The 72,089-nt window shown below is 36.6% G+C and overlaps 1 long non-coding RNA gene across 1 annotated transcript; it reads right to left on the minus strand.

Annotated features, from left to right (window-relative positions):
• Nucleotides 1-24,050: 24,050 nt before the first annotated feature.
• Nucleotides 24,051-56,863, minus strand: LOC123392000. Its single transcript, XR_006606683.1, has 3 exons — nucleotides 56,786-56,863; nucleotides 48,378-48,473; nucleotides 24,051-24,208 (listed from the first exon to the last, which is right to left on the minus strand). It is a non-coding gene; the product is annotated as an uncharacterized LOC123392000 (long non-coding RNA).
• Between the last annotated feature and the right edge of the window lie 15,226 nt (nucleotides 56,864-72,089).

Here is a 72,089-nt window from a genome sequence, read left to right on the forward strand (position 1 = left end):
AGATTTAAGGTCAAAGCTACCACAGAGTATGCCCCCTAATCAACATGAGGATTTCTATTTTTTCTTTTCCCTTCCTTTTTCTCTCAGACAATCCAATTGAGGACTCTTAGCTAAAGGCTAAGTCCTAGAGCGCAGGAAAAATAAAGATTAGTAAAAATATATATGGTCTTAAAGCTATTTTGAAAATCAAATTCATTTAAAAGGCTCTCAATAAAAAATATTTCAAGGTTATATGATTTCATTGTTAAATTCTATCAAACTTCTAAGAAATAGTATCAATTCAAAAATTTTTCTTACAGAAACATAAGAGGAGGAAATATTTTTCAACCTGTTTTTATGAAGCCAAAACAACTATGACACCAAAATCTCACAAAGATATTACAAGATAAGAAAATTAGAGACCAATGTCCCTCAGGGACATGGATACAAAACTTGTAGACAACATATAGCAAATGGAATCCAGAAATACATAAAAATATAAGACATAATGACCAGGTGGATTTACACTAGGAATGCAAGGTTGGTTTAACATTAAAGAAACAACATAAGAGATGAATAAAAGTGGCATAATAAAATTCAGAAAATGGCATAATTATTTTCTTTATTTTTAAAAAAATATTTATTTGTCAGAAAGAGAAAGAGAGCACAAACAGAGGGTGAAGCAGGCTCCCCATTGAGCAGGAAGCCCAATGTAGGACTCTGTCCCAGGACTATGGGATCATGACCTGAGTTGAAGGCAGATGCTTAACCCACTGAGCCACCCAGTTGTCTCTGGCATAATTATTTTTTTTAAGATTTTATTTATTTATTTGAGAGAGAGAGTGTGTGATAGAGCATGAGAGGGGAGAAGGTCAGAGGGAGAACAGACTCCCTGCAGAGCTGGGAGTCCAACACGGGGCTCAATCCTGGGACTCTGGGATCATGACCTGAGCTGAAGGCAGTGGCTTAACCAACTGAGCCACCCAGGCATCCCAAGACATAATTATTTTTAAAATATAGACCCGAACTTCTTCAGAAAACCTAGAGTCAGCACCTGACTTAAGTATAAAATATTGGAACTTTATCTCTTACAGTAATAAGGTAAGAATATCCACTCTAATCATTTCTAATCAGCACCATACTGGAAGTTCTAGCCAAGGCAATAAACAAGAAAATGAAATAATAGTTATAAATATTGAGGAAGAAAAAGTAAAATTGTTTTTATTCACATACAACAGCATTGTTTAAATAGAAAATCCTAACAAATCTAAAAATAATCTACTAGAACTAATAAGTGAATTTAGCAATGTAGTAAGATGTCTATTTTTACCTTTCTGTTTTAAAGTAGATTTGATGTACCACCAAGCCATTGACACTCCCAGTTTAACTTACCATGCTCTCATGCTCTCTCTCTCTCTCTCTCTCTCTCTATATATATATATATATATGTATTTTTAAAATGTTTACTCTCTTTTACGAAAATATAAAATTTCACAAAGGCTGAGATCTGTTATCTGTTTGCTTCACTAATATGTCATCAGTACGTGGTAAGTGGTAAACACATTCAATAAATACCTGTTGAATTTCAATGACTTGTATTTACGATAAATAATAAAAATCTTTACAAAAAGAATTTAACTGGTGAGTGAATCATTGCAACTCCAATGATCTCGCTCTTCTTTTGCTATGAATCAGTTTTACAAAGGCTTCAAAGTTATAGATGTTACCTTGAATCTGGCCTATGTAGTTTGAGCTTTCTTGATCTTTTTTCTTTTAAACAGAGAGTACTTGTATTGTTTCACAAGAGTGCTGAACAGTTGTCACAGGGAAAAAAACACCCTCAAAATATTTCTCCTTAGAATGATCTTGTATTTTAGTCCCTATATAGTTTCAATTAGTTTTACCCATATTTTCTGATTCATTTCTTTTTGCAGTTTAACAAGTCTCCTTAAGTATTACTGAGTTAAACTTTTTTAAAAGAAATAATACTCAAATGAATCTATCATTTCCTGAGTGGTCATGGATATATTGAATTGTTTAAATAGAAGATCTTGATCATTTCTGAGAATCTATTTAAAAGAGAATGTATTGTGTGTGTGTGTGTGTGTGTGTGCGTGTACACTTAAAGTACTTTCACTTTTAAGTCAAGTTCACAAAAAAATCCACAGCTTTGCCATAATGAATTAAGTAATTTATGATTTAACTTAAGTCTTATTTTTTAATTTCAGAGATAGCTTCTGAATGATTTTTTTTTTTTGCATTCACAGTGAAGAGTCAGAGTGACTACACAATAATTACAAAACCCTACAACACAGAGTTGAAGGAACTCAGCCTTATTGTAAAGAACTTTTTTATAGAAATAAATGTTTGAGAATGACAGACTTTTCCAGATGCATATATTGCTTGAGATTGGAAAGACAGTGATAAAGAAAGTTATTTGAGTCTTGTCAGAGTGATGAATTTGGACAATAAAGGAAAAAATATAAAAATTGACATGGGAAATATTTGGAAAGTTTCGGTAATATGGTTACAGATGCCTGTTGGTGAACTTCACGGCACCACAGACTCTATATTCATGTCTACAGAAAAAGCCATTTTTCCATGCAAGGCAAATTTGTCATATTAAAAATAGTTCACCTATCTCATATAAAATAAATTTCTTTCCAACAGACTTGACACTTCCAAAGCCCCTTGCTAGTTAGTCCCTTTGTACTAAAATGTTCACATACTAAATGGCTTATAATTTGAAGAGCACTACCTACCTAAAATGATGGATCCCTCGTTTACTTGGTAAATTTATGAAGCTAACTCATGTTACTTTGGCAATGCAATACTTAAGTTCTAGAATTATTTGTTTCATCATATTTTATCAGACATATAAAGTAATGTTCTCTAGAAATTTCCAAAAGTGATTTGCTATACTCTTAATTTTAAATTGTTTTCATTCATACATACACACATTCCCAGAAGCCAAGCATAGGCTAAAGTTTTGTTTTTAAACCAATGTAAAACAATTTTCATTACAGAAATTTACCAGTACGTCAATGAGGTTTGAGGGAAAAATTTACCATACTTAATAAAGTATTTGAAAATATAAGAAGGGAAAGAATGTTTATCAACTTTGCATACATACATATAAAATACTTAACATATGTCTATAAATCTGATAGCTCCCTTTTCATATTGGTGTGCTTGCTCATTATCTAATCTTTCAGGCTTTATTGTCTATATTGCCATCCATTTACTTGACAGTAAAAATCAGATGCTATTAAAATTTGCTTGTGATTCACACTGTTATTTATACGATAGTCTTTCCTCTACCTCATGAGGGCTATGTACGTTCCTTTCATTTATATTGTGTAATTTGTTCAAAGAACATAAGTTTCAAGTCTATTTCTCCTTAATTGAAAATACATCTTTCCTAGGCAGATATTTTACAAAAGTAGTGTGAGTGGTTTTTCACTAGGCCTATTACCTTTCACTGAAACGTTGTCAGAATCTGCCACTGAGATCATAAACCATGGAACTGTATGATGTAGTTCTACATGATCATTTTAGGAATCCCACAGACTTGGTAGGTGAAGGGGAAGGAACTAGTTGAACATCCTCTCCCAGGAGAGAAATCATCGCTATATATGATTTCTGGCCTGTATTTGTTGAAACTGCTTAGTCAGTGACCGATTTTTCATCTTTAATTTTCAATGTAGCCTGGAGTCTATTCTAGGCCCCACCATGTCTGAGAATGGCATTCTCCCCAGTGGTTACCCCTTTAACCAGAGACTGCCTGCTCCATTAAGAGAGGATTATGTGCCATTGGGAAAAATTTAAATATGTCCATCCAAAGTGGGAAAACCTCATTTGAAAGCAACCTGTGCAACCCAAGGACTTTGGTTTAATGGAGTTACTCTTGGCTTTTAATCCCAGGTACAGATCCCACTAAGTGTTTTTAACACCCACTGGAAAGGGAGGTTCAAGCAAAAAATCCCTCATCTTAATTCAGTCAGAACTCCAGTCCATGAGCCTCCAAAGTTATAGGATAATTGGTAAATTCTGCAAATGCTTTTACCTATAATCCATGAAGTTCATTTATCCCAGTGTTTTATTCATTGAGTGATTTAGTAAAATAGTAATTATTAATTGAATAATTCTATGTTCTAGGTTATCTTCTTGACACAGGAGATCAGTAGTGAGCAAAAGAGACCAAATCCTTGCTTTTAAGTAGTTGCTTTCTAATAGAAATATTGACCTACTTTCTCAGGAAGGGGAGTTATGAGTCAACTCTAAATTACACCTTTTAATCTAGCCCCAACTGTCCCATATCTAATTGTAAATCCTTAATAATATTTATGTTCATGATGTTTTTAAATTTTTATAGAGCTAATATAAGGTTTCCTTTGTGTTTGAAACTTTGGTCCTTTAAACAGTTTTTGGAGGATTACTCTGGAAGAATGGGCTTCCATTTTCCCAGAAAGGAAAACAAGTATCATTTGAACTTAATAACTTGAGTAGGGTATGTAGAGTCATAATTTTCGTACCTAACTGGGTCAGAAAAAATAAGATTACCTTTCTCATCATAAGCATATTCTAATTCTGTTTCTTTCATTTTCCTATAGCTCTTTCCTTCTTCCCATTGAGTGGCAAATTCTTAGCACAGATCAGGATTGTTGCTATAAGAAAATAAGAAAAGGAAATATTGGGGCTTAATGGTTTGAACAGAAAAAATATGACGTATATTTTTTACAAAACATACACAAACCCATATATAAGAATATGAATTCATTTTATTGACAAATATATCAACTGCATGCTTATGCTAATTTATTGGATCAAGTATATGGCAACACTGCTATGAAAAAACCAGTGCCAATACAATGTATGAGGCATTCACTTCCAAAAATAGCACTGATAATTATTGGCCAAGTAAATGTAACCATCAAAAACAGAAACTATCCAGAAATATATAGAAATTAGTTCCATAGGGAGAAAAAGAAAACAAACACCCAGGCTGCCAATGTCTACTTTATGGGTCCAAAACAGTGACAGTGTTGAAATCTTCTGGAAATTAAAGCTGTATTATATTGAATTTTTTATACAAGTCTCAGAATATTCTTGGCTTCTGGATAGACTACAAACAAAATGCAGTGGAAAAATAAACCCGTCTCTTTTCTTTCTTAGGTAGGGAAAAACCTAGTTCTTAGGTAGGGGAAAACCTAGTTCTTACTGCATGCTTCTTCCCTGCGTGCATACTTCACTGCTCACACTGGACTTCACTTCTGACACTTCTGGTCACCAAATGTATGGACATTTTCCCCACAAGCAATTCTCTGTGACACCAGTAGGGTGTCTGAGAATATAACTCAATTCCAACGTGCTCTACCTGGAGATAGCATCAGATTCCACATGTTTAAGGGCTCAGTCCAAGACTTTCCTCCTGTCCCCTCCTATGAGATACCAGGCACAAGTCTAGATTGTCACTTGTGTTCCTGACCACCTGGCTATAGATTGGAAGTTCCAAAAACCCCCACTTTGGGTTGGATTAATTTGCTAGAGCAGCTCACAGAACTCAGGGAAAGACTTGTTTACTTGTACAAGTTTACTAAAGGATTTGATAAAGAATACAGATGAGTAAGTAAAAGAAGAGATGCATATGGTAAATCTGGGAGGGTACTAACACAGGAGCTTCTGACCCAGTGGAGCTGGGATGTGTCACCTGCCAGGTATTGAGGTATGTGCCAAACTGGAAGCTCTCTGAACCCTATGCTATTGGGATTTTATGGAGGCTTCCCCAAATAGACATGGTAACTCTAACTCCGTTTTCAGGCTCTCCTCCTTCTCTGGAGAAGTGGGGTGGGGCTACTGAAAAATTCTAAGCTTCTAATCAAGACTTGGTCTTCTGGTGACCAGCTCTACCCAGGATCCCTCTAGGAAATTAAAGCTGAAATAGGAAATAAAACCCTCACCCAGGGTTGCCTCAATAGAACAAAAGATGCTCCCACCACTCTTATCACTTAGGAATTGACCAGGGTTTTAGGAGCCCGGTGCGAGGAACCAGGGACTGGGGGCAGAGACCAATATACACATTTTCTGTTATTCATACAAAACCATTTCCAATATTAAAATTTACTCATGTTAACAAAATGTAATAGTGTTGCCCCCTTTTTTCATTTAATTTCGTTTCGTGGTCAGAATTTGGTACAGGGAGAGGAGGCATACTACTAGCCGCTTGTCAGAGACAGAGAGGTAAAATCTTCCCAGTGTGGGATAGATAGCATCAATAAGGAAGTACGAGCATAGCCAAACTTCACAAAACAGTTAGCAGAACAGAAAGAAATAGTAAATGGAAAAACAATCAGTGTGGTGACTAAAACAATTTCCTGATAACTGAGGCTGATAACGCAGCATATGCATGATATAGACTTAAATTTGAGATGAGGGTGATTTGGGAAGAGCAGTTCCTGTCTAGTTAACTGTGGATAGATCTTTTAAAGTGAAGATATTTTAAAGATGAGGAAATGTAGGCTATATTATTTAGGTAAGAGAATATACGCATGGCGTTCTTTTAAAATGGTTTTTATGGTCATCAGTTCATTTTAAAGAAATGCGAGGTAAGGCAGGAAAAGTACTAATCATTCTCAGATTCATGAAAGCAATTGACTGGTTCAGCGAGAATTGGAGCAGAGATCCAAATCTAGGCCTTCTTTCCATCATAACTATATGGCTCCATACATGTGATACTACGTTTGGAGAACTTGATATGTAAGTGTTAATTGTACTCAGCATACACCCATAATCTCAAATTCTTATTCTACAAATGAAAGTGACAATGGACATATGCAATATTAGGTATTTTGGGAATCTTTATGCAAACAGTAAGAGCTACCTGAAATTGAAAACTTATATAAATGGAGCAATTATAACAACACCAAAGTTGCATATAGTCTCATTTTTCTTTCCTCAACAAAACAACCAAACGCAATGAATCCAATCTCTCTCTGGAATTTCTAAAGATACCTTTATCTCTGGTGTCCTGAAATTGCACTTATTGTAGTGATTTGGAAAACCCAGAGTGTTTAAGTATAGAAACTCATTTTCTAGGATAATTTGTCTTCTAACAGTTTCATTGTTTTTTCCTTCTCAAACTCCAATTAATCAGATATTGCCCTTCCTGCAATGCCTGTTTGATTTTTACTTTTCTACCCTGTTTTGCAGCCTTTGCCTTTCAGGTTCCACTTTGGGATTATTTCTCAGCTGCTTATTTTGAGCCTTTCATTAAACTTTTATTTTCCTGCTTATACACTTTACTTTTCCAGGGTTATAGTTTACCTTCTGATTTTTCCACAATAACTTCTGTTCTTATTTCATGCATATAAATATCTCCCTATCTCTATGAGTTATTAATTATAATTATTGGCAATATTCTTCTACTCTTTCCATTGTCCTTTCTTCTTGTTTTTCTTTTTTATTGTAATATTTATGTGAAGCTTGTATTTTTTTTTTAAAGATTTATTTATTTGAGAGAGAGAGAGAGCATGCACAGAGGGAGGGGCAGAGGGAGAAGAAGAGAAAGAATCTCAAGTGGACTTCATACTGAACCTGGCATGGGGCTCAATCTCACGACCCTAAGATCAGGACCCTGAGATCATGACCTGAGTTGAAATCAAGAGTCGGATGCTTAAAAACCTGAGCCACCCAGGCATCCCTATATGAGGCTTTTTAAAATGTATTTTGGTCTGTATTTTTTATTCATACTTGAAAATAAAGCACAAGAAAGTTTTTTAGACTGTCCATGTATATGAGCAAGGAAAATGTATTTTTCTCTACTCTCTCAAAACTTTGAGGGGCGCCTGGGTGGCTCAGTGGGTTAAAGCCTCTGCCTTTGGCTCAGGTCTGGTTCTCTGCTCGGCGGGGAGCCTGCTTCCTCCTCTCTCTGCCTGCCACTCTGCCTACTTGTGATCTCTGTCTGTCAAATAAATTAAAAAATCTTTAAAAACTAAACAAAACAAAAAAAACTTTGATACCAAATGTTTGCATTTTTCACACCAAACAGTTCTTCATTTCTTTGCAGACTCCAACTGGGTGTCCTACAATTTAATTCATTTGGACACCAATTACTTGTAATTAGTACAAGCCCAAAGGTTAAGGGCTCAGTCCCACAAAACTGCCCCCCCCCACTTCTGAGGCCAATCGTAAGTGTATAAGCGAAGCACAAATTAGTCAATAATCCAAGGTAAACTTTGCAGTATTGCAAAAAAAAAAAAAAAAAAATCATGAAAAACTTGACTGAAAAAAGAAAGTCAACAATTGCAAAGTAATCTTCATATTAATTTATAAATTGAATTCAATCCAAATAAAAATACTAGCAAGTTTTACTTCTCAATCCAACTAGAGAAGTTGTTACTAAAATTGACATATAAATGAACATTACATGATGTAAAACTGACATAGACTAACATTCAAGACAATCTGTGAAAACACTAAAACAAAAACCTGTGATGGTGGACAAAACTCTCAGCCATTAAAACCTTGGTAGTAGAAATAGTGTGTTACTTGTGCATGAATAGACAAAACAGTGGAATTGAATAAAAAGCCCAGAAATTAGCCAAAGCACATACAGATATTTAATATCTGATCATGTTAGCATTTTGAATCACTTAAGCAAAGGTGGACTTTAAATTTTATTTTATTTTTTTTTCAGTGTTCCATAATTCATTGCTTATGCACCATACCCAGTTCTCCATGCAATACGAACCGTCTGTAATATCCACGACCAGTCTCACCCAGCTTGCCACTCCCCTCCCCTCTAAAACCCTGAGTTTGTTTCTCAGAGTCCACAATATCTCAAAGGTGAACTTTAAAGAAAAATAGAACTATGGTAAATGACTAACCATCAAGGAAATTCAATCCTCACCTTACATTACACACAAGAATAAACTTTAAGTGAATCAGGGATCTAAAAGTAAAATAATAATAAAACTATGCAAATACTAAAAGAAAACACTAGTAAATTTGTCGGCAAGGTAGGTATAGGAGATGGTTTTCTACCTATGATTCAAAATCAAGATGCACTGAATAAAAGATAGACGATTTTGACTATTTAAGATGTCTTTAAAACTTCGCATAGCAAAACACCCCAGAAAAGCAAAAGGGAATTGATAGAAGGAATTTGGGGCACTAATTATGAAGAACACCTCATGTTGAGGTCCTACCCAACAGAAAAAAGAAATGGGTAAAGATATGAACAATTCCCAAAAATACATATGAAAATGGCTTTTACATGGAAAGATATTTACTCTCAATCATACTTAGATTTCTCAAAATAAAAATTATAATAAGATATTTATGAGATATATTAGCATAAATTAAAACATATGAAAATAAATTTCTAATAAAAATTACTAAAAAATAAGAATTTTCTGTTAGAGCAATTGCAAGGAGATAGAGACCCTCCTCCATTTACTTTTCGACCCTACATTTCCACTTCTTGAATTTACTTTGAAGATATACTTCCAACATATGGAAACTTATATATGCACAGGATTAGTCATCACAACATTGTTTATAATTGCATATCGAAAATAAAATAGATGACTATACTACAAAAGAGTGGCCATGTAAACTATAGGACACATAGTACAATGCAGCTGTATAAAAGATTTAAAGTATATGTGAACTGATATGGAAGGGTTTTCAAGATATATATTCTCAAGGGGAAAATACCTATAGTTTTACATTTTTCTTAAGAACAAAATAAAATATATGTATATATAGCATATATAATATATTTATATATGAAATAATATATGTATGATTATATAATCATACATACACATGTATTACTATATGTATAAAATACATAAAAACGAACTGTATATTTCTCTGTGCATAAAGAAATGAACAGAAAGGATGAACAGAAACACAAAGAAAGAATAAACTAGAAATGAGTGATACTGGTTATTGTAGGAGGTAGGTCCAAATAGGTTGAAAACTATGAAGATTAAAATCGGAGAGAATGGATACAAGTGACATTTAATATAAACATAATATATATAGTTATCAGAAATGCATTCTAAATTATCCACTCTAGATGCTTATTAGCTGTTTTGAAGAAGGATCGTTTCAAGAAAAGATTTAAAACTAAAGACTAAAAGGAATTTTTTGGATTATCTGTGGATTTGGTATTCTTGGTATTTAGGAACTGTGCGTCCTCTCAAGATACAAATGAATAAGCAAAAAGTCAGAAGTCACTTTCTACAAAGATGGCCTTACATATTTATTTTAGATTTTTCAAGAGATTTAATTTATCATATTTTTTATATACACTATAATTGGTTATATTTTGGCTCGATTTTTAAGATTTATTTCTAAAAACTATATGTTTTCTAAAAAACACATATGTAAATGTTTGATTGAAAAAGATTATTATTAAGACAATTTTCTCATCAAATCTCCAGAGGCATAGTAACATGTAACTGTAGTTTCGAAGTACAGGCCAAAAAAAGAAAAATAAAAGTGAAGGCAATTGCTTTTAAGTGTCTATTCTATTCTAGGTAAAAGAGAAAAATTCTTGAGAGGAGAATAATGTTATTCAAGAAGATTTTCTAAATAAAGATTTTTAGGCCAATGGTAAAAATTATAGAAATCAATTTGAACCAGTTTTACTCCTCTTGGAATTTAAAAATCAAGCCGTTAAAATTAACAGTTGCAGCGTTAACAGTGAATGCCTGTTAAAAATGAAGCAGTTAATCACCAGGAACAGCATATTAAAACTGTTAATTTGTAGGTTTGAAACTTCCTTTTAATTAGAGCTGTAGGAAAAGTTTCTTGTTCAAGGTAAATCTGAGATCTCATGGCTCTCTGTCATGCTTGTGAAATTTCACACACAAAAAAAGTCCTTTTAAAGGGCATGGCTGGGGTGATAAAGGGAAATTCAAGTGCTTGATTCCAGGGGATTAGCCTGTTTGTTTTCTCTTGGCTTTTAAATATAAACCATAACTGAATGGTAATTTTTTTGATCTCTGGAAGGTGACCAAAGCCATTAGATTGGGTAGGCATTCTGCAGAGTTAGCGGATTGCGTCTCGATGACACAAATATTAAAAGAGAACACAAGAAGACATTTCTGGAAACAAGATATAAAAAGCTACCATCACAGAGGCAGCTTTCAGGAATAAAGGAGTTGTTGATAACCCTATAGTTAAGGTCAATAGGTTTTGGTCTCTGGGGCCAGCTTCTCTGACCAATACCTCTCTGACTGTAGTTTTGCCTGGGGGAGGAGGGTTAATGCAGACTCCCTGGCTGCAAATGTAGATTCTGATTCCTTGGATTTGAGGTAAGCCAGGAATTTGCATTTTGGTGAACTTCCTAGGAGCTGTTTATGCAGGTACTTCAGAAACTGCTTTGAGATATGCTTCCTTTGTCTCTCATTCTACAGAATGTGTTTAGCCTCTGATTTTGCTGAGTTCTCTGTATGAATGAGGAGAACCAGCTGAAATCAGAGGGCTCTGTAGAAACTGCATTTATAAATAAATGACAGTCACAACTATTGTGAAATTTCTAAGTACCGAGAGATGAAAATAAGAAGAAGCAAAAGAGATGAAGCCATTTCCTTTTTTAAAAGATTTTATTTCTTTATTTGAGAGAGAGAGAGGAAAGCAGGAAGGAGAGGCAGAGGGAGAAGCAGACTCCCTGCTGAACAGGGAGCCCGATGTGGGACTTGACTCCAGGACCTTGAGATCATGAAGGCTGCTGCTTAACCGACTGAGCCATCCAGGCACCCAAAGCCATTTCTAATATAGGTACATTGATAGCAACTAATAAAATAAAACATGCAGTGAAAATGGCCAGCCAAAAAAATCTCAGCAACCAGGAAAAGCTATATCAAATGTCATGCTATTGAGCCTAATCATGGACTTCTAATTCTATTTACAAATAAAATGACAACAAGGATTTTATATATACATGTATGGAGCAATTTATCACTCATTCGGTACCTAACCAGATGAAAACCTATTTCTAGATTCTCAGGTACCGCACAATGTATGGGATAAAGAAGATGCCCTGTAAATGTTTCTTGAATGTGATCATTTCCCACTACTATATGATTTCTATTTCATTCCACATGTTACAGTCCAGGTAAAATGCCCAAGTACGGGCATCCACCACGGCCACAACAGCAGGGCAGGCTGGTAAATAAAGGACCAGGTCCTGAGTCAGCCAGACTTAAGTGCCAACATTTACCAGCTGTGTGCTATATTCACACAATGACTTCACTCCTCTAAATCTCAGGATCCTTAATTATAAAATCAGATAATAAAACTAACTACCTTAGAGGGTGTTTCATAGATTAAATTAGCATTGTTTGTGTCACATAATGCATAATAAATATAAATGAGTCTTTGGAACAGCAATATATGCAGTAGGAAATTTCTATTTAATGAAGAAAAAAATGTTTTCATCATATATATGCTAGAATATTAATTCTGTTGGTGAGTGTTAGGTCAGAAAACTAAAAATCCTAACTATGTCACTATATTGTAATGTAAAAATAATTAAGGAAAAAGCATGTATTCTTAATAATGATAGGAAAAGATCAGTCAGGAGTAAATGCTGCAAGGGGCACCTGGGTGATACAGTTGAGTGGTGGTACTTGAGCATCCAACTCCATGTCGGTTCAGGTCATGATCTCAAGTCGTAAGATCTAGCACTGTGTTGGGCTCCATGCTCAGCACAGAGTCTACTTGGGATTCTCCACCCTTTGCCCCTCCTGCTCCTTCCCTCTCTCTCTCTTTCTCTTGCTCTTGCTCTCTCAAAATAAATAAATAAATCTTAAAAAAAAAAAAGAAGAAGTAAATGCTACAAGTAACTCTTAGTAAAACTGCAAATGTATATTTACTGGCATACACAAACTCACATACATATGTGCATGAATATATATACATACCACACAAGTCCAGTAACACTTCTTTATGTATAGAAATGGCTACAGTTATTAACAACTTTATTAGGATGCAATTGACATACACTAAGCTGTATGTGTTTACAGTTTGCAACTTGAAATGTTTTAGCACATGTATGCATGTGTGAAATATTGACAGTAATCTGAGAAATATATGTGCCATCTCCCAAATTTTCCTTATACCCCCTTGTAAGCTCTCCCTTCTGTATGCATTTTTAAAACATCTGTAGAATGTATGATGTCTCTTCTTACATTGCTGATTTTAAGAATTTGTGTCTTCTTTATTCCATCTAGGTTTGTATGACTTGAGATTTATCATAGATTTCTTTTTCCTATGGAATTATTTTCTAGTTCTTTGACTTTTTTGTGTTTTAAAGTATCTTAGTAGTTTCTCAAAATGGAAGTTTATATCAGCCATCTTGAAATCATTCTTTGCTAATTTAAGCTTTGCATGTTATAGATTTCTCTCTAATCACTTCTTAGTGACATTTCAGAAATTTTGGAATGTTTTGTTTTGAAGAGATCAAAGTTAGCCTTAATCTTAGAGCTAATTTACCTGACTTCTACAAGTGGCCTCCTCTAGTCTCTACTTACCTACCTGTGAAGTCAGTAAAGTTACTCCTCTCTGGCATCAGAGGAACATGATTGCCAACTCCATGCCTGCTCTGGGATTTACTTTCCATACAATAATCCTATGAAGTGTTCTTGCCTCTTAAGTTATTCTTATCCAACAGAGTTGGGCTTTACCCTCTGCATGTAGAGACTTGTGTCTAGATTCAAGGGGACCCCTATGCAGATTTCTGGACCTCTTTCTGTGCCTACCCTATACTTGGTGAATGAATAAAAACAGGTAATAACTTTAATGGCTTACTCTAGACATTTGGTTGCTTACTAGCATAACATTAAAACTTACAGAGGAAAATAATATTTTGAATTAATTTGCCTCATGGGAAAAGAGTATGGTGGTTATTTCTAGAAGATCAAAAATATCTTTTCTGCTTTTCCATAGCACACAGATGAACTTAATAAAAGAATAGCAGTATGAGAAAAGAATAATTGTTATTCTAAAATAGTTAACTTTGCCCCATTATGTTAAATATTTATAAACAGTGCTGATCAGCATAGTACCAAGTGGTGAAATACAGCACACATTATTATAAAAACCTCTCATGTAAATCAAACTTCGTATCCTTTCTTAAGAATTTATTTTCAGCAAGTACTCAAACCTCACAAGTATACATTATAGCCTAAAATTATTTCATTTTCAAACTAGGAAGAATATGCCTCCTCTATCTAGGGTTGAGGATAAGAAAATAGATGTTTTTGTCAATACTTTTTAAATAATTTTTTAAAACAAAAAAGAATTTTTATATATGGAGGGATTTGCATATGCATATCAACTATAAAGTAAAAATATGCCTTTTGAAACTTGTTCTTTTTTTTGAAGATTTTATTTATTTATTTGAGAGAGAGAGAACATAAGCAGGGGGTAGGAAAAGGGAAAGAGGGAGAAGCAGACTCCTTACTGAGCTGGGGGCCCAATGCAGGACTAAATCCCAGGACCCTGGGATTGTGACCTGAGCTGAAGGTAGATGCTTAACTGACTGAGCCATCCAGGTGCCCTGGAACTTAATGCTCTTACTATCGCTTAGTTGCCTGTAAAATACATTTTACAAAACTTCACAAATTCTATTCTTCTAACAAATAGAGTAGCTATAATACACATTTGGCTGTTACCATTTATACATCTTAGAGAATATTAATGCAATAAAATACATATAACTCAAACTATACTGTTACGAATTTTACATTTAATTTAGTACACTACTGCCAGTTACGTTGATTTCGAGCATGATGAGAGTTGCAATCATAAATGCAAAAGTTCCCATTGGAAATTACATTGAAAAAATTGCTGCGTAAATCTGTGTACTTACGGGATCTAGACTACTTGCTTTAGCCACTCTAGGCATCAAGTATAGCCATAGCTGAAGTCCCATTCAAAATGTCCTCAGGTAAGAACAAGTATGTCATAAACAACTAAGCAAATCATTGCTTTTCCCTTCTAAAGTCTGGTACTACAGATATCGTCCAACTTGTAGAATTTTATTCTCATATACATTTGAACTTGCCCCTTACCTCCCAAAGTGTCTCCCTTTTTCCGTTCCTCAGTGGACTCCTCTACTTAAATGCTATGCAGAGTAAGAGCTCAGTTTGAGCCTAAACATATGCATTAAATCACTGCCCAGAGTATCACTCTGTGATACTTACCTGTGGTCTTAGTCTCTTAAGAGTGAAGGAATTTTCCAATCCTTATGTAGCAGAAAATTTCGTTGGCCTAAAATTGATGACTAGCTTAATATATTTTTCATCCCTTTTATATTCCAGCCCTCTATTCTACCAAGACTAAGTAAGTTATAACCCTATAAGACTATGTGATTTAAGTCCAGACATACCTAGATTCAAATCTCATGCACACAGTTAATTATTTGCATAATATTGGTAAATAATATAAACTAAATCATAACAGCGTTATTGGTCACTTTAGTTTCACAAGATTAGGAGAATTAAAAGCAAGTCATACATATAAAATTAGGACAAAATAAGAGTGCAATACATGGATGTATTATTCAAGTAAGTGTTAAGTAAACTAGATGTCTTTGGAGTTCGTTTGAATCCAAGCAGAATGAACATCAGAACAGACAGTTTTCCTGGAGAAGTTAAGATCTGTGATACTGAGAGATCTTAGCATTGGATGGTCAGTATCATGGATATCTCTCTGGGATAAAATGATTTTCACTCCATTTCTATCTGAGCTTTCATCTTTAGAGCTTCAGGGTTATTCTTTCTTTGAGAATGGGCTCTTTTTAGAGACTTGTCTCTATGGATTTGTGGAATTATATTTCTCCTTAGAGCTTTTGGTCTTCATCAACTTTATTTGTCTGGTTTATTTCTTTTTCTTTGATAGATTGACAAGATTATCCCAGGTGCAGAACCCTCTTATACTGAGAAAACTCATCCATCATGTTCTCATCTTTCTTAGATAAGATAATACTAATGCCAGGATTCCTTTTCACCACAAAACACTTCACGTGGATGAAACAACATAAAGCCATAATACTTTCAGTGTGCAATAGTACCACTAATTTTAGGCAGGATTGTTCCATCTTCGATATATTCTTCCTCATCATTTCTCACATCCGCTCTATTCCTGGATCCTGCTTTCCAAGAGGAAATTTCTGTTTGTGTGTTATTCCCTAAATGAACATCTCTGTCATAACTCAGATATTTTGTGCTTTATCGTAATTTTAAGAAACATAGAATTTGTTCTAGGAGTTAAATAACTGCTTTTATATTTTTATCATCAATTTCTAGAGAATGTTTCTTACACTGTAACTCATTCCCATAAAATGAAATAGCAATCATTTAAGTGACCCATGTGTCATTTTTTTTAGTTTTGAGTGTATTTAAGGGGGGGAAATACCTAATAGAACTTCATAGAAGGAAAGAATTTTTATTCACTATAACTTGACATATGATGAGACTGGTGAAAAATTTATAATAGTAGAAGAGGAAAAGTGGTATTTTAAGATCTCACCTCCAGAATTTTTCTCAGGGAGAAAATTTGTCTACTTTTGGATATATTATAGTTACTTATTTTCTGTGAAGTTGAAGCAATCTGAGTATGTCCTAAAGGACTGAGATGAAAACAAAGAAGTTATCTATCTATCTATCTATCTATCTGTATTCCTGCTATAAACAAATATGATGAATGTGATTTGGGGTGAGTGGTTGTGGTTTAGCAAGTGTGGGATAATATATGTTGAACCGAATGTGTGCTGGTAGACCAGGATTCTACTAGGATGAGCTGGGTAAAGCTTCTGAGAAAAGGAATGCATGGCAAATTAATTTTTAACAATGTGAATTAATAATACCAGTAATGCTAATATGCTACTTATCTAGCAATGTGATATCACTTCCATTGTGGCCAAATATTAACAAATAGTTACCTTACTCTAAGTCCTATGTTACTACTTCTAGATGGAATGGAAAAATAATTGGGATCTAATAGAATGAAGAAATGTGGAAAAGTGGAACACGCAGAGGTTAAAAGAATCCTAAAGACTGAGGGCAGGTGTTTGAGGCACTGGGGAACCATGGAGAAATAGAAAACCCACCGCCCCTTGTAAATAAATAAATCTGCACACATTAGAAGAAACACTCAATTTTTCACTTAAGGAATTTGTCAAATGTAATTAAAAACTTCCAAAGACAGATTGTCTTGCTTGCCATCTAATAGGCAGCTAAGATCGCCTTAGCCTTATATGGTGTCTGATAGTTTTTAACATAAAATTTCTCATCACTGTGTTTACTGTAGTCTATCCTTATCCACAATTTCACCTCCTGCAGTTTTAGTCCCCCACAGCCAACTGCAGCCCAGAAGCAGCTAATACTCCTTCCGATGGAGTATTAGCAGGTCAGTAGTAGTCTAACGCTATGTCCTGGTGTCTACGTCATGCTCCTCACTAGATCTCATCACATAGGCATTTCAGCATCTCATGGCCCAAGAAGGATGAATGCAGTACAGTAAGATATTTTGAGATAAAAAAGAGAACAAACCCACAGAGCTTTTATCACAGTTTATCATTATAAGTGTTCTATTTTATTAGGTATTATCATTAATCTCTTACTATGCCCAATTTATAAATCAAACTTTTTGATAGGTATAGGTATGCATGTGTAGGAGAAAACATGATATATATAGGGTTTGTTACTACCTGCAGTTTCAGACATCCAGTGGAGGTCTTGGAACATATCCCCACCATAGATAAGGGGAGACTACTGTATTAAAGTCTCCCATTAATTTATTTTAGACATGTTAGTTTATTTTAGACACAGTTTAAAACTAACTGTGCAAATGTGTTATTAAAACATGCTGAGGGCATTTCATAATAATGGACTTAAAAAAAAGAAGTTTACATTCTAGAAGTCAAATGAACATAAAATCACTATCTTTATAAATTTAGTTGTCTTTCGTTTTAAGAATAAATGTAGCTGACTTTGCTAACAATAATGACATCCAGATACCATATCGGTAAAGACTGTCCTTCATTTTATAGACATAATTATTAAGAAGGACTGTCTTTGTTTCTCAGCTACCTCCCAAATTTCATACCTCTACATCTCAACTTTCCTTTAAGATTCAAATTTCTATCTTCAGCTTTAAATTCAAACACCTCTAAAGTTTGAAATCGTGTCTCCCTTTGGCTCTCCCAAGTTTGTACCTCTTCTCTGTTTTCCAGCTATGCTAATAACATCACCATTTACTCATTTACTGAACTATAAACATCGTCTCACCCTCTCTATTCCTCTCACCAGCTCCTTGTCATAAAGTATCTTATTTTCCTCTGTCACAACCTCAGTTCCCATTTTCTAACTTTATTTGACCTCCACTTTCATCCCCTCTAATTCCTCCTCTTCGTGATCATGCTAGAACAGAAGTCTGATTATGTTACTCTCAAAGATATTTTTGAAAAGCTTGCCCTTTGCTGTAATGTTAAGGAAACTCTAAGATTACATCTTGGATAATGTTCATCAGCCTTTCATTTTAATCTCATGTAATACTTCTCTAAACATCCTTTATACTCTAGACATAGCTGAACATTTCTCTCATTCTAAGCACAGAATATTTATTCCTGCTTCCATATTAGATCCTGACATTCTTTTCTCCCTCTACTCTCTGAATGACGACTCCTTCTTCAACACCATGTTAAAATGTCACTATCTCTCTAAGACAATTAGAGATTTAACTGGGAAATGAAAAACTAGCTGCTACTGATTAATGCCCTAACTTGGAATTTATTAGTATGTGCGAATCTCTTAAATAACAAAGGTGCTTCTCTTAGATTTAGGTATGTTTGCCACCAACTCATGGCATATTGAAGAGTGAGGTGACTGGACAATAGAATTTCATGGTAAATCACCTTAATGCAAGGAGGGACCTGACCACTTACGTCAGATAGTTAGTATTCTTTAATGCCTGCAAACAAAAGTTGTTGATATAGCCATCTGAAGGGAAAATTAATGACTTTGCTCAGGAAATGCATTTTTAAGATAAGGGATTAAAAACAGCTTTGCAGGGTCAGCAGAGTACTGTAGGCTAAGGATATGCCTGAAGAAAATTGGGGTCATGAAGCCTATTGCACTGGGGAATATTTGCATTTGGCAAAAGACTTACTTTCAGTAATCTTGGGGAAATAGCAGAAAACATTCTACATAAAGAAGACCCAGGCAATAAAAGGAAATCTCAATGTGTCTCACAAATGAAGAGGCTAAATAGGAATTAATTCTCTACCAGGAAAGTAAAAGAAGCCAGCTGGCTAAAACATTACTGCGGAGAGACCAGATACATAATTGGGACACCCATGAAAAGGGAGACCTAAGTCAACTAAAGGAGGAAGAGCATGGGCTTAAATTAGAAACAAATGAAATTGTCTTGCCAAGAGATTTTTTTTTTAAAGAGCTTTTTTTTCTAGATAGTTGGGATATGTAGAGAGAGAATAGGTTTTTGGTGTTTTTTTTTTTTTTCCAATTTTTACAGGGAGCCAAACTTTGAACAGATGGAGTGGGTGGGGAAGATTGTAGCCCAGCAAAAGATGAGAACAAGAACTACACCTAACTTAATCCAACCCCATCGTTCTGCCAATGAGAAAGCTGAGGCTCAAAGAGGGGAAGATCTTGGTCAAATTTACACTCCAGTGTTGACATCAGTGAGAACTAGCAATGAAGCTACTTCATACCTAGATAATGTAATGTATTTCTGCAACAATTCCCTCCATGACCATATGAGTGGAACTCTTCTGATATGAATATTAGTGTTCTTTTTGTCTCTTAAGATATAGCTATCTTGACGAGATGTACAAAATTAGAGATCAGCCACAAAATGGTGTGTGGGATAAATTTGTCCTCGTACTTGGGCTTCACTAATTGATCTTGCTGTCTAAAGGCACACCTTATGATGTGGGAAGTGTTGGGGTTCAGAGCTGATGGCCAAGAAATAATTCTTGAGGTGTCTTTGATGCAAAAAGGTGGTTTTCTTAAAACACAGGGACAGTACCCATGGACAGAAAGAGCTTCACTGGGGTTGTGAGAGGAGACTGATTATATACTTTCAAGTTGGGATGGTGTTAGAGATAATTTAAGTCTTTAAAGAATTTTGGAAGCAAGTTTCCCAGAGTCATAAGGGTACAAGCTATTGGTAGGAAAAGGTCACTCATTACCATCTAATAAAACCCTGGTCATGAGACCCTTCAGATGTCTATTGGTGGGTCATAGGCTTGGAGGATGATTGCTAACATGTATCTTGGTAGGTAGAGATAAAGGAAGTTTCCGGAGGAATTTTTATCTGTCAAAGAAGACTTCAGGATCCTGGGTGGTTGGGATCATGTAATCCAAGATTGACTTTTGCTGTTAGCAAAGTGTAAACATCGAGGCAACTGAGCTCCCTGAGGAAGGTCACTCTGCCTGTTTCAAGGACTACCTGTAAGTAGTAAGGAAATTTAATTTTTTCCTTTGCCTTTGTTTTCTGCATTACTTAGAGGTGATGTTTTGGATAGTCTTTATCCTATGAGTAGAAAGATGAGGACCTGGAAAGTCATTGTGTATGTTGAGGTGGGGGTTCTTTTTTATCTTTCTTCTATCTTATGTCAATAAAGAAAAACCCTTATGCCTCTAAGTGTGTTAGACCTACAAGTCTGAGGATTCATGTGTTAGTTTATTCCTTCTTTGCACATTTAAGCCTTTAGAAAAGTCTTTTTCCTTTTTTAATATATCAATGTTTTCTCAGTCTTATTATGGATCAATAAAAAATAGTTTGGGTCCATAATTAGATATAGGCTTAAAAGGGAAGCTGCTTTGCTACTATCTTATACAGTATCAGAGAATTAAAAAAGATAATTAAAATACAAATCTCTATAAATTGGAAGGGCTAACACATTGTTCCATCACTAATTAGATACATTAGGAATTTAAGTTTCTGTCCTGCATGTTAACAGATTTACCATTTTTATAAATGACTCAAAGGAGTGTGTGGAAGACATGTTTATTAATATAAAAAGTGACACCAATCATGAAGGAATGAAAATTACATTGGTTATAGAGTTAATGTCTGAGGTGATCTTGTCAGGTTGTAACAAAGGGCCAAGTATTTAATAAGATGAAATGGAAAAGGATTGAATATAAAATACTGCATTTAGATTTTTTAAAAATTTAAACACATTTCAAAGAAACATTTTTGAATGCTTTCAAAGTTTTGAAGCATATTTTATTTTTTAAACTGATCTTTTAGGTGTTGGTTTTCATTTTCATTACCTTATGGTTAAAAATGTGTTTTGTGGGTAATCATTTCTTTGAAATTATAGTCAGTTTTGTGAGAAAAACATGTTGAGTGCAAGTATTTCTTTATCTGCTTGATTTACCAGTGTCTGGTGAATTTATGACACTTACAAGTTTTCCTTTATTAATTTCCTGGCTATGTTGTTAGGTACATAAATTTTATAATTTTTATGTTTTCTGTGTAAATTTTTGTTTGATTATTATGCTATCTATTTATCTACATTACTGCTTTTGCCTTAGTTTTTAGTTTGTCTATTATTGTATTGGTATAATAACATTCTTCTGAACCCTTTCTATTCGATATATCTTTGTTCATTTCTTTATTTGGAACATTGCAACATGGCTATATTTGCGATATATCTTTTAGAAGTGGACAGTAGGTAAGTGTTTTTTTTCCTATCAAAAAAATATGTAATTTGGTAGGTGTATATACTTCATTTACATTTATTGTGATGATATAGGTTAGCTTTTCCTACCATTTTATTCTGAATTTTACACTTACTCTTTTTTTTGTTTTCTACCTACTACTATTAAATTAATACTATTTTCTATGACCCATATTCTTCTTTTATTCATTTACTAGATTGTAAGTCAAATTAGATAACATGTATGCTATGCTATATATATTTTAGAGTATAATTTTATATAAATTATTGGTATATTTATCTAAAAAAATCAATTATTATTCAATATTTTTGTCTTCTTCCCAATGTGACAGCAAATATTACCATAATTAACTGCCCATTACAGCTACCATCCCAATCAACACATCTTAATATTTTGAAAGTTTCATCTTACTTTTCAACTCAAAAAAGTTATTATTCTTACAGCCAATCAAATTTGACTATCAATCAAATTTATAGTTAATCAAAATTTCTGACATTGTCAGGTTCTATGCTTCTGTTCTTTCTTATATCTTATATATACACATGTGCTCATAGTTTACTTATCTTCTTAATCAAGTAAAGTTTCCATGAGTTATTTGAGTGATTTAGAGTGCTAAATTCTTTGTGATAGTACCTTGAAAAATATTGATTTGCTCTCACTGTCAAATAACAATTAAGCGAGGTATAAAAACATAAGATAGCTTCAACTTTTAATGACTATATAAATTTAGGAAAATCTTTTAACTTCTTAGGGCCTCAATTTTCTCATTTGTAAAATGGGAGTAATTATAATAGCTACCTTATGAAATATACAAGTTATATACAACTCAGAGTAAATCCAGTGTAACAGTTAACTATCATTACTATTTGAAGCAATTACAATATTTTCTTCTGGAAATTATTATTGCTAATAATACTCATTTGTTCGTATGAATGTGTTTTTTTTTTCTTTCTGGTAGGTTGTTTCTTTTGCTTCATTTCTTGTGATTTTACCGTAGTGTTTCTTGGTATGCATTTACTGTTACATTCTAAAAATTGCAGGTAGGTACTCGAAATAAACTCAAAGTGAAAATTCATGTTTCCTTTAAGCCTAGAAAAGTCTCAGCAATTTTCTTTACATATATATTGTCATTATTTCCATAATTCATTACTTCCAAATATCTTATTAGACAAATTCTGGTGTTTCTCAGTCTGTCCTTTATGTCTCTTAAATGTTCTTTTGTATTAAAAAAAATAAGAAAGAAAGAAAGGAAGGAAGGAAGGAAGGAAGGAAGGAAGGAAGAAAGAAAGAAAAAGGAAGGAAGGAAGGAAGGAAGGAAGGAAGGAAGGAAGGAAGGAAGGAAGAAGCTACCAGGCTTAAAAAAAACAAATCTCGGGCACCTGGGTGGCTCAGTGGGTTAGGCCGCTGCCTTCGGCTCAGGTCATGATCTCCGGGTCCTGGGATCGAGTCCCACATCGGGCTCTCTGCTCAGCAGGGAGCCTGTTTCCTCCTCTCTCTCTCTCTCTCTGCCTGCCTCTCTGCCTACTTGTGATCTCTCTCTGTCAAATAAATAAATAAAATCTTAAAAAAAAAAAAATCTCCTTATAGTTTGTTTTTAGAATGCTTCAAGAATTCCTTTTAGTTCACTTGTTTCTTTGTTACTGTGTTCACTCTAGGTTTTATCCTTTTTTATTTTTATATACATACATAATTTTATTCTCAAATATTTTAAATTAATGCATGGAATATTAACCTTGTTTAGCATAATTTCTGTCTGTATTTATTTCAGTTTTTTGTACTTCTTATGGAAGTCATATCTTCATTTTATTTTGCTGGTCATAATAAAATAGTTATTTTATACTTTTAAGAAATATTGGCATGAAATTAATTTTAGCTACAATGAATTCACATTCTGCCCTTCAGTTTTGGCATTCTGTTTCTTCATGTATTTTAGCATTTTTGTCTGCAAACTCATCTTAAGTGGAGGTTTTCTTTTGTTATTATTTATGCAATTGTTCCCTCTCTTCTTCTTTCTGTGCTTATTCCACATGGGCATGTGATCCTGCATTTGTTTCTCCAACACTCGAGGTTCCCTTTCCATCTCTAGATCTTGTAAATCTGTTACCAAACCCAAGTTTGGCTGCCTGTCTCATGAAGGATCATTACTCAAGAGACAAGTTTTGGTTGGAAAGGAATTTGAGCTTTATTTAAGAGGCTAGCAACCTGGACAGAAGGCAGACTCTTGTCCAAAAGCCAGCTCCTCTGAGGTTACTGCCTGGATCAGGGGTTTTTAAAGGGGTTTGGAAGTTAATCAGCAAAGGGAGTGCAGTGGCCTGCAACATGTCTTGATCCTGTGCAGACTCAGTGATGCCAGCTACAAGTGTGATCTCAGTGCTCCAGGGTTGTGGGAGAGGGTCTGGTTCTTGTTTCCTGATACGCAGGAGGACTCTCTTCTTTCTGCAAAGGAAGGCATGGTCTACAAATCCACGAAGGGAGATCAGTAAAATCATCTGTGTGACCTAAAGGGAAGAAAAACATTTTGTTAAAAAAAAATTGCTAGGCTAACCAGGAAGCAGAAGAGGCTTCAAACAGACTTACTGGCCTCTGTGGCCTGGGAAAGTTCTGGTCCTCCACTCCTCAAGCTAGTGGTCCGTGAATCTCAAGGAAAGGAAATTAGCTTTGTGACAGATCAGGGGCCTTAGGTCTGCAAGTAAGGAGTGTGTTCATTTGAACCAAGTTAACCCCTAATACCAGGTGGAGGGCTGTTACAATTCCAGTTCAGGTTTCCTGTTGCCTTGTGGTGTTCTTGTATTGCAAATGCAGCACAGAGCCATGAAGCAAGTTCTTGCAGATTCTCATAGAAGGTAGCTCTCATATTTGCTTCTGTGTCTCTACCGCGTGTGTATGCATGCGTCTATGTTGTTGTTCATTTCCCATGGAAAATATAGACACGGATTTTGTTTTTCATCACCTTCTGTAATAGTTGAGGGTTACAGAAGTCCAGACTCAGTCCCCAGTTTTAAGACATTTGCCTTGCTTCAGCTTTGTTTTACATAGAATGCTTTCAGTCATCTTTAGCCCATATGAGCCAAACTCTGCTTCTCATTGTAAAGCTGCTTCCTCCATGAGAGTTGTTTAACATTTTCCAGTTCTTTTCTGTACCTTGGTGATGGGCATGGATTTTTTTTTTTAATACTCTACTTGAGTCATTTTGTTTTATTTATTTTAAAAATTTTATCCAGCATTGCTATGTTTAGTGTACAGGAGATTTCAAGGCATAAACTTTACTCACTAGGTCATCTTCTTCAAAGGCCAAGATACAAGGATTTAATGCAAATAATGATCTCAATGAATAGTGTCATAAGATAACTTGGTAATCTGAAGGAAAATCATCTAGTGAAGTTTGTCATCTCATCACATGGGTCACTGGCTTCATCTACATATGCAGTGCTAACCTCCTCCCTAAAGAATCTGGAAATGAGAAGTGTTTATTTCACCATAATAGTCAGCAACAGTAAGAATTATGAAAAACTTACTATGTGCCAGACAGTATTCTACGTGTTTAAAACGAGTTACATTTAATCCTCACGACAATATTAGGCCTGGATTTCATCATTAGCCTTCTTTTAAAGACACAAAAAAATGACACACAGAATGGTTGAGTACCTTGCAAATGTCCACCAGCCAGTAAATGATAGAGCTGATATTTGAGGCTGTGTGAGCTAGGACCTGTATTCATGACTAGTATTCTCTGCTGCCTTTCAGTGGTTATGGTGGACTTGTGGACACATTGTAAGGTCACCTACAATGATTCACAAAGTTATATAATCCCTTGGAGTGAAAGCAAGACCTGTGACTTGCTTCTAACCAATGGTGCATGCCAAAGGTTATGAAACTTTACTCCTATACTCAGGTTGCATTATGTAAGATGCTGTTTTAGCGAAGTAGAGCAGTAGATTCCTCTGCTGTTATGATGTGAACTACCAGTGGAGAAAGCCACAGAGAAGGAAATTATATAAACTCTAAATTCTTAAAGGCTCAGTCCTACAACCACTAGGGATTAATTCTGTCAACGACTGTATTAGCTTGGAAGACAACCCTGAACTTCACAGCACTGGCCAGTATCTTGAATGCAGCTATAGGATCCTGAGCAAGGAATCCAGTAAAGCTGTGCCCAGACTTTGGGCACCAGAAAAACCTGCAAAATAATAAATGTGTATTGTTTTAAGTCACTTTGTTATAATTTCTTTGGAGCAATAGAAAAGTACTATAGTGAGGTAGATATGAGATTCTGTGTAAGCCATGATATTTTATTTTTCTGCAGCTGTATTTGGCCAGTGCGGTTTACATGACCATATGAGCTGTTGTTAATGCTTTTGGTATTTCGACTGTCATTATTACATTATCATCATAATGTGAATAACGATAAGGCACTAAACAATATTGTAACCGAGCTTAAAAATCCCAAGTCTCTATTCTTTTCTACAAAGCAATGTTATTCAATGTAAAAAATTCTTCTTAGGAAAAGAGTTTAAAAAGAAGGCAAAATATGGGGTGCCTGGTTGGCTCAGTCAGTTAACAACCAACTCTTGATTGCGGCTCAGGTCCTGATCTCAGGGTTGTGAGATCCAGCCCTGTATTGTGCTGCGCACTTGGCATGGAGTATGCTTGAGATTCTGTCTCTTCCTCTGCTTCTGCCCCTGCCCCTCCTCCTTCTATGCTCGCTCTCTTTCAAAATAAATAAATAAAATCTTAGGGGGGAAAAAAAAAGAAGGCAAAATAGAAATAAACACACCTTATGGCACTTAAAGTTTCCATTTTTTTTTTAAGACTACCTCAGTGGGAAGAAAACAAGGGTGCTTTGAAAATAAGGTCTGTGTCAATGCTGGATTACACAAAGTGTGACAAAATCCTTACACAGATAAGAATGCCCACGGAGAACTAACACCTGTATCCTACACAGAAAGGGTTATACGCCAGCATCAGCAAATTGATGACTTGTATAAAGCATTTCTCAGCAAAAGTGGGTGTGGGGGTGGCAGCATGCCACCTCTTAAGTTAATAATGTTGAGCAGTGAACATATTCAAATGCCTTGGCTCTGAAGGTAGTGCCACTTAATGAGCATAATCAGAGCTCGTGACATATTGTCTCAACTCAGAAGTGTATACGCCACACACAACTCCGAGCTCTTAACAGCTTTAAAGACACCTCACAAACTACAACCGGCCACCTCCTGGTCCTGGACACGTATAAAGTAGTGCTAGGGTTGGGTGTGTGTGTGTTTGCAACTCTCATCACCCTATCCCCCAGTGCACTGTATTTGTAAACTCTGCGTTACACCCATTTCCATTAAACTTATGTCTCCCTCTTAGCTCAAAGGTGGCAGTTTAAAAACAAATGCCTTTATATAATGTACGGATAAGTCCACACAAATAACTTGTAATGTTTAATTAAACGAAATTGTTATCAACAGACGTCATCTTTCAACAACCCTATATCAGGAGCTTTATCCGTTGGAAAATTATCTGTAAGATTGACTTGACTTTTAAGGCAGTATGTGAGTTTCTCATTAGCCTTATTATCATTTCTGAATCATAAATATGTAAATGATGAGTTTCACACGGGAGATTTAATTCTGCACTCTTATTTCTGATTAGCTGGAAATACACTCTGGCTCTGTCAGATAATTGGTAACACTGCACACCAATAAGGCATTTCCCTACGCTTCATCAGAAGCAGTCGAAATTAAAGAAGGCAGGCCTGTTACGTTTTTGACAGTTTTGTAACACCAACTTGTTAAAGTTTTAACTCAGCCATTAATATAGTCCATGAATTATTAATACAATTTTTATGTCAAGGTTCTTTTTTAAAGTTGAGATCTAAGACTAAAGTAAAATGCTCTGGGAAAGAGGATGCTTTCATTTTTTTAATCATATTTTTTAAAAATTCTGTACTAAAGAATAAACACCAATATAATTTGAGTACAAGAAAGAAAAATCATACTGACCATTTACTGTGAACCATCTACTTCCTAGCTCATAGTGTCAAAATATTTGTAAACTTTTAAATGTTCTTCACTAGGTAAAGTTTTACTACTTTAATATATGATGTTTGGTCTTGAATATATGAACTTATTTCCTTTATTAAAAGGGAGTGCCCATAAGGAAAACCCTACGTCAATTTTTCTCAAGTTGCCTAATCATTCTAGAAATAAGAGTTTCAGTTTTACTTCAACCTAGAGAAATCTAAGCAGTTTCTGTTCATAAAAGAATCAACTTTTTTCCTGACAAGGGAATGCTTATATTCTCAACAAGATCATGACCTCTTATGCATAAGAAGTAACTCCTTGTATCCATATCCTGTCTTCCACACTGTATATAATGATGATGTGCAATAGATATCTGCTTACTAAATCAATAGATAAGTTGTCTCTTAAAAACAAATAGTATTTGAAAGTATGCTAATCATAACCTGTGGTAGAAATACATGATTTTTTTTTTTTTAATGTCTAACAACAGATCGTTCTTAAACCCTAGGACTAGACAAATTTCTTAAAGGGGTGACAAAATATTTAGAAGTCTATTGTTTGTTATTTCTGCTTCAAAAATTAATGTTAACATATTCATAAAGTTGATCATAAAGACTTCCAAAGCAATTGAGGGGTTTTTTCCCCTAAAGTTTTCCCATGGAATAAACCATTTACTGTCCTCGGTAGCACCTGTGTTCCTGTTGCCATAACGTCTTTCACGCTCATTCTTCCCAGCTGTTTTCCTTGATTTTCACCACTTGCAGAGCTGATCACAACACAACATCTCTTCAGGGTAAGATCAGTTCCTTATATTGAGTCCCAAACAAAGATTATCCCAAAGCTAATTAAAACACTAATGTTTTAAAATCAGTGCATTTTTGGTGGAGAAGAAGATCACACAGTCATTTTCACAGGCCTCCATTCCAGCCTCTCCAAATCTAATTCATTCACAGCTGATTTTTCAGCATAAGTAAATTTTCCCTTGAAAAGAGTGAGCTATTACATGGAATACAAGATTTGGCATGAAATTTAATTCCATTTGTCAGCACACACAATTGAATGAAGTACATTGTCCTTAATCCATCTCGTACTCATGTGCGTCCACACATTTGTTGATTCCACAGTAAGTTATGAAACAAAACAAAAATAGCAGAAAATGTGCTGAATACTGCAAAATGGAAAGATGGCTCATGTGTAGCATTTTACATCCAAGACATGCAAATCGATCATATTACAGAAGGCAAGATATCCCAACCAATTGGTAAAACTTCCACTGAGGTAGGAGTGTGACTGTTAGATGTGAAGGAGTAGTTTTATGCCTATGAAAATTGATACTAGATATTCTCAGTAATTAGAAATGAGTGCTCACTGCTGATCTGAGAACTGAGCTCAGGTGCACTTATCTTCACACATGAGCCAGCCACATAACATAGAGTAAAATGAGAAATGAGCTATCAATTCCCAACTCAATTATCAGCCATCATGAGCTAAACAGTAAGACAGCATAACACCGGGGTTCTGGGCTGACTTGCTCAGAGGAGCGTGTGACTCTTGATCTCTAAGTCATGAGTTCGAGCCCCACATTGGATGTAGAGATTTTTTTTTTTTTTTTTTTACCTCAACATAACACCACAATTAACCTCATAGATTGTGGGCCCAATCAGGCCTACATTAAAATTCTGGCTTCACCATTACTTAAACACAATATCTTTGAGTCTTGGTGTCCTAATTAATAAGGCAGGAAATAAGACCCACTTCCTATGTTGTTAATAGAGTTAAGTGAGATAATGCAAGGGTAGTTACATTAAAGGATGTTCACTAGATATCATGAGATTTTTTTCTTTAACTTCATTTTCCTGATTATCTAAGAAATACTTATACAAATTCAGATACTATATAGAGGGATAGATATCATTCTACATATTCAGGCAATGTATATTACATATATATGTGTGTGTGTGTGTATGTGTATATATATATATATATATATATATATTTTTTTTTTTTTTTTTAAACCAAATACCCTGCCCTTTGAAAAAGCAGTATGGGGCACCTGGGTGGCTCAGTGGGTTAAACCTCTGCCTTCAGCTCAGGTCATGCATGGTCTCGGTGTCCTGGGATCCAGCCCTGCATTGGGTTCTCTGCTCAGCAGGGAGCCTGCTTCCCCTCTCTCTCTCTGCCTCCCTCTTTGCCAACTTGTGATCTCTTTCTCTGTCAAATAAATAAAATCTTTTAAAAGGAAAAAAAAAAAAGAAAAATCAGTATTGGCAGTTTTGGTATAGCTTTCCAGATTTATTTTTTTCTTTGACACTGACTAATTAGGTAATTTATTTTTAGAAGTCATTGCTCTGAAAGCTAGAAAACTTTTAAAAATGATCAGTGTTGGGGTTTGAAGGGATCCAAAAATAGCAAAATTCTTCCCATCATAAGGACTTACTCAATTGAGTAATAAAGCATAGGAGCAAATCAGATAGACTCCATATATCAGCTTTACAGGTGATAAAATTGAGATTGCCTAAATGATAAACATGTATTTATTCTATTTGCTATGTGCATTCATTCTCAAAGGTCTCTGAGTACAGACAACAAAATATACACTCAACCAGCTAAAGCTTATACTGGAGAATATGACTTAGACCTGGGGCAGTATCTGACAAACTTACAGGAAAGAGGAACACAGCGGTATAATTTGGGGTGTCCTCTTGGCTCTTCAGAGAAGTGGGGAAGAAAGGCTGTGTGATGTTTTACTGCTGGATCGTAATCAACGTAGAAATATAAGGTCAGAGCGGGGCACCTGGGTGGCTCACTCAGTTAAGCTTCTGATTCTTGATTTTGGCTCAGGTCATGATCTCAGAGTCATGAGATCAAGCTCTGCCTTGGACCCCATGCTCAGTGTGGAGTCTGCTTAAGATTCTCTCTTTCTCCCTCTGTCCCTCCTCACCACCCCTTCTCCATTCACATTTGCTCACTCTTTCAATAAAAAATACATTTTTTAAAATTTTCTCTGACCATATAAATATATGGTATTTACCATATATATGTATGTATATGTATGTACATACTTACATATATATGTAAGTATACAGTCAGAGAAATGAGTGAACCCCTCCTGAAAAAATGTATCTGGCCTTCTGTTTTAGTAAAAGCCTGAAGAAGCCTAAAAATTGACTCCCATTGCATTTTCCAAAGTGACCTAAGTTTTATTACATTATTATATTAAATAAATGGAACATCTGTAAACAAATAAAACATCACCAACAATCCATTGCCTATGACATGTATATTTTATCTTCTGGTCTTTTTTCAATATAAATATGGCTAGCTAGATATAAAGAAAGGATAAACAGTAGTATGTGGCTTTCCTGTACCTCAAGACACTTGAGGATCTGTCCTTTAATTGAATACTCCTTTAATGGTAAATCAAGGAACTTATTGGAGTATATAATAAGATCCCAGAAAAATGAGAATCTAGTTAAGGTGGCATATACAGGATCAAGTACTTGACATTTGTTCAAGTTGTTTATTGAGCAATGATACTTATGAGATATGGTTATTCTAGGAATGGAAATTGGTCATGTGTCCCTCAAGAGACCATATAACTAAGGCACAAAAGCTGAAGATATCACAGGTATGTTGGCATTCCTGAACTTATGTGGTTGATACCCAACCAGCCTAGAATTTGTGTCTGTACAGATCCTAAAGGCAAAGTAGATGAAGTGGATGAGACATTCAGAAGTCACAGTGAGGAGTACTCAGATCTTAAAAACACTATGAAGTTGTCCTTTGTTTTGGTTTTCTGTTGCTGTGTAACAAAATTTAATGATTTAAATCAGCACCACTTATTTATTACCTGGACATGGAAGGAGGGAATTACATCTCTGCCATGTAGCATTAGCTGAAATGGCTAATCAGCTGGTTCACCATGTGAAGCTGTTCATGCAGCTTCTTGGCAGTCGAGTTCCAAGAAGGAAGAAGCATAAGCTGCCAACTCAAAGTTCCAGAACACCAGTAAGCATTTAAAGATCCAGACCAGTTCAAGAAGATAGGACATAGCCCCAGCCCTTGATTGGAAATGTGATACATACATAGAGGGAGGTAAGAATTTAGGGGGTAGTTAGTGGGAGACTCTTAGGTATCCAAGTACACAGGGTTTATTGTGTTACCTGTTTTATATCCTTTCTTAACACAACATAATCTTAGTTCTGGGGGAACCAAAGCTTGCCTCATGAGTTTGGTTGCCAGTCCAAAGCCAAGACTGTTGCTGTTGGCTGAATAGAGTAGATATTACAATACATTGATGTCATCGCATATATGCGGTTGTGTATGCTTTTATGTTCATTTAAGATTGTGTTTTGAGTGGTGCCTGGATGGCTCAGTTGGTTAAGCATTTGCCTTTGGCCTGGGTCATGATCCCAGAGTCCTGGGATCGAGTCCCACATCAGGCTCAGTAGGAAGGTTGCCTCTCCCTCTCCCTCTCCCTCTGCCTGCTGCTCCCCTGCTTGTGTTCTCTCTCTCTCTCTCTCTCTCTGTCAAATAAATAAATATTTTCAAAAAATAGTATGTTTTGAACAAAATTTTCTGCCATCAAATGCTTTCAAAAACATGATGTGTAAGTGCTGGATAATAGTTCTTTAGATGAAGTATTCAAATTTCTTGACCATTACTGGTGGATATTTTATGTGCTTTTTCCTTTTTATAAATAAATATTTAATGGTGTTGTTAGGTAAATATTGGTGGATACCTAAATTATATTTCCTAGAAATGGAATTGCTGGGGTCAAAGGTGTTTTTGGTTGGCAAGTTAGTTTGACAAAATGTCTTCCAGAAAGGCTTTCCATTTTATTGCCTTTTCCAACAGATCTTGGATTTACAATTTTAAAATTCTTGTCAGTACTTTCAAATGTCATCTCACTTGTTTCAGTTTGTGTTTTTCCTGCTGTCTTGAATATTGTATTACCTATTAAGTACGTTTATTCTTTTTAAACATCTTCCATCTTTCTTCAGATATGATAAGGCTATTATTTTCACTTTGCTCTAGAAGATAACCTTCTAAATCTTAGAAGCCAATGATACAACACAAGATGGGTTTACTATACAAGCCTTTTGCATACCCTGGTCCCCTGTGACCCAACCTCCTCTCTCCTCCCCTCATGGACAATCACCTACACCTCCTCTAAAACTCATCTCAATCATCATCTTATCTGTACTGCCTTCCCTGACTTCTCAAAGTAAGAGAGTGAACCTCTTTCTCTGTGTCCTCATTGTGTTCCTGCATACTATTACAGATTTTTCTTAGCATATGATCACTATTCCTGTCCTTTACAGACTGAGATTTTTCATTAAAATTCAACAAAACTTGGATGCCTACTTTATGACAAGTAGTATGCTAAGTATGTAGGTTGCAAAGGTAAGAATATATTGTCCCTTATTTATGGACAAAATAGACACCACATTTTTTTTATTGTATCTTCCACAGTGCCTTCCTTGAATATAATAATGGTCATTGTAAAATGCTGTTCAATATAGAATAAATGAATTACCAGGAAAAAAAATAAAAATAGCCCAGATTCAAGCCATTTTCAGGGAAAAATCAGACAGAAAGTCCTTTTCTAAAAGGATTAATAAGGAAATGTAGTAAGTCTGCATTGGCAGGGCTTAGCCTATGGAATTTTTAAATGTTTTGTTCAATGAGTATTTTTATCTCCTCAAGCATAATTATTAGGCATCACAAATGAGACAAAATGAAGATTTGCTTTCATCTTCCATTATTTTCATTTAGAAATCACAAAGCATCTGCAGACCTTTCTTTCTGTCTCGCTGGTTAGATGCTTCTTTTCCCTGCTGCTATTAGTCCCAAGGATAAAGATGTGAAGTTTCTATAAATGACTTTGTCAATTTTATTTAGAAATCCAAAGTTTCAAACTGACACCAAGTCAGGCGACTCCAAATGTTATTGAACTTCACCCTCATCTGAATACCTTCAGGGGAATTTTCTTGCACAAAGAAGAAGAAAGTAGCAGCAGAGAATTGTTTTCCAAAGCACAAAATGATTTCCCTTGCTACCAGTGTCACCTATGTAATGACACAAATTTCAAAATAGATATTTGAGTTTTCCATTTTGTTTTTGTTAAATCAGTCCTCAGAAGAGATAAATAGTTTTTCAATATGTTAGGTAAACTTATTTTTCTTTATTGTTGTACCTATTGGCTCGTGTTACTTAATTTCTGCACAACCTACCACAATATGCTAAAGCACCTGGGGATAATTAAAATAGTGAGGATGACTATATAGAAGCTGATAGAAAACAGATGAAGTCACATTTTCATCCACATTCCTAAATAAATTTCATTATCCTATATTGTAAGCAAGAATAACATGGTCAAAGTTTGAAGAGGTGACAAGAAAGGGAAGCAATAAAGTAGCACAAAGTAAAGACTTAAGGGCTATAAAGCAAATTGAAACCATAATAGAAATAGAGATATGAGGAAGGTTAGGGTTTCCTAAACAGCTTCATATCCTGGAGTCAGAGCCAAATTATTGGAGATTCAAGATGAGTAGTCAAAACAAGCTTAATGGCAGAGGAAAAACTTCAAATTGCCTTCAGAAAAATTGTAATGTGTTCCTGTCCACTTAGAATATTCTATCTTTGAGTTCGCTGAGATTTTTCAATTTGTTTTGAGAAAAAAGCTGAACAAGTAATCTCATAATAACTTACAATAACATGTCATCACTTTCTCCAGCGAGGATTGCTTGACCTCAGCCTCCAAGTTTATTGGAACCCCTACTCTCACTTGAATCACAATGGCCTTCCAAGTTCCCTCCCAAGCACTGTGGAGCCACTGGTCTAGAAACTGTCACACTGATTTGACTTTCAGGTCTGGCTTTCAGGTCTATCACTAGGCAATGTTCCTTAGACACCAACTTCATTTTGTGCCCCAGTTTAGATAACTGGGTCTCTGTCTTCTTTCTTCTATCTTAGTCCCTATTTTTATCATCTGAAATATTCCCAATGCTATTAGGACTGCATCTCTGCTTTGTTCCCATCTTGTGACCAGGGAAGAGAGAATGGCCTGTATATTCCAGCCACGTACTGGAGCCCTGCCACTTGCTGAGAGATCAGCCCTTGCCTGGAGTCTGGTGATCATGACTATGTTACACCGGCTTGTTTTGTCCACCATTAGCCAACATTGAAGGACATCATAAGAATTGGCCAGCTCTGTGAGATCCATTTCCGTGAGCTCTGGAGAGTGGCCTTGGGGGCTGTTTCTCACCACCATGTCCAGTGAGTTCTTCATGAGAATTCATAAGAAGACTTTCCTTTTGAACCTAGAAATGGGAATCATATTGCTTTAACCAAATTGCATTTTTTTTTCTATATTGGCATGTTTGTTTTGACTTTCTGGACTCCCAAATTATATAACTATGTTTTCCACCTTTGGATAGCTGTTAGAAAATTCAGCATCCACCTCTGTTCATTATGCAAAATCGCACAGCCAATATCTGTTGGCAGTAATCTCATCTCTGACTCTCTCTATGAAGTTATCTCCCCAAAGTCCAGAAGTCTCACCTAATTATCTTTACCTTGTTTTCATCTTGCTGAATCAAGTGTATTTTTATAAGCTGTGTCTGGTTTGGGACGGGATGAAGGTGGGATAAAATGGATAAGTACGACAGAAACCCTGCTTCCTGGTCCTGCCTGCAATCATGTAATGCACTTGCTTCTGGGAGGAAGCCCTCAGCCTACACTGGCCTGGCGTTCCACTCTAACTGCTGGTATTCAGAATCTAAATGTGGGTCTGTGTCCTCAGTCTCGGTCCAAGGATATAGGGTAGAACAGTCCTAGGATCTAAGTCTTTTCAGCCTTCGTTGTGTTGCTAAAGATGATTTGTAAGGAGGAAAGGTGGATAGTCTAATCTTTTGTCCCTGGGGCTTCAGATATAATCAGCTTCAAAAGCATCCTTCTCACCTTTAACAATCTCATTTTTAAATTTCTTCAAAGAAGGAAATTCTGCTTCCTCCTTCAATAACCCATGTCAATGTACAACGTATTTCAGGTTTAGAAAATCCTATTTGTGTCTAACCAAAGCCTGATTGCTTTGCATTAAGCATACTGTTAAAGCTCAAGGGTGGAAGAGAACATTTATCCATTTTCTCCTTGTTATCTTGAAGATGATCATTAACCATAATCTCTGGTCTGAACATTTTAAGAGTATTCAACTACTGCATTGCTTATGTTTTAAATATGTCACCAAACATCCACTGGGCAATGCATATGGAGGAACTACAGCGGGTTGGCTAGTATCCTTATTGGTTGCCATTGTCTTGCATACGCTTAAAAAATAGAAACTTATGGAATTCTCTTAATAAAAAACCTCAGGAGGTGAAAGCTATTATTATCCCTGTAATGAAGATGTGGAAACTGAGACCCAGAGATATTGGGGAATCTTCTTGTGGTCCCAGCCACCCTCAGGTGATGGAGCCAGAATCCAAACTCAGGACATTTGATGCCAGACCCTTCTTTGTGTATGCTCCACTGCCTCTAAACTCCCAAGTCCTCTGCAAGTGGCCAAATGTCCCCAATCTTTGTAGAAATCTCTTTTTTTTCCCTCATCCTCTAAGTTCTCCAAATTTTCCTAAAACAACAATATCTAATATAACACTGCATATTTTATATGAAATTTGAGTATTTTGATTTAATGGTGCTATTATAACCACAAGATTTTAGTTTCAGACTTGTATGAGCTCGCCTAGACTTAGCTCTTCATAATTGTGATCATGTTTCAAGGGACTGAGGGAAAAATGAAAACAATTTCCACTTTCTGTGTATCTGAACTCGAGGATTACCAATAAATGAGCAATACTCATAATTCATAAATGAAGAATCCAACTCTGTTTTACATAAAACCAGTCAGAACTACCCTTACAACTACCAGCTATCATTATATCCATTATGTTGATAAAATTATAATATCATATCAACTCTCATATCACAGCTCTTATTTTCAACAGTCATTTGCCAGCCCTACAAAATCATGGATCTAAGCCCTTAGAATACAGCATCTCATTTATTGCATCTGGAACTCTATGACCTAGATAGAATTATTAACCCTATTTTACAGGCGAGAAAAACCAAGACTCAGAAAAGGAAAGTAACTGGCCTACACTGACTCATTTAGTTCTGAAATGAGATCAGGATGTCTTTTGCCAAGTGTATCTAACAGGAAAGAGCAAGGTTTTATCACAGTCACCCTACAATCCAAATTCTGTAGTCCAAGCATAACTGTTTACAGACACGTCATCCTGGTCAGATGCTCAGGGCACGACTGCCCCTTTGCATCAAAGTTTATTAAAATACTTTGCAATTTCTTAACCAAACCAGTTTTGCAAACCAAGCCACAAGAGGAAGGATCGTGAAGGATGGCCCACTGGCCACCAGGGTCATAAGACCCAGATCCATCCTGAGTGGTCCCGAACTCAGCAGGCTTTTTCTTGTTTGTATTACACTGGTGGTATATAGAAAGGGAGACTCTCTCAGAAAAAGCATAGAGTAAATCTAAGGGGTTTTGTAAATCAAAGGTCAACATCTCTTTGAACTACACCTGGCAATAAATATATGTCTTTGAGTTATGAAACTTGATCGAGGACTGACAGAATGTGATAAAAAGAAATCAAAGAAATGGTACCTCTACTTCCTCTACACTATTTTCCAGCATTATAAAAATTTGAAAGTGTCTGGCAGAACAGTTAGCCACAAGGGTTTTTGAGGTATTGATTTCTGGGAGACTATTTCTCTTGATAGACAGCCTGCATTTTAATGATGACCACTTCTAAAGATGATCTAGCCTGTCTTCATGTCAAGTCATGCAAATTGCACAGAGTAGGGTATATATGCCCAGGAAGACAAAAATGTGGATTCAACTTCATGTGTCTTTCTTCCTGGAAGCACTGTTTGTATATCTAAAATTTATGTGAAATCTCTTTTGTTGGTGGTATGATGCAACTATTGTCCTGTACCTGGGTCAGTTTTGTTTGAATCTATCTGTTGTCATGCTGATTGTCAGCATGGGCCACAATTATGAAAGTCATTGATTGTAAAATAAAATAATAAAGAGAAAAATCAGTAGGAGAGTGCCTGGGGTGAATTTATAATGCATTTAAAGTGTGAAGCTGTCCATTTAACCCTTAACAATATTCATTTTCTTCACAGTGTGCAAACCTTGTCAGTAGTTTGAAAAGCTATGAATTTAAATAACCTTAAGCAGCCTGAGAAATGAATAATTTGATAGGTATATCTGGCAGATGGTTGAAATGTCTAAGTTTTTTTTTCTTTTTTCCCTGAGAATATGCTGTAGGGTTTCTGCCAAACTTAAGTTATAAGGAAGGCAAAAATCAAACAAAAAATGCTCTGTATTTGCAAACTACCATTGCTAAGGTGGCATTTAAGAACAGTTGCCAGTCCCTCCTCCCTTGATCCTCAGAGGACAGGCCTGAAAAGCAAGAGGTTTTTTTGTTGGTGTTACTTGCTTTTTTCCCTAAGAAGTATTTTTTTTTAGATTGTCAAAATGAATATTTAATCTGACCAAGACTAAAATCAATGACTTGCTGGTACCTCTCCAGCTTGTCTTTATTGTTTTGTAGAGTTTAATGTTTATTTCAATCTTAATGTGAGTACTGACAGCTCCACTCGCATAATTTGATTGACATCTCATTGAAGGGACTCTGGTGAGAAACAGAACATATCTTTTCCCTTCTGGCTGTTGTTGATGTGAGCATACACACTACTTATCTTGTGCAAATAGCTGAAAAAAATGAGCTGAAAATAATATTGGTGATCCAAGTAAAAATACCTTGATCAACATCCACTTATTAAAAGCCTAAGTCTTTACCAGAAGTATGGTCTGGATGTAGAGTAGATATCACTGGTATTATAAAAGAGGATCCTGATACAAGGTACAAAGGATCAACCCAACTCACATTCACAAATACAGAATATGGATGATATGCCATGACCCAACTAATGAGGATATGCCAAAGGCTCCAAAAATAGCCCCTAACGAACAAAAACAGCAATATGATAGCCTTCTTTGAAAAATATCAAGGTGGGAAAGAGATTTTTAAGTAAGAATCAAAAATATACAAAATATTTGCAAATGACATATCAGATAAAGGACTAGTGTCCAAAATCTATAAAGAACTTAGCAAACTCAACACCCAAAGAACAAATAATCCAATCAAGAAATGGGCAGAGGACATGAACAGACATTTCTGCAAAGAAGACATCCAGATGGCCAACAGACACATGAAAAAGTGCTCCATATCACTCAGCATCAAGGAAATACAAATCAAAACCACAATGAGATATCACCTCACACCAGTCAGAATGGCTAAAATCAACAAGTCAGGAAATGACAGATGCTGGCGAGGTTGCGGAGAAAAGGGAACCCTCCTACACTGTTGGTGGGAATGCAAACTGGTGCAGCCAGTCTGGAAAACAGCATGGAGGTTCCTCAAAATGTTGAAAATAGAACTGCCCTATGACCCAGCAAATGCACTACTGGGTATTTACCCTAAAGATACAAACGTAGTGATCCAAAGGGGCATGTGCACCCGAATGTTTATAGCAGCAATGTCCACAATAGCCAAACTATGGAAAGAACCTAGATGTCCATCAACAGATGAGTGGATAAAGAAGATGTGGTATATATACACAATGGAATACTCTGCAGCCATCAAAAGAAATGAAATCTTGCCATTTGCGACAACATGGATGGAACTAGAGCCTATCATGCTTAGCGAAATAAGTCAAACAGAGAAAGACAACTATCATATGATCTCCCTGATATGAGGAAGTGGTGATGCAACATGGGGGCTTAAGTGGGTACGAGAAGAATAAATGAAACAAGATGGGATTGGGAGGGAGACACACCATAAGTGACTCTTAATCTCACAAAACAAACTGAGGGTTGCTTGGGGGAGGGGGTTAGGAGAAGGGGGGTGGGGTTATAGACATTGGGGAGGGTATGTGCTTTGGTGAGTGCTGTGAAGTGTGTAAACCTGGCGATTCACAGACCTGTATCCCTGGGGATAAAAATATATGCTCATAAAAAATAAAAAATTTAAAATATATATATATACCAAATATAATAATATAAAAATTATTTATTTATTTATTTATTAGCCCAAATTTATTGATTTATTAATTTATCAACCCAAACTTATATGGTATGTCAGAAGGTACGTAAAAATCAGAAGTCTTATATGAGGAAGTGGTGATGCAACATGGGGGCTTAAGTGGGTAGGAGAAGAAAAAATGAAACAAGATGGGATTGGGAGGGAGACACACCATAAGTGACTCTTAATCTCACAAAACAAACTGAGGGTTGCTTGGGGGAGGGGGTTAGGAGAAGGGGGGTGGGGTTATGGACATTGGGGAGGGTATGTGCTTTGGTGAGTGCTGTGAAGTGTGTAAACCCGGCGATTCACAGACCTGTACCCCTGGGGATAAAAATATCTGTTTATAAAAAATTAAAAATTAAAAAAAATCAGAAGTCTTTGAAGATATTTCTGATAACAAAATACTAATTTTTAATATGATGATTACCATTTCCTAAATACTTTAGTATGTTTCAGTGCCTGGGTGGGTCAGTGGGTAAGCACCAACCTCTTGATTTCTGAGGGTCCTGGGATGGAGCCCTGCATCCGTCTCTGCACTCAGCCAGGAGTCTGCTTGAGGATTCTGTCTCCCTCTCTCTCCCTTTGCCCCTCCCCAACTCACACATGCACATGCACAGGCTTTCTCTCTCTAAAATAAAAATAAATAAATCTTTTTTTAAAAAAAGAATTTAAGTACCAGTATGTTGAGATAATAAGAGAGGTAAAAATATAAGATATTTTTAAACATCAAAACAGCTTATACACATGGCTTTATTCAGACCCATTTCCTAAGAATAATATAGGTACATGAAAGAAGTAAGGGAAATCACCCAGTTAATGACGGGAATTAGAGTACAGACTTTCTAACTCTTAATTCAGTGACTTTTACTACACAAAGTTGCAACAAATTTGTAAAAACTCATTGTAGGCTGAGGAGTCAAGATGGCGGAGAAGTAGCAGGCTGAGACTACTTCAGCTAGATAGTTTATCTAAAGATTGCAAACACCTGAAAATCCATCGGCAGATCGAAGAGAAGAGGAACAGCAATTCTGGAAACAGAAAAACAACCACGTTCTGAAAGGTAGGACCGGCGGAGAAGTGAATCCAAAGCGACGGGAAGATAGACCTCGGGGGAAGGGCCCGGCTCCCGGCAAGCGGCGGAGCAACCGCGCACAAAATCAGGACTTTTAAAAGTCTGTTCCGCTGAGGGACATCGCTCCAGGGGCTACCCGGGGCAAAGTCCACACGGGGTCAGCGTGGCCTCAGGTCCCGCAGGGTCACAGAAGGATCGGGGGTGTCTGAGTGTCGCAGAGCTTGCGGGTATTGGAACGGGAAAGCCGGCTACAGAGACAGAGCCAACAGTAAGCTCGAAGCTTGGGGTGACCTTGAACCGGTCGCAGGCTCCGTGAGCTCGGAGCGTGGCTGGAGGTCAGGCAGACGGGAGTAACTAGGCGCTGTTCTCTGAGGGCGCACTGAGGAGTGGGGCCCTGGGCTCTCGGCTCCTCCGGGCCGGAGACCAGGAGGCTGCCATTTGTATTCCCATCCTCCGGAACTCTACGGAAAGTGCTCAGGGAACAAAAGCTCCTGAAAGCAAACCCGAGCAGAATACTCAGCCCGGCCCCTGGTAAGGGCGGTGCAATTCCGCCTGGGGCAAAGACACTTGAGAATCACTACAACAGGCCCCTCCCCCAGAAGATCAACAAGAAATCCAACTGAGACCAAGTTCACCTACCAAGGAGTGCGGTTTCATTACCAAGGAGAGCGGCAGAATTCCAGAGGAGGAGAAAGCAAAGCATGGAACTCATGGCTTTTTCCCTGTGACTTTTTTTAGTCTTGCAGTTAATTTAATTTTTTTCTTTTTCATTTTTTGTTTTTTTCCTCGCCTTCTGGTAAAATATTTTTTTTAACTTTTACCTTTTTCTTTTTTAACGTTTTTTAACTAGTTTATCTAATTATATATATTTTTTCTTTTTTATATTTTTCTTATTTGTTTTCTTTTTTTAAATTCTTTTCTTTTCTTTTTTTTTCTTTCTTCCTTTTTGAACCTCTTTTTATCCCCTTTCTCCCCTCTCATGATTTGGGATCTCTTCTAATTTGGTTAAAGCATATTTTCCTGGGGTTGTTGCCACCCTTTTAGTATTTTCCATGCTCCTTCATATACTCTTATCTGGACAAAATGACAAGACGGAAAAATTCAACACAAAAAAAAGAACAAGAGGCAGTACCGAAGGCTAGGGACCTAATCAATACAGACAAGGGTAATATGTCAGATCTAGAGTTCAGAATGACAATTCTCAAGGTTCTAGCCGGGCTCGAAAAAGGCATGGAAGATATTAGAGAAACCCTCTCGAGAGATATAAAAGCCCTTTCTGGAGAAATAAAAGAACTAAAATCTAACCAAGTTGAAATCAAAAAAGCTATTAATGAGGTGCAATCAAAAATGGAGGCTTTCACTGCTAAGATAAATGAGGCAGAAGAAAGAATTAGTGATATAGAAGACCAAATGACAGAGAAGAAAGAAGCTGAGCAAAAGAGGGACAAACAGCTACTGGACCACGAGGGGAGAATTTGAGAGATAAGTGACACCATTACAATAATTGGGATTCCAGAAGAAGAAGAAAGAGAGAGGGGACCAGAAGGTATACTGGAGAGAATTATTGGGGAGAATTTCCCAAATATGGCAAAGGGAAGGAGCATCAAAATTCAGGAGGTTCAGAGAACGCCCCTCAAAATCAATAAGAATAGGCCCACACCCCGTCACCTATTAGTAAAATTTACAAGTCTCAGTGACAAAGAGAAAATCCTGAAAGCAGCCCGGGAAAAGAAGTCTGTAACATACAATGGTAAAAATATTAGATTGGCAGCTGACTTATCCACAGAGACCTGGCAGGCCAGAAAGAGCTGGCATGATATTTTCAGAGCACTAAACGAGAAAAACATGCAGCCAAGAATACTATATCCAGCTAGGCTATCATTGAAAATAGAAGGAGAGATTAAAAGCTTCCAGGACAAACAAAAACTGAAAGAATTTGCAAACACCAAACCAGCCCTACAGGAAATATTGAAAGGGGTCCTCTAAGCAAAGAGAGAGCCTACAAGTGGTAGATCAGAAAGGAACAGAGACCATATACAATAACAGTCACCTTACAGGCAATACAATGGCACTAAATTCATATCTCTCAATAGTTACCCTGAATGTTAATGGGCTAAATGCCCCTGTCAAAAGACACAGGGTATCAAAATGGATAGAAAAACAAAACCCATCTATATGTTGTCTCCAAAAAACTCATTTTAAGCCCGAAGACACCTCCAGATTTAAAGTGAGGGGGTGGAAAAGAATTTACCGTGCTAATGGACATCAGAAGAAAGCAGGAGTGCCAATCCTTATATCAGATCAATTAGATTTTAAGCCAAAGACTATAATAAGAGATGAGGAAGGACACTATATCATACTCAAAGGGTCTGTCCAACAAGAAGATTTAACAATTTTAAATATCTATGCCCCCAACGTGGGAGCAGCCAACTATATAAACCCAATTAATAATAAAATCAAAGAAACACATCAACAATAATACAATAATAGTAGGGGACTTTAACACTCCCCTCACTGAAATGGACAGATCATCCAAGCAAAAGATCAGCAAGGAAATAAAGGCCTTAAATGACACACTGGACCTGATGGACATCACAGATATATTCAGAACATTTCATCCCAAAGCAACAGAATACACATTCTTCTCTAGTGCACATGGAACATTCTCCAAAATAGATCACATCCTTGGTCCTAAATCAGGACTCAACCGGTATCAAAAGATTGGGATCGTTCCCTGTATATTTTAAGACCACAATGCTCTAAAGCTAGAACTCAAGCACAAGAGGAAGTTTGGAAAGAACCCAAATACATGGAGACTAAACAGCATCCTTCTAAAGAATGAATGGCTCAACCGGGAAATTAAAGAAGAATTGAAAAAAATCATGGAAACAAATGATAATGAAAATACAATGGCACAAAATCTGTGGGACACAACAAAGGCAGTCCTGAGAGGAAAATATATAGCGGTACAAGCCTTTCTCAAGAAACAAGAAAGGTCTCAGGTACACAACCTAACCCTACACCTAAAGGAGCTGGAGAAAGAACAAGAAAGAAACCCTAAGCCCAGCAGGAGAAGAGAAATCATAAAGATCAGAGCAGAAATCAATGAAATAGAAACCAAAAAAACAATAGAACAAATCAACGAAACTAGGAGCTGGTTCTTTGAAAGAATTAATAAAATTGATAAATCCCTGGCCTGACTTATCAAAAAGAAAAGAGAAAGGACCCAAATAAATAAAATCATGAATGAAAGAGGATAGATCACAACTAACACCAAAGAAATAGAAACTATTATAAGAACATACTATGAGCAACTCTACGCCAATAAATTTGACAATCTGGAAGAAATGGATGCATTCCTAGAAACATATAAACTACCACAATTGAACCAGGAAGAAATAGAAAGCCTGAACACACCCATAACCAGTAAGGAGATTGAAACAGTCATTAAAAATCTCCAAACAAACAAAAGCCTAGGGCCAGATGGCTTCCCAGGGGAATTCTACCAAACATTTAAAGAAGAACTAATTCCTATTCTCCTGAAACTGTTCCAAAAAATAGAAATGGAAGGAAAACTTCCAAACTCATTTTATGAGGCCAGCATCACCTTGATCCCAAAACCAGACAAGGATCCCACCAGAGCTATAGACCAATATCCTTGATGAACACAGATGCGAAAATACTCAACAAAATACTAGCCAATAGGATTCAACAGTACATTAAAATGATTATTCACCACGACCAAGTGGGATTTATTCCAGGGCTGCAAGGTTGGTTCAACATCCGCAAATCAGTCAATGTGATACAACACATCAATAAAAGAAAGAACAAGAACCATATGATACTCTCAATAGATGCTGAAAAAGCATTTGACAAAGTACAGCATCCCTTCCTGATCAAAACTCTTCAAAGTGTAGGGATAGAGGGCACATACCTCAATATCATCAAAGCCATCTATGAAAAACCCACCGCAAATATCATTCTCAATGGAGAAAAACTGAAAGCTTTTCCATAAGGTCAGGAACACGGCAGGGATGTCCATTATCACCACTGCTATTCAACATAGTACTAGAGGTCCTAGCCTCAGCAATCAGACAACAAAAGGAAATTAAAGGCATCCAAATCAGCAAAGAAGAAGTCAAATTATCACTCTTTGCAGATGATATGATACTATATGTGGAAAACCCAAAAGACTCCACTCCAAAACTGCTAGAACTTATACAGGAATTCAGTAAAGTGTCAGGATATAAAATCAATGCACAGAAATCAGTTGCATTTCTCTACACCAACAGCAAGACAGAAGAAAGAGAAATTAAGGAGTCAATCCCATTTACAATTGCACCCAAAACCATAAGATACCTAGGAATAAACCTAACCACAGAGACACAGAATCTATACTCAGAAAACTATAAAGTACTCATGAAAGAAATTGAGAAATGGAAAAATGTTCCATGCTCCTGGATTGGAAGAATAAATATTGTGAAAATGTCTATGCTACCTAAAGCAATCTACACATTTAATGCAATTCCTATCAAAGTACCATCCATCTTTTTCAAAGAAATGGAACAAATAATTCTAAAATTTATATGGAACCAGAAAAGACCTCGAATAGCCAAGGGGATATTGAAAAAGAAAGCCAACGTTGGTGGCATCACAATTCCAGACTTCAAGCTCTATTACAAAGCTGTCATCATCAAGACAGCATGGTACTGGCACAAAAACAGACCCATAGATCAATGGAACAGAATAGAGAGCCCAGAAATAGACCCTCAACTCTACAGTCAACTAATCTTCGACAAAGCAGGAAAGAATGTCCAATGGAAAAAAGACAGCCTCTTCAATAAATGGTGCTGGGAAAATTGGACAGCCACATGCAGAAAAATGAAATTGGACCATTTCCTTACACCACACACAAAAATAGACTCAAAATGGATCAAGGACCTCAATGTGCGAAAGGAATCCATCAAAATCCTTGAGGAGAACACAGGCAGCATCCTCTTCGACCTCAGCCACAGCAACATCTTCCTAGGAACAATGCCAAAGGCAAGGGAAGCAAGGGCAAAAATGAACTATTGGGATTTCATCAAGATCAAAAGCTTTTGCACAGCAAAGGAAACAGTTAACAAAATCAAAAGACAACTGACAGACTGGGAGAAGATATTTGCAAACGACATATCAGAGAAAGGACTAGTGTCCAGAATCTATAAAGAACTTAGCAAACTCAACACCCAAAGAACAAATAATCCAATCAAGAAATGGGCAGAGGACATGAACAGACATTTCTGCAAAGAAGACATCCAGATGGCCAACAGACACATGAAAAAGTGCTCCATATCACTCGGCATCAGGGAAATACAAATCAAAACCACAATGAGATATCACCTCACACCAGCCAGAATGGCTAAAATTAACAAGTCAGGAAATGACAGATGCTGGCGAGGTTGCGGAGAAAAGGGAACCCTCCTACACTGTTGGTGGGAATGCAAGCTGGTGCAGCCACTCTGGAAAACAGCATGGAGGTTCCTCAAAATGTTGAAAATAGAACTGCCCTATGACCCAGCAATTGCACTACTGGGTATTTACCCTAAAGATACAAACATAGTGATCCAAAGGGGCACGTGCACCCGAATGTTTATAGCAGCAATGTCCACAATAGCCAAACTATGGAAAGAACCTAGATGTCCATCAACAGATGAATGGATCAAGAAGATGTGGTATATATACACAATGGAATACTATGCAGCCATCAAAAGAAATGAAATCTTGCCATTTGCAACAACATGGATGGAACTAGAGCGTATCATGCTTAGCGAAATAAGCCAAGCAGAGAAAGACAACTATCATATGATCTCCCTGATATGAGGAAGTGGTGATGCAACATGGGGGCTTAAGTGGGTAGGAGAAGAATCAATGAAACAAGATGGGATGGGAGGGAGACAAACCATAAGTGACTCTTAATCTCACAAAACAAACTGAGGTTCCTGGGGGGAGGGGGATTGGGAGAAGGGGGGTGGGATTATGGACATTGGGGAGGGTATGTGCTTTGGTGAGTGCTGTGAAGTGTGTAAACCTGGTGATTCACAGACCTGTACTCCTGGGGATAAAAATATATGTTTATAAAAAATAAAAAATTATATTTTCAAAAAAAACAAAAAACAAACAAAAAAAAAGAATTAAGGTTGCTAATCAGCTGATCTTAAAGTCGGGAGATTATCCTGGATTAGCCAGGTGGGCATGATGTAATGGCAGAGTCCTTAAAAGTGGAATACAGAGGCGGAAAAAGAGTGAAGAGCAATATGACGTGTGAGAGACTCAACGTGTCATTATTAGCTTTGAAGGCAGAGGAAGGGGGATCATGAGCCAAGCAGTGTAGACCTCTAAAAGTTATAAAAGGCAAGAAAACTGAGTCTTCTACAAGGGTTCCTGAGGGGAACACAGGGCAATTGACACTGATTTTAATTCCAGTGAGATTGTACCGAACTTTTAACCAACAGAACTGTAAGATAAATTTGTGTTATTTTAAGCAAAAAAAAAAAAAAAAAACTCATTGTAAAAGATTTTGAGATTTATAATTGGAAGAAGAATCATCTGTATCAATTACCTTAAAATTCTACATGGGAGATAGGTATGTAAATACGAGGTTGATTTTCAAACCCTCACATTTACTTTTATAGTCTTAGTTACTCATATGTCTTTAGTTTGAGTTTAATGTTTTGAAAAATTCCTTTCAATTGCAATCTAAGTTGTTCTCTGTGTATAAACCATAAAAAACTCTTAACTATAGGAAACCAACTGAGGGTTGCTGGAGGGGAAATACATGGGGGAGTAACTGAGTGATGGAGATTAAGGAGGGCACTTGATGTAATGAGCACCTGATGAATCAGGCACCTGATGAATTCATCCACCTGATGCACCTGATGAATCCCTGAGCTCTACCTCTGAAATGAATAATACACTCTGTGTTAATTAGTTGAATTTAAATACAATAAAAATTTTTAAAACATTATTGCTTTGTTAAGTACTATGAAATAGTTACAATCTATTTTAAGAGGAGAATTTGAAGTTCTGCTTCGAAGACAGTTGACCAGATTATAGAGACGCTTGTAAGAACAGGATTGGTATTTTGTTGTTTACATGAAGAGAAGTGTTTTATGCAAGGGAATGACGTGTTTCAGTTCAGACAGCTTGATCCCAGTTTACTAGCCTCATCCATTCCTTTCTTTCCAAACCTTTGTTCTAGGCAAACTGATCTAGCCACTAACTCTTAAATATATCCTTAAATTTCCTATCTTATTTCCACTGCTTCCATCATGTTCCTTGCCTAAAATTATCTACACTTCTTGCCCAGTAGCCTATATTTGGAAATATAACTACGCCACCCACTTTGCAAGTTTGTAAGTACTTATTAACACACCTATATTTTCATGCACTGTGGCTATACTACTGACAGGGAGAAAAAACTTTTTCTTCCATCCTCTTAGGTTCATTGCCTAGGGCCCTGCAAATAGAACTGACAAAAGACAAACTAACAGGAGAAAAATGGTTATTTCATATGCATATGTCAGGCATCACAGAAATGAAATGAAAACTACAAAGAGGCATCAGATCTGGAGGTTTATAATCCATTTTTTAACAAAGGACAATCCATTTGTGGAGAAATGTCAAGAAAAAGGAGGGTTTTGAGCTTCTAGGGTCAGGAAGACAAATATATGGGGAAAAACTAATGGAAGATAATGGTTATTTAGTAGAGTTTGTTTGTGCAGGCCCATGTTGGTGCTGACTTTCCATTTTTTTTTCATGGCAATAAATTATGAGAAAGAGAAATTATGGCATTCCTCGTTTCTCACAAGTTTCTGCTCCTAATCAGATAAAGGAAGCTCCGAGAAGACTTCTTTCTGCATTTGTTGATTCCCAGTGACCTTAAGCATAAAGTGTCCATATATGAAAGTAGTATTTTTGGGGGGTGGTAGATCCTGATTCTCTTCACCACTTTGAATAACTATGACAGTATATCCATGCTGCACTTTACCCTGGATAGTAAGTCTTTGTAACCAGGGAAAATTCTCTACTTCTCATTAACTAGTTAGAAAAGCAAAAATCTAGAGAAGGGATCCAGATGGATGCTTGAGCGCACAAGTCTATCCTTCTTTCCAAAATTCTTAACATTAACATTTATTTAAAATTAATAAATAGTACTCAGATACAGAGAATACCATTTGTGGGCCTAGAATGTTAAAAATTCCTAAAAGATAGAAAGATATGTATCAGATTTCTGAAAGTACCTATAGCCAAGAACATACAAGAGTTTTATAGTTCTGGAAGGGTTTCGGGAATTCTGAAAGTGTTCAGAGGTTGATAATTTGAGAAATAGCCTTTAGAATAGCCTGGAAGTTTGGCTTCTCAAGGAGTGGCAGGAGAAAAATTCATCTGTAAGTATGGAAAATTGTACCTTAGAAGGAGGGCATTGTTTCTGGGAGATGGGAGCTTATTCTTTATGGAGGCTTCCTGAAAGAATTACTAATGGGTGTACTTGAGCAAAATAAAAACTAATTCAATGTAAACTCCTCTGAGTCAGCTATATCACGTTAACTACTGCCTACTTATCAATTATAAATTACTTAGTTAATTAATTTAACAATGAATTTCAGGTCCTCAGTCAGTACATAGCATTTATCTTGGATCCAGAATAAGATTTTTGACTTAGTGTTAAGGATCCCTCCAAAGTCCAAATCTTCATGTGTTCCATTGATAAAGTAAAAGTCACAGACCACCTTTCAAATTTCATCTTCCAGATCATGATTACTGAATCATTACAATTAGCAATATTGAGGCAGTTGATACATAGAGAACACTGCACACAATAGCAAATACATATTTTCAAGAACAAGCACATATAAAATATTTCCAGATATCTGTAATATGCTAAGTCAAATAGTCCAGTGAAAAATTCTAATGAATTGAAATCACATAGAGAATGTTCTTAAGCAACTAAACCAATGTGAATTCGCTCCTTGGTGAGTCACAGATACACCAGGTGGAGTTGTCACACAAAGTAAGCTTTATTTGCAGCAAATAAGTATATCATGAGAATAACTTCCAAAGCCATGACTCCCCAAGCAAGGGTGAATAGATTGCTTTTATTTAGGGTTAGGATGAATATTTAGATAGGGAAGCTTTGTCATCGTATGCAGAGGCAGGCATATGGCCACACATGTGCCTTAAGGAAACATACCTATACATGCATTGTATGTTATGTACATGTGTGTTATGTAAATGAGGTCTGTGCTCCTCCTTGGGTGGAGATTTTATATTATTATAATGAGGTAAAGGTGGTTGTTGGTCATTCTAGAGGTCACTGCATGGTCCATCTGTGTAGGTGTGAGTCAGGAGTTACACTCCAGCTGGTCTGGACAGTCTGGGCTAGCTGAGGTCTTATCAGGGCAGTCACTATCCCTTGATGGCTGGCTCAGTTTCCATTTGCCTGTGTTAAGACATGAGGTAGAAAGATGAGCTTAAGGAAAAATATGGGACAAAGATTGATGAGTAAAAACAAGTGGACAATAAAGGTCAGGTCTTGGGGTGTAGCTGGTAACACTTTGACTAAAATACATTAAGTTAGAATCAATGTAAATACATAACCACATAATGCCTATATGTTAGGAACTGGAAACTTTGTATCTAAATAATCCAGGATAAGATTAGTAATTAAAATGAAAATTTAAAAGTATATTTTATTATATAGAGTGAATGAGCACAAGCAAGGGGAGGGGCAGAGAGAGAGGGAAAGAAACATATTCCCCACCAAGTGTAGAGCCTGACCCAGGGCTCCATCTCATGAACCCCGAGATGATGACCTGAGCCGAAATCAACAGTCAGACGCTCAACCGACTGAGCCACCAAGGCGCCACAGAAAATATTTTTTTTAACTAAATGATAATCAAGGTGCATATACATCTAGAAGGAAAGTATAGTCTTAAATTCATACGTTAAAAAAGAAGGAAAGCAGGAAAAATAAGCTAAGCACCCAACACAAGAAGTTGGAAATACAAAGAAAATCAAATACGAGAAAATTAGAATGAAGGAAATCATAAAGATAAAAATGCGAAAAGGGAATAAATACATACAGGAAACAAATACAAATGTTGGATATTTGAAAAGCCTAATAAAAATAACTATCCTTCTAGGAATACTGATCAATAAGAATGGAGTAGGTACAAAGGGCTGATATTAAGAATTTAAAAAGGACATTGCTAAAAGTGCTATAACTACCAAAACTAGATAACATATTATCAATAACTAAATGTAGATCTAAAATATAGATTTTTAAAGATATATTGCTAGAAATAAAAATGAACAAAACTAACACTAGAAGATATAGTAAATTTGTATACTCTAATAACAATTAAAGAAATTGTTTCTTTAATTTTTAATAGTTACATACCAAAAAAGTTGAAGCACAAATGGCTACTGTAGGAATTTTTATCGGCTTTTAAATTCTTAGTCTCCTAATACCAAAATTTATGCCATATCTGAATCCAATTCTGATGCTTGATGAAACATTTGATAAGATTCAGTATATTTTTATGAAAAAGAGAATCCATAAAAATTAAGAAGAGAAAAGAATTTTCTTAATATGGATTGAAAAATCTACAAAAAGAATCTATACTATATATTATTAAATAATTTGTATATAAATATAAACTATATATTTCACTGGAAATTTTGAATGGTTTCGTCTTTCAAATAGGAACAAAACAAGGTGCTCAGGACCACCATTCCTTTTTAGTAATTAACTTGAGATGCTTGTAGGACAGTAAGACAAAACAAATAAGCCAACTAATATATGGCATAAGAATTTGAGGGGGAGGGGGAATGAAACTCATTATTTGCAGGTGATATGAGCAGGTATAGAAAATTCAAAAGAATCCACAAGTGCACTATTAAAATGAATTATTGAACTTAACAAATTTGCTGAACACAATTTACTTTATATAGCACTAATAAAAAGTTAGAAAGTAAAATATTTTTAAAGATTTTATTTATTTATTTGACAGAGATCACAAGTAGGCAGAGAAGCAGGCAGAGAGAGGAGGAAGCAGGCTCCCTGCTGAGCAAAGAGCCTAGTGAGAGCTCAGTCCCACTTGGGGATGGTAACCTGAGCCAAAGGCAGAGGCTTAACCCACTAAGCCACCCAGGCACCCCTAGAAAGTAAAATTTTATAGCAGATGCTTTTTACCATAGCATCAAAATTATGAAATACCCAAGAATAAATATAACAGAGGAGCATAAGATATATACGTGGGAAATTATAAAGCTTTTGATGATAAAAGTGAAAGAACTAAAAAAATGAAGATCATACCACATTCATCAATGACTTATTTTAAGAACAGCAGTTCTTCTCAAACTAATCTTTAGATTCTGGCGAATCCTAGTTTTTTGTTGTTGTTGTTTCTTAAATCAACACATATATGGTGAAAAGTCACAGGATACTTTGAAGGTTTACTAGAGGAGAGTTTAACTAGAGATGTTTGCTTGGAGGACCTGCACTCTTCTCTTTTTCTTACAGTCTTATTGGTTGACTTTCTGTGAATGGGAGCACTCTGATTCTGTGATGTTTCCTTAACTTTCACATTTTCTTTGTTCTTCAGAATAATCTACATGCTGTTGCCTGACAGAAAGACCGCACTAAGTATTAATGTTCTTCATTTCTTTTTACCTCTCCCAAGCAGTCATTTCCAAAATAGTTCTAATTAAATGGGGTACCCATTCTACCTATTCTTTATATCTGTCTCTCTCCAAGTTGAAGGGGATTGGTTCGATTTTCCCAGATTTAATGGGTTCACCTTTCCCCATGTGACTGTATCTTTGAAGCATGAAGAATATCCTTACCAAACTATCAAAAGTTTCTGTTTATATTTGGACATTACTTCCTTTTTTCTTAGACTTTTCAAAGACTCGGGTCAAAGATCGTGTCCTGCTTTCTGTTTGGTAAGTATTGCTATTCTTTGCTGGTGTCTATTTACTTTAGTTTAGACGTCTAGGTCAGAAGGAGTAGAATTTCAGATCTGCTCTCTCTTGTTGCAGTGGTTTATATCCCAAAGTATAAACTTTGAAATGTTAACATCATTTATTAATTATTTTAATATGATATTCTTCTAAGCATTGACCTAGTAAATAATAGCCATATAAAAACTGTATTAAATATTGTTATTCAAAATGAATAACAAAAAATATTTTATCTTTGAATAATTTTGAATCATTGCTGTGACTACATAAATCTATCCTTCTCTAGTCCTTGACACCATGATGGAGGGAAGAGAGGTAGAGAGGGAATGAAAAAGACAGAGATATAAGGTAAAGGAACTAGAAGGAGGATGAGGGAGAGAAAGAAAAGGGTGGAGAAAATAGGAGGAGAAAAAGAGAGATTGACAGAGAAAGAGGTCACAGAGTCATTTAGACTAGAAAGGTGTAATTTTATTTCAAAATCAATATTCAAAGAAAATTATGATGTAATTAGTTTGGATGGGACGGGATCCTCTACCTCATTTCACAACTGAAGAATCAAGTTCTACTGTGATCACCATAATTTAAAAAGTCATTCTGGCTGGAACTATGAGGTTGGAAGTGACAGGGTGTTTATAGTATTTGCTTGGATCTTACACATGAATTGAGCCTATGTTAAAAAGATAATAATATATATTCCGCATCGTTTAGCAATCAAAAAAAAAAGAAGAAGAAGAAAGACTATAAAAATAGCTTTGACATTCTCCTTTTTCCCCAACAAAAAACTAGGAGAAAACAATGAAGTGCACAAACAAATTTACTTACACACACACACACACACACACACACACGCACACCAGGCAAACTGGTCTCTTAAAATCTAGGAGCAAAAGGCTAATACGAGAAAAAGGAAAGGAATGAGTTGAGGTGTATTGTTATAGCAGATTCGCTTTTCTTTCCGTATTTCAACTAGATTGTTATTTACAATGGATTGCTGGAGAACCTGCATATCTAACAGTTACATTTCCCAGCACCAAAGCGAATTATTCTTTCACATTAGTTTCATACTTTAGAACAGTATGCATTGCGCTGAGACCTTGTAAAGCATAGTGTTACATGTGAAACTTTGATCTCCAAAAAAAATCAGGATCAAAGTTTTCCCTGATTTGGACATAAATCTCAGCTCAGATAAAGTGATAATAGTCTAGTCAAGAAAAAGCAACCGGATACAATGTCTTTGAATTGGTGTTACTATACATGGTGGGTGTATCATTGAGTTAATTAATCATTTCTTTGAACTTCTGTATTCTGCTGTCACCAGGTTAGGAATAAATGCCAGTCACTGTTATTCTATTCGACAGTCGTTTTCAGAACTAATATTTTGTAAATAGAGAAAAGAGTAAAATGTGTGGCTCTGAGAAACACAATGCGGAGAAAGTTTGTGATGTAAAGAAATGCATAGACAAATGTAACATCTTCACTATTGTTAACTGGACAATTCTCATCCTTAATAAAGGACTGATTGAATTTTGGGTTGTTATATTTTTGAGGTTGAAGTTCATTTGAGTGTCAACTGCTGTAATTAAGGTCGTTATTAATGTGAAGTCAGGCGGCCTGGGCTTAAATCACGGCTCCTCCAATTACCAGCTACTTGAACTTGAGCCAATTACATGAACTCTCCAAGCCACAGTGACTCCATTTGCAAAATGGGGGTGTTAGCAGTACCCATCATGTAAGACTGTCATAAGCATTAATATAATTATAATTGTAAAGTATTTTCCATGGTAATTGTGTAATATTCCTGGTCATAATTATTATTATATCCCAGAGATTTCAAAACTGTTCATCGATGGCAGGAATTTTAAAGTTTGTTCCGAGGAATTATGGGAATTCTATAGACTTGCAGCCGAAGTGATAAGTAGACCGGCCTGAGATTGTCCATCCTCTGCTTCAAACAGAACCGTTGTACTCTTAACTTCTTTTAGCTTTTTTTCATGGACAGTTTTAAACATATTTGGAAGCAGTGAGAACATTATAATAAACCCCGTGTACCTCTCACCCAGCTTTATATAATTAACATTTCAATATATTTTACATAGTGTTTTCCTTCACAAGATTTGGCTTGCAAAACATTTCTAATGATAACAATAATAAATTTGAAAACCACCAACATAAAGGCTAAATACATTCTAGTGAAAAATAAAATCTTCCTCAGTTGGAAATCTGCCATCAGTTGGAATTCAGGCACCAAAAAGAATGCCGTATATAAAAAGCACTTGAATTTTGATTCGGTCCTGTGCGAAACTTTCTCAGCTCTGTGAACACTCTCTCTGTCTGGGTAACCACAACCAGTCCCAGCCTCATAGCTTTAAACTCCATTGATATACCAGTGACCCTGGCTGTTATCACTAAAAGCGACCTTTCTGAATGCCTAAAATATCCACATGGCTATCCAATAAGCATTGGAACAAAATTCACCAATCGGAACTCTTTATTTTCTTACCCACAAACGTGCCAGTCTCTGTCTCAGTAAACGACAGTGCCACTCACCCAGTTCCTCAAACCAAAACTGTAGTGATTATTTTACTTTCTCTCTCTCTCTCTCTTTTTTATACTATTCACACCAGAACGTTGCTGCTAAAAAAGAATACATCCCAATTCTATTCACTCCTTAAATATCCACTGCTATGACCCTAACTGGTCTCCAAGCCTGTTCTTTTGCCCTTTTATAATCCATTCTCAATGCAGAAACCCAAGCAATCTTTTAAAAACATAAATCAGATGGCATCATTCCCCTGCTCAAAATCCTCCAAAGGAGTTCTATTGTTCCCTGAATGCAACCCAAACTCATCCCAGGGCCCTGTTATCTCCCCTCCACCTCCTCCTGGGTCACTGTCCTTATTCACTATGCTCCAAACACACGGCTTTTTGCCATTGTTATGCTGTCTTCACATGACCACACCAAGCTTGCTCCTGTCTTAATGCCATTGTGCTTGCAGTTCCCTCAGCCTGGAGCACTTTTCTGTCAGATTTTAAAAAGGCTGCCTTCTTCATAGCCTCTTCTTATCCTACAGGTCTCTGCTTAAATAGTTTCACCTCAGAGTCCTTTCCTGCTCACCCAATCCTCAGTAGTCTCTCCCCGTCACTATCACAGGAAAACCACATTGCACTGTCTTTATAGCACCTGATCACCATCTAAAATGATTTTTTTTTAAGATTTTATTTATTTATTTGACAGAGAGAGAGAGATCACAAGTAGGCAGAGAGGCAGGCAGAGAGAGAGGGGGAAGCAGGCTCCCCGCCAAGCAGGGAGCCCAATGTGGGGCTCAATCCCAGGACCCCGGGATCACGACCCAAGCTGAAGGCAGAGGCTTTAACCCACTGAGCCACCCAGGCGGCCCTAAAATGATCTTTTCCATTTGTATTTTTTATTTATCCGTTCATTTATCCGTTTGTATTATTTTCTGTCTTCTCATTTCCTAGACAGTAATCTCAGCGAGAGCATGGACTCTGACTTCCCTGATAAGCACATATTCCCTCAGTGTCTAGGTATTAGCTGACATGATATAAATTTGTTGTGATAATATTAGAAAAATAAAAATATTATCGAATAGTGGAGTATGAACCACTGTCTCTAGAGGTCACAGATTTCACCCTCATATAGCTCCCCCCATTTCTGAATGAGCTTTACTTACTTTCTTCATTTCTCTGAGTCATTTTCCCCTGTCTTTTAAATGGGGAAAATGACTAAGACACATTATGGTTGAGCAGACAGAATGAAATAATACAGAGCATATTCTCCATTTGCTTCCACCTCACCTCATTCTTCAACCTTCTCTGTTCTGCTCTTTGCTGAGGCTGGCGTCCATGACATGTATCACCTAGATTCACTTTTCCTTTGTTTCTCTTTGAGTTCCAACAATGAGTGGAACTTCCTGTTCCTGTCGGGCCCCTATCCTCTTCCTATCCGGCTGTGGTTTCTTCCCTAGCTGACGATGGCAGCAGCTTCTGCCTGGCAGCTCCTCTTCTTTTCCAAGCCCCAACTCTCATCAGGCACTATTCCTGATTCTCTTCCTCTCTCTTGCCTTTTCAGGGTTAGTAGTGTGTAGGACTGGAAAAATTTTCCTTCTCCCCTTCTAGGTTCCTTGGCTGCTCTAACAATTAAATTGACATAAAACAGATTAACAAGTGAGAAACAAATTTTTAATTTTATACATATGGGAGCCCCATAAAAATATGAGACCCAAAGGCCGTTAGGCAATTCGGGCTTATTTGCCATCCAGAGCTAAGGAATGAGATAGGGGTCTAGAGCTACAGAGGAGGGGAGTGAATCACAAGGGAGTAAGAAGAGCAAAAGTAGATATTTGCTTTTCCATACAGATAGGCCATTCAGAAGAAAAGGTATAGCTGGCAGTAGCTCTTTTTCTTAACCAGGCCGCCTGTCTGAATTTCTTTAGATAGTTAAGGGAAAGGTAGAAATTTCTCTTGAGTCTGCTGGGTCTTGATTGACTTGAGCTTAAAATAATCCACATGCCAAAGCAGCACACTTTGGGGTGACATAGTCTGCTTCTCTTCTAATACCTTCCCACTATTGGTAGTGCCTGAATGCCTCACTTTTCTAAATTAACTTCAGCTTTTTGATGAACATTTGTTTCCTGCCAGGACCATGATTGACACAGATACTGTATGTGGGCATTGTCTGTTGCTGCCTGACACATACTTTATTTCAACAAATACTTGCTGAGTGCTTACTGCACACCCGGCATTAATCAGAAACTCAGTCAACACTGCTTGTATCTGACTTATTTACATGAGAGTTCATATAAGTGTTTTAATTAAATAAGATAGCGAGGTTTAGGCAAAATTAAATATCATAATAAGGTACCTCCCAATTAAAATATGGGTTAATAAAACACAGCACACAACTCCTGTTCTGTTGGGTTGCTCTTGTTCCCGCTGTTAGTGTGTCTATTGATTCTATGCACTTACCCTAAATATAGAAAATAGATACATACATGCATAATCTGGTTTATTTATGTGTGATCTTCACTTATAGCTGCAGATTATCAAACTGCAGGTATGAGTTTACATATGGGCAGTTATAAGGTCACTGGTATCAACTAAAAATGCCATACTTAATCAGATAAGGCAAATGAAATAAGTGTTTGTTTAGTTTTCATTTTACCAAGCAGAACTCCCTGGTGATGAGCTACCTGTAAGTCTGTCCGGCGTTGGTGTTCTTGCATACCTGCGGCAGGCAGGCACTGGCGCATTGATTCTCAAGGGCTCGGATTCTGGGATCAGAGTTCTGGGGTTCAATTTCAGCATCCCATCTTACCAAGTCCTTGATTTTGGACAAGTTACTCAACTTACATCAACTCTCCAAGTCTCAATTTTCTTATTTGTCAAAAGGAGGTTAAAATTAATCATGCCAGCCCCCAAAGGCTATCGTGATGATAAACTGAAATAACATATGTCGATTACTTCTCAAAAGACTACACTAAATGTCTATAAAATAGTTGCTATTAATGGAATAATTAATGATGATCTTGAGGCTAGGAAAGATACTGAAAGATATTCTGGTATATAAAAATTATAGACTCTCCATATTCATCATACGTAGAATACAATATTTTTTCTATATCAAACATCCTATGAACTGTTCTCCATTATCATTTTATTTTCCTCAAAGATTACAAACACATATACAAACCTATAAAATATATAAACACAAGGGTGCCTGGGTGGCTCAGTTGGTTAAGTGGCTGCTTTCGGCTCAGGTCATGATTCCAGGGTCCCTGGATCGAGTCCTACATCAGGCTCCCTGCTTAGCAGAGAGCCTGCTTCTCTCTCTCCCTCTGCCTGCTGCTCTGCTTACTTGCACTCTCTCTCTACCTCTCTGTCAAATAAATAAATAAAATCTTAAAAAATACATATATATAAATATATATTTCAGATTATATATAGGGACTTCGTTGACCAAGCATAGTGTATGCTACCTCTGTAGTAATCCAGGATAATTAACTAAACTCAACAGCCCCCAGCCAAGCCTGTGGGTAATCTGGTAAAAAAATAATAATAATGCTGAAGTGGGAAATGAAGCTGAGTAAGCTTACCTTTTCCATGAGATCATCAGGAAACATGACTACTAGATCTTTTTTCTATGGTCTTCACCCCTTATCTGTAAAGCAAAGGAAGTAAACCAGTTTTCAAAGCATCATACATGAACCACTTGTTTAGGTATGAGCTAGGATCTTGCTGTTTAGTATATAGATTGCTGTCTTCCACACCCAAACCTATTGAGTCTGAATCTTGGAAAAAGGAAAGGAGGCAACAGAACTGCTTTTTTAAAAAAAATTAAACAAAAACAAACAAACAAGGATCTTAGGTAATTCTTATCCACACTAATGTGCTGAGAACCTCAAGGGCAGAAGATTATTTAAGGTATCTTCCAACTTAAGTCCTCAGTGAAATAGGTCAAACCATTACTATTCTATTTAAAATATATTTCCGAACTGGTGACTGACCCCATGCATGAATGTGAAAATTGGCACTGGTCTAAAACATACAGTCCTTTCTCTGTGCGTTAAAAAACTATGACCACGTACCTTATCTTTTAACTGGAGTTTTTCCATCACACAATTTTAACATAGGAAAAAAAAAAAAAAAACACAGCCTCAATGGACTGTGAAACAGTGAGCCAATCACAAAGGCAACACGAAATTCAATCACAAACACCTGCAACTCATTAGAAATTTAGCAGCACAAATGCCAGAGGCTGTAATGGGTCTCAGATAGTCTGTGCAACTCTGCCAATACTCACCTATAATTTGGACTTGACATTTACAAAAAAGACAACATTTACAAAAAGGAAAGGGCAAAGAGTTTTACCAAATAGTCCCACTCTTTCAACTTCCCCCTCCCTGCCAAGGCACTGCAGGGGGAAAAAAAAAGAAAGAAAATCAATTCTAAATGCAGGTGCTATTTGTATTCCTCCTTCAGTGCTTATGAAACCAAATTAATTGATGAGGAATTAAACCAATATTCACTAAGGGATCTAACAGTATCATATTTTCCCCCAGAAAGTAACATTCTCTATAAATGTCTTTAGCGTAACAGATAGGGATAAAGAAGAAAGGGAAAGTGGAAGGAAGAGTTTTGTTGTTAGATTTTCTTCCTAGTTTGCTTTAAGGATTAGCTGCATTCAGCAAATGTAGTCTTGAAATCCTACAAATGAAAACTGTTACACTTGGTGAATATGGATCGATATGGTCATCATCATGTGGAGGGAAAAGAAAACTAAACTCAGGCATCTAGAGAATTTGATTCTGGTTCAGGATTCATCCCAAGTGGGGTCAGCTTGGAAAAGTTGTTTAACAACCTACAGTTCTGTTTACTCCGTTTTGTTTCAACTTTTGAGGGCTGCAGACTTGATATCCTCCATGCAGCTTCTGTTTTAATACAAGTACTCCTCATAAGCTGTGAGCTATAGACAGTTCATTCTTCTCTCCACATCTCCTTCCAAGTTCACTCTCTCCCCTGTTTTTCATGACGTAAGTCTGATTAATGTGCCTATACTAATGCACCTACTATCCTAAGGAGAATACTTTATACCTTATTCTGGGTATTAAAAGTCTCAGGGATTTTCCTTTGACCATTTTCTCAGTACATTTTGGAAATTACTCCCCTCCAATGCCATTTGATGAAAGTTGAGGAAAGTGAACTCACTTCAATGTATTGAAATTTGATGTATATTTCAATTTGTATTTGAAATACAAGTAGGAAGAAAAATAATCTGTTAATAAGAAAATCATAATTAATTAGATAGTTGAAGGTCACTCTTGGCTGCATAACCCACCATTTACAAGCCTTACTGAAAATTTTTAAAGGAGCTATCATTTGTGTTCTACGAATGTGCGATTTCCCAACCATTCCTTCTCATTTCTTTTCTCACATGTTCTGGAACATTTTTTGGCATTTGTCCATGCTTCAACTAACTAATATGCTTCAAGTTAACATAGAAACACCTTCCATTATCTGCCAAGTATGCTTCTAAAAGCTAAGAGCACCGGCCCTCTGTGATTTAGGAGATTCATTCTTATATGTCAGGTGTCATATCAAAGATCCAGATCTCATCTAGAAGATACCCATGCATAAGTCATTTTCTCAGAAGCTCCAAGATGGCCCGTTCATCACCTCAGGTGTTTGGGGAAGTTTCTTTCTTTGAGAAAGAGAATGTGTGCAATCCCTGGGTATCAGGACAGAGTTCAGCAGTTCGGGATGAAGGGAAGAAAAGGGAATAAAAAGGAAAGGAGATGACTAGGGATGTCTAAAAACCATGTGTATATTTGTCTTAGTCTGCTTGGGCTGCCATCACAAAATACTAACAAAGTGGGCCTGGCTTAAACAACAGAAATTTCTTTTCTCACCGTTTCGGGACAGGAGACCTGAGATCAGGATGCTGGTATGGTCAGCTTCTGGTGACAGCTTCCTGACTTGCAGATAGCCAGCCACTTTCTCAGAGAGGGAGAGAATGACAAAAAGAGAGAGATCTATTTTTATTTCCCACGTTCTTATCAGATTAGGATCCTTCCCTTGTGGCCAAATTTACTTCCTAAAGACCCTGTCTATCTCCAGATACATTGTGGATTGGGGCTTCAGCATATGAACTTGTGGGAAACACAATTCAGTTCATAGTACTGTTACAAAGTAATAAGGAATAGAAATATCCATAACATAGTTCACCTTACTGTGATAGTGTGATTTAATTAAGAAATATATAGTTAATTAAGAAATATATTCTTAATTAAGAAATATATATATAACAGTGGTCTTCATCCACTGTTCCTGGCACTGTTCCTGTGTTTAGGAGCACAGAGCTCCTAAAACCCTTGGAATTTTCTAAGGTGTCTTTTGTTATGTTAATGACTTTTTTTGGAAAGCCCCTAGGAAGCCTGAATTTGGGCTTTAGAAAACCAATCAGGTGATTGGATGGTTGTAACTTCCAGTCCAACTCTCCTAACCTGCAGAGATGGGAGGTGGGCTGAAGATTGAATTCAACTGCCAATGGCCAATGATTTAATCCAATAACGGCTGTGTGAAGAAATCTTCATTGAACCCCCCCAAAAGGACTAAGTTTGAAGAGATTCTGTGTTGGTGAATAGGCAGAGATTGGGGAGAGTGACACATCCAGAGAGAGTTTGGAAGCTCTGTACCCTTTCCTCATACCCTCCCTGTGTACCTTTTCCATCTGCCTATTCCCGAGTTCTATTCTTTTATAATGAACAAGTAATTCAGCAAATAAAATGTTCCTCTGAGCTCTGTGAACTGCTCTAGGATATTAATTGAACCCAGGGAGGGGGTTGTTGAAACATTCAATCTATAGCTGGTCAGTCAGAAGGAGAGGTAAGAATCTGAGCTTGCCACTTGTCTAAAGTGTTCAGGGGGTTTAGTGGGGTGAGAGGGAATCTCATGGGACTGAGGACAGACAGTGTGTATCGTCAGCTATCTCCAGATTGACAAAGTCAGAATTGAGTTGAATAACAGGAGGCCCACCTGGTGTCAGCGAACTACCCAGTGGTGTGGGAAACCCCCTCACTACCCACTGGAATTGGTGACTGGAATCTTGACTTTCAAACAATACATCTTAATGTTTTATAGGTATTTATACATTCACGGAAAATGACTAAATGACTATGCTTAACAATAATGATAGTTGCTTTTGGGTGATTGAATCACGAGTGTTATTTTATTAACTAGTTTTTATCTACCTAATTTCTTATAATTAGGAAAAATATTATTAATAAATATTATTCAGACTAAACTGACGTTCTCTGGAAAATAATCCGCTAACTTCTGTAGTGATTTATAACTCCCTCCTCAGATCACTGTAAGTGAAACTGTTCTCTGTTCCAATGAACTCTCAACCTCGAAATGCTTTGGGGAGTTCTCCTGGAGTGTAAATTATGAGATTATTCCTAACCTTGTCAGGTTCTGGTGACATACTGCCTACTATAATATAATAGAAGCAATTCATAAAATATTCTTTCACCTGAACCAGTGAAGTTCTGTGGCTTTGTGGCTGCCAGTGTTCTCCCTCACAGATTGTTTACTAGGAGGGATCCTTTATAGGACAGACAGTTGTGAGCTGATTTTACTTGCTAATTCTCAACATTGTTAGTCTGGCTTTAAGGTGGCATTAGAGAGATGCAAAATAGATGTTTGATGAAAGTGATCTGGCCTCATGTCACTGCTCTGCAAAGGCTTTAAAGGTGTGGCAACCGATACTGAGCCGGCTTTATCTTTGGAACTGCTGACTGGGGCCAGGGGCAGACAGAAACCCTGGCTTAATTAAGACCTGTTACAAAAACCTCATCAAGGAATTCTTGGAGAGTGAAGCGATGTAGCTGCACCTGAAATGTAGCACCCTGAAATCCTCACAGGCAGAGGAATAGTAAGCAATGTTCAGGCTTTGCTGTTCCCCAGGGGTGCACACAGGGTAACCATCGCAGAAGCTGAGACATCTTCCCTTCAACGAGGCAGTCAGGACTTTGCTGCAGGAAGTTGTCTTCTAATCTGAGGGGCACTGTGCTCCACCAAAAGTGTGGACAATTGGGTACAGATGTGGGGGGCAGACAAGGGCTCTTGTCTGCATTGGACCAAGCACAAATCATCACATATGAATTTTCGAGTTCATTTTGCAGCTGATAAACCTGTTCCGTGGCCTCCAAACTGGCTTCGTGAACTCTGAAACAATGAGCACTATTTTTAATATGAATATGTGAGTCTGTCATGACATTAAAAAGATTGGGAAGCAGAGGGTTAACCAAATAGCATTTTGCCATCATCTAAATTCAGTCCAATTATGAGCATTTAAAGCAAAGGAAGAAGACCTAAGATATTCCGTAGTAAAGGAAAAATCATTCGATATGCAGTCAGTGTCTCTGCCCATTTAGCTGCCTCTTTGACTAATGGTCTAATCTGCAGATGGCTTAAAATTTAATTCATTTGGCACTTCCTTTGCTGCCCAGAAAAACCCAGTGCACACGGTTCTCAAAGATGCTCTACTGAGCTGCATCTTTAGCCACACACTATGCTGGCTGGCAGCTTGCCCCATTACAGAGCTAAGAGACCTTGAAGAGTGTTTATTTCACATTTCACTAATTAGGTGTGTGTATTTGACCTTGCTAATCTCTTCAGAAAATCTGAAAACAGGTATTGTCTGTTTTGACATAATACTGTCTGAGTGAGTGTGAGAGGCAAAAGGGAAGCCCCAGACACAGTATTCAGGAGATGCCGAATATCCTTATTTGTTTGTGTAATCTTCAGAAGACCTCGCATTTCTTAATCCAAAAATCAGACTTAAAACTTGCCTTACCAAAGGGGTAAGGGACCACAGAGAGGGTATGTCTCAATGAGACCCTCAGGTTCATCTTTGGGACAGGATATCCTGGAGACAGTGCTAGTGTTGGAGGTGCCATACTGGAGAACCCTTCAATAGATTGGTTGACTTTCTCTATAAGACTATGAACACTCAGGGCACCTGGGTGGCTCAGTCAGTTAAGCGTCTGACTCTTGATTGCAGCTCAGGTCATGATCTCAGGGTCTCCAGATCAAGATGGAGCCCTGCGGTGGGCTCCTGGCTCAGTGGGGAGTCTGCTTCTCTCCCTTTGTCCCTCCCCCACCTCAAGCACGCATTCCTTCTATCTCTTTCTCTAGAAACAAATAAATATTTTTAAAGGAAAAAAAGGAATGTGAGCACTCATCAATACATTCAATTTTATAACCAACATGTTTTTCTTTAAAAAAGGCAAGCTCTATTTCTGTTTAGTCTATTCCTTTCTATTTATAATATGTGTCTGTTTTTCTCTTTAGATTCAGTTACCTTGGACAGCCATGAGGACCACAGAGAAAATGCTTTATTGCTGTTAGAGATTTACTTCTTCATAAATGATGAACTTATCTTTTACTGCTTTTCTTGGGGTTAATAAGAAAAGATAACAGAAACATCTAGAAATCTCAATATCTTCCTCAGTTTTATTCACTTTTTATTCACTTTCTTCCCCCCCCAACCCCCACAGCATCCTTTTAAATTTTAAATCTGATAAGAGAAAGGAAACAAACATCAAAGATCCTAAGGCTTTATTTTCATTCTCTGCAGAAGTGGAAGTATAGGATTGTAGTTGAGAACTTGCGTTCAAGAGTTAAAAAAAAAAACAGGATTCAAATCCCAGCTGCACTATGTAACCTTGAACACAATATTTAACCTCAATTTCTTTGTTTCTAAAATAATATAACAGGTCTCAGAGTGCTGTTGAGGATGAAATAACAAGAAAAGTACCAGGCACATAGTGATTACACAATAAATCACATTACTGTTATCTGTAAAAATTAACTGTGACATAGTAATTATTATTCCCAATTTACTACAGAAAAATAAAGACTCAAAGCATTAAATACCATGTCAGATTTCCTATGGTTGGGGAGTCGCAATCCATATCTTTTTAACTCCAAAGTATATTTTCCATTCATATGCAATTATAGATATATTAGGTTCTTTCATTTGTAAGTTCCAATAAACTAGGCCATCAAACTCTGGTAAGGAATTAACAAACAAACAAACAAAACAAAAACTGGCCAGTCACTTTTGGTCTTCCATAGAACAGATATTAATAGTTAATGAAATCCAGCCAGAATGGCCTGCTTCAACCTTTTCATCTTCAAATTCAACTGGCTGGTGGTGTGCAGCAACAGAAAGATCCAGGAAGCTTCTTCACTAACTGAATTTGTTTGTTTGTTTGTCTCTTTCTCCCCTACTAGGTCTGCATTAACATTTTCTTTCTTTTATGAAAAAAAAAATTCAAATGCAAAGAGGAAGCGAAACACTTAATCCACTCTAGTAGGTCTGTCAGACATATGGCCTGTGGAGTAATTTAATCCAGCCCACCACGGAATCTGAAAATTGCTTCTTCCATCCCCTGCTGTACCCGAATCTGAATGTGGGAAGAACAGTCTCAAAAACAAGAGCTCCTGAGTGCTGTTTCTAAGGGGCAAGGCCACAGAGGTGCACAACAGTGGGGGGTTATGAATTCAATTTACTCATATTCAGAGCAGTAGAAGAGAAATGACTGTAGTTCCATTGTTTCTTAGAAAACTCTGGGTTGGAAAAGCAAGAGAACTCAAAGCTTCTGGTTCATTTAAAGAAATATGGAGCCAGGCTGGACCCAGGAGCAGAAGGGGAATTTCTGGAAATTTTAGTAGATCCTGTTGATAAACTAATCTCTTGCCGACACAAAACTAACATTGTTACCTCGTCAGTAATGAGGGTGCTTTGTACCAACTACCCTAGTGCACATACACATACACACACACTTCAAGAGCTGCTGATTTATATTTCTAGATCTTTTAGGAAAAAATAATATATGAATTTGTTTCAACCATCTTTTAAAAGGTTCTTGGATATTCTTCCTTGAGCACACATGATTAAAATACTTAATGATGCCTCTTTGCAAAAGTAAAAGGCTCTCTATCTCGAGGAGTTATACACCCTGTAATAGTCTCATTAATTTGTTCCCTCTTAATCCCTACTCCAATCTATTTTATTTTATTATTTCCTCTTTCTTGGATTCTTTAGTGGGATTTTATTATCCATAGGCCTGGAGCATGTCCAAACACGAACATGACAATTACCTTAAATTAATCCAGTGACCAAGAAATATAAATACATCATAAAATATAAAGGCATGTTCCAGAAATGCAGTTCGGTAGAGATATTTTCAAGGATTAAAATATTTTTTCCCAGCAAATATTCATCATGATATCACAGTACACTGCAACACACACAGAAGATGGCAGACAAGTCTCCTTTAACTGCATGTCATTGCTGAATCTCAAGGTAGACTCTGCTGCTGTACCTTGGTATGGTCTCTTCACCTAGATGTCCATTCAGTTAGTTGATTTCACAAATAATTGTGAATATTTTTATATCCGTAGAGCCTGTGCTATAGGCAAAGATGAAAAGACTCTCAGGGGCACCTGGCTAGCTCAGTCAGTGGAGTGTTCAAGTCTTGATCTTGGGCTTGTGAATTTGAGCCTCATGCTGGGTGCAGAAATTATTTAAAGATAAAATCTTTAAAAAACAAAAAAGACTAAATCTCTGAGGGTAGTTTAATGGGTTACATCTCTTATTTGCTGTTTGAACCTAGCCTCATCCTTTAAACTCCAAGTTTCAGTTCTAGCATTTACTAAATGGGGATACTACTACTTTATAGCCTTCTTGAGAAGATTAAATGAGATTATCTATGTAAAAAGTGGCTAATTGCTGATATTTCACTCCAGATTTTAAAAAATGTTAACAAGGAATTATTATTCCTGTCTTTGTTAATCTTACCATGATCAGAAAATGCCTTCTTATTGGGAAAATATGCTACATGTGACTTTACTGGACAAAATTGGAGTATGGACAGTAAATGAGATGAAGTTGTTGGATCAATGTTTCATTTACTAAAGCTGGGAATTATACTGTGGGGATGTAAGAGAATATGCTTGCTCTTAGGAAATACACACTGAACTATTTAAGGTAAAGGACCACAATGTAAACAATTTATTCCCAAATGGTTTAGGAAAATAATATACACACATGTATACATACATATACTTATATACATACATATATACATATGTATACATATATACATATGGGGAGGCATGTGGAAAGCAGATGGGGCGATAGTTTAATAATAGGTGAATCTGGGCAAAGGGTATATGACTTTTTTGTTAGCAGTCTTGTAAGTATTCTGTAAGTTTGAAATTAAAACTTACAAATAAAAAATAAAATAATTATAGTAGGAGAGACAAACCATGTACATATATCTAGAATCCAACCATGCTCTAACTGAGAGGTGCAGAAGGGAGTTAGGGCATGCTTGGAATGTGAAGAAGCGCCTATAGAGAATCTGAATTCATCCTGGGGAAATAGGAGAGATACAGAAGGTGGAAGTAGAGGTAGAGGTAGAGGTTAGAAAGATGGAAAGATGAATATAAAAAAAAATTGATACAATTTTTTTTAATGAGCATAAAGGAAATTTTAGATACTTGTTATTCCCCAACAGGTATTACAGGGAAATGAAATATGTTTAAAAAATATTTATCTGAGCTCATGGTTGAGAAGTCTACCTACAGTGGACCATGGGAATTACTGTGCTAATTCTCTAACCTACTTTTCTGTAGAATGGTGATCTGGTGAAATGTTCCTAGCGGGGGGGAAATGTTAACTATCAAGTTTGGGAAATGCTGCACAATAGAATCTGGTCTCAGAGATTCACGAAGCATAATGGCAACCATAGGCTCTAAGAATTTCAGAAGTGAAAACCCGAATGATTTCCCAAATGTTTCATAGGGCCTCTGGTATCATTTTGCTGGTGTCATGGGTTGTGCTCTCTGATGTAGACATGGAGATGGAGTTTGGAGTACTAAGGGGAGCGTTCTACCCTACCTCAGTCACTGGATGAGGAAGACCAAGGAGGCAGTTCTGTGCAGCTGGGCCCACCTGAGGGAACTGAGAGCAGGACACAGTCTGATGACCACATGCTCTTCTTACTTCCTGTAGCTGAGAGACCAGCACTTCCCTGAAGAGAATGTACCTCCATGTCGATCACATTTGTTTATGCCAGTTTTCGTCCTGCATGATACACTTTAGGAAATAATGCCCCAAACTTTTAAGAGTAAACAAGTTATTTCTCAAAGCAAATATTGGTGAAACTGTCAGAGAGAGACTGCTCAAGTATATGACTATTGCTCTCATATGTAACTTTTATTCTTCTCTGTCTGTCCCTGATGGTATGTTCCTGGTAATAGAGTATATTATTTAAGGAGTACATTTGCTTGGCATAGTATCTACATAGCATCACAGGAGTAAACAGTTAATGCTTTTGTTGATAATACTTCATTTCTCTTAATGCCTTCTTTAAATAAAACCTTAGGTGTTTAACATCATGAGACCTACTTTGCTCCTAAATACCTATGGTTTAGAATGAACCATATGGTTACAGTTAAGTAAAATAATTAAAAAAAAAAACATTAGAATTGGTGAAAAAGACACCTACCTGGATAACAGTTACCAGTATTAACCACCAGTAAGAACCTATGTGAATTCAGCTTCTCCTTCCTTTCTCTGATAATTGTCAAGTCAATATATGTGGAAACATTTTGCCAATGGCAAAGCACTCTAAAATGCCAGGGATTTGCTTTGTTATTACTTTCATTATCATCCTCCTCAAACCTAGAAGTATTCTTATTACATAAAGAATGGATACAGTCACGCGGGATCAATATAGAAGAGTTCGTCCATTGTTTATTTATACATTTGTTCACTCAACAAATACTCTTTTTAGCATCTGTGACAGATCAGGCTATGTTTTTGGTGCTTCTACCAAAGGAAGAGTGCCTGGTTGCAAGCAAAAGAGGCATCAACAGTAGAAGGTTTAATAGGTTGTGTATATAATTTGTTGTTGTTGGAAGGATGGTGACTTCAGGCACAGCCACCTATTAATTAAAGCTGATTGTTAGTATTACAACTCTGTGCCAGAGTCCATGCAAGGGAAAGAGAATGCCCCATGGTTAATCATTTCTGCTTTGGGTCCGATAGTCTTATCTCTATCATGGCATAAGCAGTGACTCCTTTGAAACGATTGGACAACGAGTTCAGCGAATGAGTGCCCCCCCTCAAAGAAACTGAACACCAAAAACACATGATATATTCTAGAATTGTCTTATCCAGGCAATAAAAGTGGACTGAAGAGAGCCCTGCTTGATCTCAATGAGAAAGTGTTTTCCTCAATCTCTGCGGCATTAACTGCAGGAAGGATTGGAGAGCAGATGGCAGGAAAAAGGGAAGGAAGACAAGTCATATTCTTTTTTTTTTTTTTTAATTACAGCTCTGTGTAAAAACTTCCCAGGGCTCTTAAACATATGAATCATCTATTCCAATCATCTAAAATGTTCTATCTATTCTCACACTGCTGTATAACACAGAATAAAGCATCATTGGTGTATCCCAGACTGCTCCTCCTATCATTTCTTGGAGCACTGAGAAGTAAGAGAAAGACAAGAGAGAGAAATGGGAAGGAGGGAGGAAGAGAAAATGAAATTAGTGGATTTCATTTCATCGAATGTCAGGAGATTTTATAAATTATTGGAGAAAGATACTTAGACAAAGTTTAAACTAAATAAATTATTTAATAAACAGATGCCAAGCGGGAATGCATAATTTATTGCTAATATGCATAAGCTAGTTTAAAGATTCCAGTGTCTTTCCTTGTTTGCCAAACTAAAATATCCCCACATGTAACCTTTGCACATTTGAGGGAAAAGCACAGAAATAGTCACATTCAATCCATTTTCAATTTAGTTTGACAAATATTTCTATAACGTACACATTTTCTTATGTGTTTTGAGAGTTAGAGAAGTAATTAAAGACACAGAAACTTAAAGAAGAAAAATGCATAAACACCAAATAATTGTTTCCAAATTCATCTCTTTCGCCAAATATGTTATAAAGCTCACCTTGTCCACTGAACTAATTTTGGCCACAAAATTAGTTCCTTCAAGGCACAAGGGCACATTTCCTACCTCCCCAGCTGGTGAGTGGATTCATTGACTATATCTCATAAACGCACCTGATAAAAATATATCATAAAACCTATCATAGACTGGTAATTATTGGTTTAGATAAAAGTGCCACCCAGTAGAATGTGTCTTTGCTTCGGGGAATGTGTCTTATTCTGCACAGGAGATGGGTAAGGTAGGATTATTATTATTATTGAAATAGTAAACACTGTGAGAACAGGAGTGGAGGGAATTATGAGGTCACAAATATATGCAAAAATTGTGCAGAACAGAGATTCTTCAACTTCAGCATCCACCCCTTTGTGCTTGGCTTCCTCATCTCTAAAAATACTCATAACGTTTTATGAGGATGAAGTGAGTTAATGCATACGAAATTCATTCAAAATGTGTGGATCTAGTTGAAAAGTTAAAACTTGAAGGGAAATGGTCCTAACACATGGTAAACACTCAAAACCTGTCATAGTGGTAATAATAAGATGATGATGGTGATGATGGTGATGAGGGGGTGGTGACATCTGTAGGGCTCTTTGATAAAGCAGTTTGATAACAAATTATTTGAGTAGGGGAGTTTCAAGAGCATTCAATTTTTGCTACTGTTCTGCAACAAGCTAACTCTTTAACTTGGGTAAAATATTATACTTCTTGACTCTCAGGATCCCCATCTGTAAAATGAAAGGTAAAAGAGAAAACCTTTTTTTAAAGATTTCTGCCATCCCTGTCTCATTTTAACTCTCTAGGCAGAGTTCCTGCATTGAATTGAGTCCTTTTGTCTGTAGTTTTAAGGTATAATATTAATCATAAAAACTTTTAAAATTATTATTCTTAAAAACAGTGTTGGCTAAATAGTAGAGCTGTTACTTAATATGGAAGCCAATGGCGTAACAAAGCAGGAGCAGGCAGAGGAATGGCTTATGTGGTTGGTAAGTTATCCCTCCACCAGCAGGGAAAAAATGGTAATTATTTGCTATTAATAGAAAATGTTACTACAACTGTCATTACTAGGGCCTGAACTGCTACTTTGTTAAATGAAGTGAGATCCACAAGCTGACCTCAACATTTTCTTCCTGTAGGTTGTCAAATGCCCCATTACAGGAGGAAATGTATTTCCTGGTAACTGTATTAGAGTAAGAGCAATTCCAGATAATTACGATGATCTCCATAAAATCAATCAATTGCTTTACTTCATTTCTTTCTCTTTCTCTTGCTCTATTCCTCCTTGTATCTTTGAGGGCAGGACAGCTTGAAGACTGGATCTCAGCATTCAGACTACACCCCTGCATTTAAGTATTGCCACTTTCCCTCTGATCAAATACTGTTCCTTCTTCTGATCCATTTGCCCCTCTTCACAAGAGTTATAAACTTCCAGTTGTTCTCTGCTTCTCTCTCAACTTTCTATCACTCATCAGTTTTCAAGACCTGACCATTCTTCTTTTTGATGGTTCCAATCTGCCCAGCCACTTTTTTTTTTTTTCCTACTGTAGCTGCTGGTCTTCAGTTT

Source organism: Mustela putorius, unplaced genomic scaffold (assembly GCF_011764305.1).
Source record: "Mustela putorius furo isolate JIRA1106 unplaced genomic scaffold, ASM1176430v1.1 tig00000421_pilon_pilon_pilon, whole genome shotgun sequence".
Classification (NCBI taxonomy): domain Eukaryota; kingdom Metazoa; phylum Chordata; class Mammalia; order Carnivora; family Mustelidae; genus Mustela; species Mustela putorius.